Source organism: Drosophila novamexicana, unplaced genomic scaffold, assembly GCF_003285875.2.
Source record: "Drosophila novamexicana strain 15010-1031.04,08,12 unplaced genomic scaffold, DnovRS2.1 tig00000820-arrow-pilon, whole genome shotgun sequence".
Lineage (NCBI taxonomy): Eukaryota > Metazoa > Arthropoda > Insecta > Diptera > Drosophilidae > Drosophila > Drosophila novamexicana.
Genome location: NW_020824828.1, coordinates 1226674 through 1298762, shown reverse-complemented (window position 1 = coordinate 1298762; position 72089 = coordinate 1226674). Strand labels below are relative to the sequence as shown.

The following is a 72089-nucleotide window of genomic DNA, read 5'->3' as shown; positions in this document are numbered from 1 at the left end:
TATGTATTTATTAATAAAAAAAAAAAAACAAATACATTTTAATTTATAATTTATTAAAAAATTATATTTCTAGTTCACATAGTTGAAGCTTAAAAATATATGTATACATAAAACAGACTTGGATATCAAAAGAAAATCTCAAAAAATACGATTCGCTTGCAAAAACATAAGAAAACTCTCTTTGAACAATCTTGGGTATATTTATGTAGTTATATGTGTATATATATTTATGTTTAATTATATGTATTTGTATATCCACTTTGCACATACTCAAAAGGACTTAAATTTAGCATTTAATTCTGCCATGGCTACGCTAGGGTATTCTTCTTATATCCTTTTTTTGTGTCCACACTTGCTGTTCTCTTTTTCTTCTTCTTTTTTGCTCGTGTTGTTTTTTTTTTTAATTTTGTTTCACATGTTTGAAAGTCTTGCAATTAAAAAACGGCGCTCAACAATATCGACATAATGAGCAGACAAAGCAGCGCACTTTGTTGCTATTATTGCTGTTCGAAACATGTGTAACAATTCATTAAATAGTCTCAAACACACACACTCGCACACAAACACACACAACCCCACACACACACACACACACACACACACACACACACACACACACACATACACAGCGAGAGTGAGAAGCACTCACACACAACATATGCTTAATACAAAGAAGGGTTACAAAAGAAAATTAATGCGTGTAATTCGCAAATGCGCAAAAAAGTCGGTGGATTGAGAGACGAGACAAGCGGTTGGCTTGGGCAAGTGGGTGGGTGGCTTGGGTACATTTTTTGGGTGGCTCGCTGTCTGTGCCATGCAGCGACCGGCAGGGAGCAGCAGCCAAGGCAAAAAACCAAGTGGCATTAAAAAGCCAATCCCTGCGTTCGCTACTTTTTAAATCCCGCTGTAAGGGTCTATGTTTTTATTTAATGAGCAAGCCAGCGCATACACAAGTATAGTATATGGACACACATCAGCACACATACATGTACTCATAGCGTATGTGCACACCAAACCACCCGTCCGCCCCCTGTTAATGTTCATTTTAAAAGTTGCTAAAGCATTTTCCCTGCACTTGTTATGGCTGTTGCCGTTGTAAATAAATCGATTGTAAACTCAAACAGCTAAAACTGCAACACGGGCCAACTGACGATTGGCCTTTCTGAGGACTTTGACTGGCCCCCCTAACACCCATCACTAATGTACCGCTAAGCCCTTGCTAGTTCAATTAAAGCGCTGCTCTGGCCATATATTCCAGTGGCGTGCACCAGAGGGGCCAATTGCGAGAACGAGATGAGAAAGCACTGCCAGACTAGCGCCCCTCATCCAATATATTTTATTGTACATCTCTGGAATCAATTATATATTAACATAGATTCTTAAATATTAAATATTTAGTTAACTGTAAGTATATAATATAGAGTATATAATATATGTGTTTAAGTAAAGCTTTGAATGTTTGATAAAAAGTTAAAAGCTGCGCTAAGACCTGCCGACACATAAGTCTCCCCCTCTCTCTCTCTCTCTCTATCTCTACCCTTCCCCACGCTTCTTAGCCAACACCTTAATATATGCGATGTTGGCTTAACAGCAACCACAAGGCAGACATGAAAGATGAAAGGCTATTGGGGGCGTGGCTAATGTCAACTCACCTGTCTATTCAAGTGACAGCGTTAGTCAAATAACTCTAGTGCCTCTATACACAAGGTTAATAGCACTTAACTATGTAGTCAATCATGTGCTTGATATAAATATAAGCAAAATGACTAAGGCTTAAAATTCTCAACTGGCTTAAGCGCAAGTGAAAAACAAAACTGAGCTCTACGATACAGGCTGTATTGAGCGTTAGAGTTCTTTTGTCTGCCTTCTTGTTGCTGTTGTTTGCGCTCTTAATGCAATCACGTTTATTAATGCACATTTGTTCAGCAAAATGTCAAACGCGCCATAATTATGCAATTTCATGTTGCAAAATACAATTTTCAATAATATTCAATAATTTTCAATTTTAAATAATTTAATTTAATTTAACAAGAAGAATACTATCAACAATTGAGTTAAGCAGAAAATAGCCAGCAGCACGCGGGCCCACAGCAACCCCTCGAACCACCACCCGCCGCCCTCTCCCCACTGGCCAGCAGCAGCAGCAGCTAGGCAGAGAACTTTCGGCTTTAAGCAGCGGCCAACACACAAAGGCGACACCAAACACGCAGCGCAACCCTTTCGTTTTTTAAGCCAAGCGCCAAGCGCCATGGCGCCAAAGCTTTCGCCATTTTAAATAAAAATGCTTGTGCTTAACGCCGATTGCCGCCAGATGGCGCTGTCGACAATTTGAGGGCGTGTGTTTATTATGCTCGCAAACGTGAATAACTTTTGCAACAAACTTAAGTTAAATTTTTGAAAAGACTTTTTCAAATTAACATAAATTAGTTTTAGCTATGCAAAAGTATTTAAATCACATCTATTTCAGACTCGGACTGCATTAGCAGCTTGCAGCCTGGAGAAACAGCCAAGTGTGCAGTTACATCTGTGCTGCGCCAGATGGCGCCGCAGCTAAAGTAGTAAGCTAAAGTAACTTATATATATATGAACGCAAATTATATATGCTCAATTCAAAACCCTTTTTTTTGCAAATAAAATATTTCCGTTGTGGTTTTTCTAAGAAAAGCGGAAGCCAAACTGGGTTCGATTTATTGCGCATTAAGCTTGTAGTTTTTTAAGCTTTTCGCAAGAGGCAACGCGTTTGCTGCTAAATGCTGTTGCTTGCATTCCGAATGCCTCGAATTTGCAGCTTCAACTAGTGGACAAAAAAAACTCACAGAGCAAACAGCCCCAATCAGACAACGGCTAGACCACAAAGCGTGGTGTTCATGCGTCTGGCGCTATGCATCCGCAAAACGACCAGAAATGCTAACCAATCGACCAACCTACCCAGAGACCATAAATGAGGACGGGTAAAGTTGAGGGGAAAGGTAGGCTTTGCCGGACGGGCAACTAAGTTCAACCGAGAGGCACGAGTATCCGTTTTGTGCGTGCAATTTCTGATTGCAATGTGCAGCGGCGGGAGCTGGTGCCAGTTGCAGTTGCAGTTACAGTTGCAGCTGCATGTGGAGCTGAAGCTAGAGCTGGAGTTAGAGCTAGAGTTGGGCTTACGGCTCACCCGCACAACGGGGAATGTCTGGCAACGTAACGGCAGCTCACTCAACCGGAAATTGGAGGTGTGCGGCAAAACACGACGTGACGTGACATTTCCTCCTCGTCAAAATGTCAAAATGCACCAACGGCAGCAGCGACGGCGACAGCAAAACGCGACATGAAACCAAACAAAGGGCAACAGTTAATTCAACAGCAAAAGCAACGACAACAAGAACCATGCAACAAGAAGCAGAAACAGAACACTATCTATTTTATCATATTAATGAGCGACGCTTAGATGAATCCAATAATTGCGACCCTATATGCAAAGCAAAGGCCATAGAGAGCATAGAGCTATGCGAAGTTATTTAACAGCTGAGACATGTCTTTAATCACAGAAACAGAACTTAAGTAAGGAAGTGCAACGAAACTGTTCAGAAATCAGTTCTGAATTGAATAAATATTCACATATTCCCTTATTCTTATTTTAAATTAATTCTTTAAAAGAAATATATTATTAATATAATAATAATAATATATATATATATATATATATGCGGCAGTGGAAAATTATAAAACGACATGCGTTTTATATAAAACGACATGCAAAAAAAATTCACACTTACATATTTGCACACACATATGCGCACTCATACATGTAAAAGTACATTGTATATATATGAACTTATATACATAGAAAAAAAAAATTGTTGAATTTATATATGAATATATGCATTTTTTTTTTAAATCTGTGCCTCTCCCTTAAGCGGACAAAACCACTACGACGGCGGGTGTTCTGATTTTGCAGCTTTCAATATATTCGTGATTTTCTGTTTAACTGTTATCCTCTCGAAATTAAGCCTTGTAAAATCTTATTTGAGACGTAACTCACCGATTGCGGAAAATGCACTTCGATGCGTTTAAATCAGAGCTCATGCTTAAGTGGAATGTGAGCTTTGACGTAAGTACAATCCGCCCAAGAGTAGAGCAACTCTTTTTTATATATTATGTATTATATTTTATTTTTGTAATATTTCATTTGTATTATATATTATTCCCTGCTGTAGACAGTCCAAATGCTTAGGTGCAGGCTGCTTCTCATGAAGCTGATAGTTAATAAAATCTTGGTGCCAAAAAATGAATTACCTTTGTGATGCTGAAAAGCGCGGCAGCTGTTATCAGCTCTCAACTGCTGGCCACGCCCCATTATTGTATGTGCATTAGGGTGCGCTATGCCTGGCCTGACCTGGCCTGGTCGGGCCTGGCATGGCCTGGCTGCATGCATCGCCGCGTCACACTCAAGATGTCGCGGCCGCCAAGATGTCGAGTTCCAAGCGAATGACCAGCGAGTTGGTCAACCGCAACGGTTGCTGCCAGTCCGGAAAGCAATGAAAAAGCATAGTAGAACATAAAATTGATTAGCCAATTTGAAAGTGGCAGGAGCAACGTTTAGCAGCTTGACGCGCTGCAGCGCGGCCAAAAACGTCTAGAGTGCTGTGACAGCATAATTACATAATTAGCTGCTTCCGAAGCGGTCAGAGAGCGGTCACCGGCCAGCAGAAGAGTCAGAGAGTCAGCGAGCTGAGCGCTGAGCGCTGAGAACTGAGCACTGAGTATTGAGCGCTGCTCGTCAGCTGCTTGAGGGCCAAAAGGAGCAAAACTAGTCAAAAATGATTGAATGCTGACATTGAGCCGGCCTCAGCTGTCAAGCGCATTTGCTAAAATGCATTAAACCAACACACAGAAAGAAAAAAATAAGAAAAACAGACTACAAAACGAATGTCAAACTCGAATGGAGCCTGGGCAAACAATAGCCTTGCAAACAGGAGCCAGCAGTCAGCAGCAGCGAGAGGCAGTAGTCAGAAGCAGGAGTCGCAGGAGTAGCAGGCAGATCAGGCCAGGACACTTGGCTAAGCGGCTTAGTGCGTCGAATGAGAGTCGATGAGAGTCGGAAGTGCATAATGCATCATCTTGCATGCGCTGCTCAAGAAATCACCAAGAAAAGGACAATGCAGCTAACCGTGCGCAAGCGGCTTAGCTCTATTTCGCACAGATAACGGCGGCAAAAAGGACACTGACACCACCAGCACCAGGACAACAAGCAAACTCAGCGGCTACATCATCTTCATGGGAAAGTCGCACAACCTGTATCAATGCGAGTGGAGGCAAGTTGCGAGTAGCTGCGGCAAGTAGCTGAGGCAGATTGATTACCCAGCCGATTACGATGCGATTAGCAGTGACGAGAAGATTCCCATGAATGAAGCCCGGCCGGCAGGCATTGGCGGCATAGATGACATAAGGACTTGACAGAATGGACCGACTCTGAAGAGGGGACATTTCATTTAGGCCGATTATGCGAATAAACCTGCCTGCGGCTTAGCTGCGCTAATACTGCCGCAAGAACATGCTGCTAACCAAACACAAGCACATGCACACACACACACACACACACATATACTTACAGCAAAGTGGGCGCGGCCCCTATCCCCCGCGCACATAACCACTTGCTGTGATAATTTACGAGAAACCCTTTAAGAGCGGCGCGTAAATTGTGATTAAAATCGCTGGAACGCCATTTAACCGCGACGGCCATTGCCAAAAACGTACCCCCCGCCGCCCCCCTTCACAAGACCAGTGCATTCACCGCCCCCCTCAACGAACGTGCGACTCCTGTTGAGCCCATTGTGCCCAGGGCACTTTATCAACATTTCCGGCAACGTTTTATGGCCTCCAAGGAAATTTACTTGACAAAAGGCAAAGGCAACGGGCAAAGACGCCGGCCGTCCAAATTGAAAGAAAAGTTTTAATTATTTTTAATTTTCATGATTAGTACTTTGCGTTTACAACAATCTCCAACCCCAGTGCCCAAGCCAAAGCGTATCCGGCGCCAGAACGGGCAACACCCACACCCCACACCGTCACAACCCAAAGCCCACAGCCCGCTTGTTAATTAAGCGCAACAATGTTGGGCGGCTCCCTTTCTCCCAACTACTTATTTTAGCCGGATTGGTGATAATGATAATATTCGCACTTTCCTTTCGGCTTGGTGAGAGGGAGGGGGTGTGGGTGTGGGTGTTTTCTTGGGGAGCTCTGCGCCTGACACAAGTTAATGAGTTTCGCGCTTTTGCGCCAGCCAAATGCCACCATCGGGTGCACTTAATTCCCAACAACTTCGACTCACTCCTTCTCTCTCACTCTCCTTCTCTCTCTCTCTCTCTGTCACTCTCTTTCTCTGTTTCACTTTACCTATTTCTAAATCTGTCTCCATCTGTCGCTCTATCTGGCTGCCATGCGGCTACCCCCAAAAGCATTTTGGCTTTTGGGCAATTTTTTAATTGTTTCTTTATGCTAAGTGACAACTGGCGGGTGGTGGCTGGCGGTTGGCGGGTGGCGGTTGGCAGTCATCGTTACTGTCGGCTCATTAATACAACTTCACAAATAGCTGGCAGCAAGGCCATAAATCTGCAGGCGCTTAAAGCCTTTGCCCAAACGCCGTTAAACAAACGGATTCGAAAGTGTTCTCGAACGGAGAAACTGGACAATAGAAGGTTGCCAATTGACAAGAGGGATTTCAAGTTCAGTTAGAATTATCCTTATGTTAAAACAATTTTAAGTCCAATTAAATATATACAGCATGCATATATACATACACATAAAAATGCAGTGTATTAGATTGCCAACACAGCTTGTTGTGCGTATGTGTATGTATGTGGGATTATATGTAGTGCGCCATGTATTTTGTATAAACGAATGTTTCATGAATGAGTGTATGCGTACGCGTGTTCGCTTGTATGCATATATGTACGCATATGTGTGTAAGCATACACATGTAAATATATATGTATGAATGTTTTCTTTTATACCGAAACCAGAAAGAAGTTGACTTCCTGCTGAAATTTAAATACAACTTTATTGAAATGGCTCCCTTCTATGCGATTCTCATTAATTCAAGTACGACTTGCATGTCTTCAAGCTTTGATAATAAGTGAAGTGTTACATTAACAAGTCAGTCGGTATTGTATGTATGTAAGTATGCATGTATGTATGTATGATTGTATGTATGTATTTTTGTATGTATGTATGTATCTATATTTGTATATATGCATACATATATGTATATATGGACTTTCTATGAATGTAGGTGTGTGTGTATGTATGCAGGTAGGAATGTATGTTTGTATATATGCATACATGTATGTATATATGGATTTTCTTTAATACAAACGCGGGGAAAGTTGACAAATTAAGCAAACCTATTTCAAACAGGTGCCCTTCTATACGATTCTCGTGAATTCAAGGTCCACTTACCGCTTTCCATGATTTGATTATACGTTTTCTAATAATAAGTTGTGTATTGGCAATCTGACAAAACAAATCACTACTCGTACACTCGCTGTAATTTTTCTTCCCCTTATCTCTATCTCTCTCTCCTCTGTCTCCCCCTTTCTGAAACACATATGTTAAAGCGATTCTAACCCGTGCCGGGTTATCTCCTATTTATAAAATATGTTGTAAGCATCAATAGGGGTCAATTTAAAAATAAAATAAAGTAAAAAAAAAACATTTTGAAAGTAGATAGAAATATGAAAAAAAAGGCAATTTTATATATAACTCCATGCCCAAGCGAAGTCAGTCCATTAGGACTTTTTGTTATGATTGTCCCTTTGTCGATTCTTGAAAATTGAAAATGAATCGAAAAATCAAAAATAAAGTAATGTGGAACATGTGTTAACCTCTCTTTCAATTGTGCAACACAATTTGTTGCCTATCGGAATGAAAGAAAGTACAGAGAGAGTTACCGCCACAATAAATTAGCTGCCTTTTCTCCACCTGCAACCCCGTCGCGGCTTCTGGCCAAGGTGTGATTCCGGCGAAAACTGAATACCCCTAGCGGACCAGACGCCCAAAACAGCAACAACATTTTAACAAGTCAATTTGAGTTTCATGTGTGCCGCCGCCGCCGCCAAAAAAAAAAAAGGAAAAAGAGAAAAAAACATAAAGGCAAACGGAGCAGACAAAGCGGCAGGCAACTGCCCAGGACCCTGGTTAACAATGGGTTGGGCTGCCCATGGGTCAGCCATTGACATGTTTTTGGAAAAATGTTTACAAAACATTTGGCATTTGGTAGTCCACTCAATTTAAAGCAAATCAAAGTCCATTGTCTTAGTGCAAAACCGATCTGGCAAATGGGGCGTGGGAATTCGATGTGAATTCGACATCGGCAGTAACAAAACCAAAACTGTAACAAGTGTCTGAAAAGTGTCATTCAAACGTTTCAATTATGTTGCATAGATTATTGAAAAAAAATAAAAACAATTAAACATGCGAATAAGAAATGTAAAAGATTTGTTGGATTTATTTAGAATCTGGGAAGAGCTCGTAGTTCCACCGTAAGCCAAAACCAGTTGCCCAAGAGACAAACGAGCTCGAGCCCGAAATGCACCATATGGTTATTCGAAAAGGATTTTGTTTCAAATACTGTAAGCATTTATTTAAAATCAAGATTTTTCCTTAAAATACTTAACAAACCTAAATCTGAAGTAAAGCCACGAATTTAACCAGTATATCGGTTCGAACCGTTCACTGAGTATTACAAATTTATATTTTGGATTTGCAGCCCTGATTTAAATAGTATATACAAGAAGATATGTTATATATATATTTATTGCGGGCAACAGAAAATTTGCTGTGCATGGGCGACAGTCATCAATTTCGCCTTTAGCAGCTCTCACAACTACAAAATATAACATGATTTAGTACGATATATCATGCATATATATATTATTATTCAATATTTGCGGCTCGCCAAAATGCGGCCGCAATTTAAAGCTCCGCCCCGCAAAATGGCCAACGCATAAATCAATGGCAAAAGCAGCCAAATAAACAAAAGCTACAAGCAAATAATATATATAAATATGTATATATATAGATATATATATATATAAATATATACAATTTGTATACTTTTTGAGCGTGCCCACTCGTTTATTCAGCAACGCATAAATCTTGAACAAATGACTTTTCATATACACTTGATGAAGGTTTTATCAGTTTGTCTTTTAGCATGTTTATAAATAACATCCAGCTGAGATATTGTATATACTTATATATAGATCTGTAAGTCATTTATTTGATAATTTGATCATTAATAATATATAATTAGTGATATACGATATAAACCAGAGATTAATGACCATAGAAAGCATCTGATTGAATGACAGAAGATAGCAAAACCTCTAGTTTCTGCAAGGGTATTAAGTCTTCGGCATGCAAAATAAAAGCTTATATATTTTTTTTTATGGCCGCAGAGTATGACAAAGTTCATTTGGTGGTTTTTGGCAGTCTTTGGATTCTTGTGGATATACGCAGCTAGTTGACAGAACATGCCTCGAGATTTGGATATAAATTATATACAAATGTATACTATACACATAATTTAAATATAATAATGATGAGAACAATGGCACTGTAGACAAATATATTACAAAAATATTTAAAACATTGTAGGCGAAATAATAATGCATTTTCCTGAAAATGTTGCCATTGTGTTACCGCTCATAAAACTGAGCTCGTCCCAGAACTGACATTTATTAATATTCATAGACATTTTGTCATGAAGTTTAACTAGCCTACTTGACTACTTGACTGATCTGTTGGTGCTTTGGGAACAAAGAGCAGCTCACATTAAACGATGCCAGAGGCGTAAATTAAAACATCAGCCTCTGTCGATGACAACGTAAATACGTAAATCAAACTCTGGCAGTCTAGGAGCAGCAGCAGACGCAGGAGCCGAAGGAGCAGGAGCAGTGGCAGCAGATAAAACTGTTAACGGCTTTGGAAAATCTATTGACTTTGGCCAGAGACAATGCGAATGTTAACGTGACAAAAGCAGGAGCGTAAGCAAAGGACAATGAGCGCAGGACGCGGCATGCAGGATATGTATGTGTGTGTGTGTGTGTGAGAGAGTGTGTGCGCGCGTGTGTGTATGTGAAGGCAAGACGTTAACGAAGACATCACAACTTCGTCTCCGCATTGTCTGACAAAACTCAACTGGGCGCGGACAACAAAAGGGGGCTGATCGTGTAGCAAATGCGTCTAACGCGCAAGGACATTGTTGACTTTGGCCGCTTGTTGTTGCTGCTCCTGTTATTGTTGTTGTTGTCGCTATAAAATTTCCAAAACGCCAAATATTGTAGGCATTTGGTGAAAAATGTGTCTTGTCAACATTTTCCTTTTATTCGAATGCGTCCATTGTTCTAGAGGGGTTCGGTCCTCGGTCCTTGGTCCTCGGTCCCTCCGTCCTTCGTCCTCGACTTCGGCTTCGGGCGCTCGGAATCAATGAAAACTGCTGAATGAAAATGTGATCCTTTGGCGAGCTGTGACAGTTTTTGGGCTGACAACAAATGCAATGTTATCCCTTTGTCATCAATGCTACTAAGAATTATGTTGACGATCAAAAAAAATCGAAACTATACAGAAAAAAGTTAATGTCTTTTTCGCTGCAGCGGATGCAACGGCAAATATTTGTAAACGCGCCCTTTTATTGAATGTCTACCAGATACCTTGCTGCGATTATGCGACATTGCGACCATCCACGACAACAAGCTGTGCATTGAGTCTGCTCTAAGGGGTAAGTGTTGCACACAGGCAGCATTACCAAAAGCAACAGCAGCAGCAGACGCACAGGCAGCAGAGGCAGCAGACAGCCAGCTGAAGTGGCGAGTTGCACGCCCAGACACTTCTACAACGGGTAGCTTCGTGTAGCAGCAACTGTGTTGCAACAACAGTAACAGCAGCTTTTTGTTCACGCCCGAAAATGTTGATATAGTTGAATAGTTTTCCCTCTTAATTGAGTTTTTAAAAGCGCCACCTGAAAGTGTGCATAGTTGTTGAAAGGGTTTTTCATAACGCTTTTTTCCATTTACCATGCATTCGGTTTCAAACTCATGGGACGTGTTTTACGCTGTCTGGTTAATCAAGCAACCTGCCTGGAAAGTTAGTTTCTAATGTTAATTGCACAAGAGCTCAAGTTTAATTTAATCAGCTGGAAAGCTCATTTTAATGTGTAAATTACGCTATATCAGAGGAGATCTACTCTGGTTTTCGGATGGTACCTGTATTTGAAAAGTATTTGCTGAAAATTTGTATAAAATCTTATTATAAATTCCAATTAAATCTATATACATTTTTGTATTGTGTTTATTTATAGCCGTTCCTGCGGTTTCCCTTGAATCTTTTTCAAATTTTGAAGTTATTTGTTCTTGTTAAATGCTGTAACATTAATATATCAAAGCCAATATAATAAATAATAATATAACATAATATGTAAGGGGGAATATCGTAAAGATTGATTTAAGCTCAAGAGCTCTTAAGAATAACTTACCTTAATTTGATCAACAAATAATTTGTAAGAGTATATATATTAAAAATAAAATAAATGTAAAAAAAATGGCAAAGGTTTATAATTGGGTATATTTATTGAGCGGCTTGTGAGTTTAAAGAAGCGCTGGTCTTAGGAAATTGGTTTAAGCAACTAGAAATCTTTTAATAACAGAATCAATATAATTAATTATATATTTATTTTGCTGGCTCAAATTCTGGTCCTCATTATTAAGCCAGCAGTAAATATTTTATAATAAAATATTAAATATTGAAAATAAAAATAAAGGGAGAATACTTTAACAGTTATGTCCGAGGAATAATTTAACATTATTTTATGAATTATTTATTCCTAAAAGAAGAAATATAGCAGATAATAACTAACAGTTTTATATATTTCGTATCGCATCACATCGCATCGAACTGTTAAACTAAATGTTTGGCTATTAAATATTGTGATAGTAGATACTGTTGTGCATATTGCTAAGGCTAAGCTGTTTAAACTAAAATACGTATTTCAATGGGGACATACATAATGGATTATATATGTAAGCCTATGTCTATGTATTCTTGTAAATGATGAACAATCTACGCTGGCTGCCCGCCTCTTCCTCTTGATGTTATTATTATCAACACTATCTAGACGCATGCACACGCACACACACATGCATCACAATGACACGCGGCAGCTACCACCACCAACAGCAGGAGCAGCAGGAACAGCAGCCGCACCACCACCGTCACCAGCGTCACCATCACCACCACCACCACCACCACCACCGGCGACGGCAACGTCGACGATGACGACGACTGGCGATGCTCTTGATATTCTTGATGTTGCAGTTGTTGTTGTTGGTAATGATCGTCTGTGGCACGCCGTCACCAACCAAAAACGCGCGGCCATCCACACACTCACTCACACTCTTGATCTCGCTGCCTCTCTCCCTTGCACACACGCACACACACACACGCACACACATTCGTATGTGGGAAACAGCGTGAGAGCCACGCGGTGGTTTATGCTTGTTAGGACGAGCTCTTCAAGGGCCGAACAACAACAGCAACAACACATAACTAAATAGAAACGAAGCGGGGCGCGCGTTTTTCTTGTTTTTGGGGTGCGCGCTGGCTACTTTGTATACAAACACACACACACACACGCACATGCATAGAGACAGACAGACGCACACACGAGCAGCACGCAAAATGGCGGCCAGAGTTGTTGTTGCTGCTGCGGCTGTTACAAAAATACAAAATCATTAAGCGGAGAATGATGAGCCCGTCGAGGGCGCAGAGGTGGGGCGGGGGCTAGTTGGAAATCTGCGGGTTGCAATGCGCACCGCGCGTCTCTGGCCAAAATGGTTATTTTTTCGTCGGTTTCTCATTTGGTATTCATTTCGATTTGCTTTGTGTTCTTGTTGATTTTGTTGTTGTTGTTGTTGTTGATTTTTTGGCATGTGTCTAGAGAACTGAGTTGGAGCGGGAGAGGCACAACTGCTCAAAAATATAATACAAATGGGGATTAATATTATCTGAAGCACATTAATTGCAGGTTGCACGTTTAAATTGCCAACCTAAAATTAAAAATGTATAACTTGTCATAGTTGCTTTCAAATTGCAACAGAAATAAGCTCAATTAAAGGAGTGTCTAGTTGAAAGATCACACTCCAGAGAAGTTTTCATTTCAGTTTAAGTGAAAGTTTACATTTCAATCAATAGTTATAATAAAATAAACGGCATGCCGACGGTTTAATGCTCTTGTAGATATTTCCCTTTTTCAGATGATGAAAATATCTTGGATAATATAATATTCTGCCATATAAGAACCTACTATTTAACCAGGCTTTCCCATAGCAGATATATAACTGTGATAAGACTCGGCCGGTTCCCAAATATGTATTGTACAATTTCTATATCTCTATAACTTTAAAACTGAGAGACTAGTTCGCATCGAAACAGACAGACAGACAGACAGACGGACGGACGGACGGACATGACTATAACAACATGGATGTTAATGAGGATCTAGAATGTATATGCTTTATGCGTTACACATTGACTGACAAAATATTATACCCTCTACAAGGGTATGCAAGAAACTGCTTACGAAACTTGCATTGTTTTTAAAACAAAGCTTATTTTGATGTGACTTACACATTATATTTTATTTGAACAAATATTCAATATAAATTAACAAGCTATTCCTATTTATTGTGCTCTCACAATTTATTTAAATTTTAGTTATAAATGTATACGAGTTCGATAAGATTTTATTGTAAATGCAATTAAATGCAAAGATATATGTCTTAATTAAAATCGTCTTTATTCATTAACTATATTCGTCTACCTTTTATATATGATAATATGAATTGATTTCTTTATAGGTATATTTAAGATATTAAGATGTTCATAAAATCTCTTGGCTTATGCTCGATAATAATTCTGTCTGCATCAAGATCATTTATATAAGCAAATTTTTCATTCCTGCTGCAAATGTGCCGCGCTGAAGCTGCATGTGTGTTTGTGTGAAGGTGTAGCTAGTTGAGCTAAACGAATTTCTGCCGCACTGCTGATTCCACAAAATGTAGCATGGGTAGCTACTTTGTTGCAAGGTAATGGCGTGGGTAAAATGGCACAAGCCGCAACCACATCCACAATCCGCTCATAAGCCCACACATTGAGTGCTCGTCGAGGCCCGCGTCGAGACAGTTCGAGCTCGTGGGGTAATCCACTTGGCCCATAAATCTAAGCATCAAACGCTTCATGTCGCGACAAAATAATAAGAAATCAATACAATCTGCGTAATATGTTTTACGCGCTTTCTTCTTGCCAGTTTTCCGAACAATTGACTTTGATGATGCCACACACACGCACACCCGCACACACACTACTGTCTTAGCTTCTGTGGCCCTGCTGCTGTCTGGAGGCATCTTCGATTAAGCCACAGCCCAAAGGGCCATGACGTGACTCTTGTGCCTGGCGCACGATAATCAAAAATCAGGCGCGCACACAATGGACTCTGTAATAGTTGAATTGAATTGCGTTTGGGGAGTACACACTCGATGTGTATATGTGTGTGTGTGTGTTGGGGGTGTAAGGGGCAGACGAGCTTGCAAAGTTTGCCTGCTGGTTAAGGGCGTGCCGCTTGCTGCTTGCCTCATTGTCTGTGGCAGTGCGTGTGTCGCGTCGTGACTAGGCACGCAGGCTAGTCCTTAACCTCCGCCCCCACGTGCGTATTCGCATCCGCATTCGCCTCCTACTCCTACTTCTTTTCAACGTACTCATCCTGCACGCAGACCTCATGTTGACTTTATTGGGCTCATTGCAAAGGCGCCGCGCACACAGTGCATTCCCCCATTCGTACCCCGCGGCACTTTGGCATGCTTTGACACTGCCACGCCTTCTTCTGCCAAACCACCCCCCCCCCCCCCCTAATCGAGCCCTTTGCTTACGCCCACGCCGCACATGGCATCATTACACGGCCGCTTCGCACGCAAAATTGTGCGAAATTTGGTGAGCCGCGTGTGGCATAGTCGTGTGGCAAATTCAATTCGCAAACTTTTAGCCCGAGCACAAGCACAAGCACATCCCGAGATACATTTGATGTGACTCTGCCCTGCATAGCCTCATTGCGATATAAAAGGGTGCCCATTCCCCGACTCTGCCCCAGCCTGTGTGCCTGGGTGCCTGTGTCTGTTCCTGTCGCAGCACCAAACAGCTCGGATCAGGTTTGTTTTTGCCCTCGCATTGCAGGGGGTGGCGAGTATCACAACTTTGTCAATCAGTTGGTTGGCATCGCTTAAAAGCCAGCCAAATAATCGCTGAAATACGCACAGCCGATTGCCCCACTAAATGATGCCCAAAAAGTAAAAGTAAGACATTTCTTTTTATTTTCCCTCAAGTTTTATTAATCAGTAAAAAACTTGACCATATATTTAGAAATTCAATATAAACATGTCGAATTTAGATTTCAAGAGGGAATCAATATAAAATTAGCCAAGCATAACTTTAAATTATAAAAATATAGTATAACTTAAAATAATAAAATACTACACAAATGTAAAACATTATTAATAGTCGATTTTAAAATTTTAAATACAACTAAAAAGGCACTGTTGATTTACATATAGTATATGTATTTATACAAGTAATCTATTAAGTTACCTCATCTGTTCTATTTAAAATTCCAATTCCAACTTCAATAGTTGTCTGCCTTCAATAGTTGTCTGTACCTCATCAAATGGATGTATTGCTGTTGTGCAAGTGTATGTAAGAGGCTGACGAAAGCATCTGCGAGCTCATCAAGGATACATGCATATTCTTGATCAGTAAGTCCCATAAAATTACTTTTTTTGAAATTTATTTCAGACATGGTTCGTGTATGTAAAATGAGAACTGTTTGGTTGATAGTTAGACATTCGTTCGATCCGCTTCAAGCTTATTTTCAAAAGTCTACATAAAATCTTATAAATACTTTTTGGAATGCTTTGCTAATGGGTGGTATAATATTGATGGCAAGCTTTTGTTTTTGCATCCGATCGACTTCCAACATATAAATATCTTGATCGTGTTCTCGCAAACGCAATTCTCTGAATCTACTCTGGTGAATAGAAGTGGTAAAGTTAAAAGGGGCAACTTGGCGGAACAGGAGTGTGGGGCGAACCGACTCGCTTGGCTTGCCTTCCTTCTAGTGTGCGGTGTGAAAAACCAACATAGTAAAATCATGGGTCGAATGCACCTGGGAAGGGTATATCCCCATCAGACACACAGTCTCGGCGTGGCTTAAGCTGAAAGCTGAGGTTGTAAACGAGCTGATCAAGAAGCTTAGCAGCAGCGGCCATCCACAAGCATTTGGAGCGCAATCACAAACGTAATTCTATTCACATTGCGATTCTTTAAATATATAAATCTTAGTTTTATATAACCTCCAATTAACTGAGTAGTTGGGCGTTACATTTGAGTTTTCTTTGTTTTTCTTTCGATTTTCGAAATTTTTATTTGCTCGCTTTTGTTTTGTCTGTTTTTTTTTTCTGCTGCCGTTTTACTGGCTATAAAAATGCAAGCCCATAAAAATGTTCAGGGGGACCTGGTACCGTTGTGTTTGAACTTTGGATATTGGTTCTTGAGTCCATGCGTACTCGCAGCGTATCGTATCAATTCAGTTCTTGTTGCGTTGGCGCCTCGCTCTTTTGGGCATGACCAGAAAACAAAATATTTTGCCTTTGGCGATTTGTTTGAAAATGTTGTGTGTGTGTGTGTGTGTGTGTGTGTGTGTGTGTCTGTGTATGTGTAGCTCTTGTTGTGTTTGATTTGTTTATGGCACAGCTTTTATGGGCGCTGGCCGAAGGCGTGGCCACGAGCAAATATTTCTCACGCCAGCGAATGCATAAACAAGCCGAATGGCAAAACATTCAACACATGATGCTCTTTTCTTGTATCCAACAGATACAGATACTTCTAGCATATCCAACAGATACTCGCTAGCTATCCGCACATTGTTTATTATCAGAAAGTGGCGCCAATGGTTAAAGTTTTTAATGGTTAGTTGGCAGGCCCCATAATATAATTGTTTACAATGCGCTTAAGCGCATTGCAGAGTTTTTGGGTTAAATCCTTTTCCCAACTAACTGCGTCTGTTTAGCCGACTGCGAGCCGTATTTGTAGCTACATATATGCGTAGATATATATGTATCTGTGTCTGTGCAGCTGTTTGCAAGATTTATGTGCATTTAAATAAATTTGATGAGATTTTCTTGCCGTAACTCTTTGCTGTCCCAAAGAGTTGAGCTGCCACGTAAAAGATGCCATAAATCTTTGCTGCTCACGCGCGCCAGCTGTGTCATAATACACGATCCCTTTTCCAACTCCAATGCAGCCACCCCCCCCCCCCCCCCCCCCCCCCTCTATCTCTCTCTCTCATCTGACACCTAGCAATTGAGTGAAAACCCCACAGCTTAGTGTACCTCTTGACGAGTAGTTTTGTCAAACGAGCCTAAGTGGATTTTCCTATGGCAATTTTTGAAGAAAAAAACTAGAAGGAAAATTCATTCTGCCCCAACCCCCGACAAACGTGTCGCGTCTTTAAATGGCGCACGTGGCAAACGCTGTTGTTTTTGTTTCTATTTTTTGTTTTTGGTTCGCTTGTTGTCCCAGTGACAGAGCCACTGTGCAACACCCGCTGCCCGCCCCCCGGCTACCTTTCCCCAAGCAACGTGCTTTCGTCTTCTTTTGCATATCACGTATGCCCTTTGTGTTTATTTATTTTTATGCCCCTCCCAGCCTCCCCTCCCCTTGGAAAAGCAGCAACCATTTATATTTACCAACAGCAGCAGCAGCAGCAGTGGCGCCGGCGTCCCCCGTTTCACTTTGTTAAGCGTCGCGGGACTGATTGAAATTCGCGGATAACCTGAAATGGATTTTTCCTCTCCACAATTGCTTTTTGGTGGCAATATTAGCGATTCACTTTGTGCGCGAAAGCTTCGGCTACAGTATCTGTCACTGATTTTCATATACCGAATTCCTACAGCACAGCTCACAGCTTGTCTGCAACATTTGAAGGCATTTCGAGGCGTCCTATCATTGACGTTTATCATATAGTTACATTCAAGGAGAGCATTTATTGTATTTTTGAGCAATTGCATTAAAATATTTACTGATATTATAAAAATATGTTCACACATATATCTATTTTATTATTAGTTTGTATATATGTTTATATTATCAGTCAATTACTACCTTTTTTTAATTATTCTAATAATAACATTTATAATATTCTAATAATAATAATTTTTCCATGAATATAAATCGAATGTGCAGAATTCGAAGTAATCGTCGCATTTTATATTTTTTTAGAGCGTAATTTGTTTAAATGTTGTAACAGTAAAAATAGACTATTAATGATACTTCTCTTTGCTTTAGTCAAATATTATATCAAGGATTTTTAACTAAGAAACTTAAAAAACTTTATTTTATTCGTAAGCTATTCCAACTTAAAGTTATCTTCAACCTGCAGATATACGTAATAATAAAGATTAGCCTTTAAAATTATTTAATATATATAAGTAAAAATATGCATATATATTGAAAAATCTAAAATAAGCCAGACACTATATTTGATGTTCCTTACAAAATCGTTAGTCATTTAAAAAATTTAGAACTAACCCAAATTTACTTTGTTATATGTAGCAAAGCTGTCTATTTATTTATTTAATTTATTTATATCATTTATTTTTTTATATAAATTTCATTATTATTATTTATAAAGAAATTTTACCAATGAATGCAGCTGAGTTCTCCAACTCATGAATTTAAGTTCATCTACATTCTTCTTTCAAGCCAAAATTTGTATATAGTCTATTCCCTCCAGCTACAGGTATCATTGGCAAACACCTACGCGCGCCCGTATTGCATACGAACAGAAAATAATTAGGCAAATCTCGATTTGTAAGCGGCACCCAACGCGAAACGCCCAATCGAGTTGCGAGTCCCAAAGTCGAGGACTTAAATAAAAAAAAAATAAAGGAAAAACAGTTTCCACAGCCGCGCCCCCGCCCCTTAGAGTTTGCCGCTAATTTTGCAATGCTTCTGAGGCTTTCACGGCCTTGGAGCATTTTGCCAATTTATTTGTAAATTTATAGCGCACGCACACACACAGGCTGAGATTAGGGGTGTGTGTGTGTGTGTGTGTGTGTGTATAAGGTTTTATGGGCGCCTGGGAAAGCAGGACGTTGGACGGGGTGCTGCGTTGTGACGGGGCGCAAGAAGCGACCGCGCAGGGCAGCAGGGCAGCGGGGCGGGCGAAAGGCGCGAAATTGCAAAATTAAATTTGCAGTTATTGCGCAACCATGGAGAATTGGTTACACTGTAACGGTATAAATCGGGCATTGGGCGCCGAGAGTCCTCTAATTGGCAACATACAACACACACACACACACACACACAAAGCGACAGACAGCTGACATTGTGTGTGTGTGTGCGTGAAAAGGAGATGGAGCGAGACATATCCAATAGCAACTTAACAATCCAAACACAGCGTCAGCTATAACTATGTGTGTGTGTATGTGCGCTTGTGTGTGCTTGTGTTTGTGCGTGTGTGCGTGCCAAGTTGCCACTGTTGCTGTTGCTCCTTGACAAACTTTTATTGGAGTAGTCAATAGCGGCTTCTGCATTTGCATTCAAATGAGAAATCCGGTTAACCCCAAGAGTTGATGGCCCACCATTTGCGATTCTCACTTAAAAGTATCTACAGCGACAGCAACAAGAAGAAGAAATGCTAAACGATCATTAAGCACAGCTAACTTTAAAAGCCAACACTCAAAAGTTGTTTCAATTTCGCTAAAATCTTATAATTCACAACTGGTTTAAGCGTTCGTTCTCAACGAACGCTGTGCTGCTAATGTAAGTTTGTTTAATCATGTACAGATAATTATATTATAATTTTGTGAAGTAACGCATTTATGTTAATATATACAGCATACACTCTCTCCTAGTCGTATATCCCGGCTAAAAATTAAGGCTAAATTCGGTTAGCTTGTTATTTACAGTACATATTACAAATATTGTACATAGTACAAATATTTATTGGACCAATCTTGTGCTTATATTTGACATCTGGCCAAGCGTATGTTGAAGGGGGACAAACAACTCTTGCTGCCTTTGATAGCCCCAAGGACTTCCTTTATATAATTTATAAAAACATTGGATAGGTTGAAGAACTACGAACAATAGCGAATTCGAATCTTCTCTAACTTGAAGCCGGACAATTACTGTAGAATTTCTTCACGTGCCATGATTCCTTGTAGGAGTAGCCCCGTAAGACATCGAGTCCCAATCCCAGACCCATCTAGAAAGGAATAAGAACTGTGATGACTGGTTAATAGGCTCGCAGCCAACTGTCTTTATTGAGAAAAGCATGTTATGATTGATAATCGATGAAAAAATCGATGAATATTAGAAACAAATATATAACCAGGCTTAGTCGGGCTACTGGACTTAATGATAGCATGCATTAGTTTTAGTTCAGGAATTCAAAATATACGGACTATTGATGATAAAATGTACAAGTTCGTGTGTGTGTACGAATACATATTTGAGTATATGCTGAAAATGATATGTATGGGAGCATCTAGCCACAAAGAGAAGCATGTGTTGATTCGCCTCTAGAGGCATTCCACGCCCGCAGTATTGGCTCACATTCTGCGCCATTTTCAACAGATTCGTTCAGGTCCTGGCCCCCGCCCCGAAATGCCCTTACGCTCACGTCAACGCCCACGCCCACGCCGAGCGCAAACTGCATGTTGAAATAATTATGCGTGTGCATTCCGTGGCCACGCCGAAATGAGCTGCGATTTATGAATGCCATGTTGCAGCCCCAACCCCGAAACGGCGTCCAAGCGTAGTGGAAGCCCATTGCCAGACCCAGAATCTGGGACAACGGCGGCGGTGGCGAGATGGTGTCGACTGCATGGTCGCCGTGTACGACAAGCGCAGACATTATAATTATTAATAAATGCAATAGCAGCGCCAGCGGCAGCCATGAACGCAGTGCGCCCGGTCGGAGGGGGTGCACTGGCGGCTGGCACTGAGGCCAGGACTCGTTGGTACTGTGGACAGAGAGGCGAATAACTATTTACGGCATGTCCATGTCCTGGCTGGGGCTGCTGCAAGAGAGTGCGAAACTGGAATTAATATGTGGCACCCAGGCGACGACCAAAGCGCTGCTGCTGACATGACCACGAAACGGGCGCCGGATTGGATCGCGTATGGGTGGCAAGCATTGCGGCCTGAACTGGGCTAGCCTGGGCTGTCCGAGTGGGTGTGTCTGCAGTCATCGGCAGAGGCATTTTAAAATTTATGATACGAAATTGATTTTATTACCAAACAAAAATATTGGCTTCTCACTGGCCGGGCTGCATTAATGCGCAACGGCTTAATTAAGATCCAAATATGCACCCCAATGCCCCCCTCGCCTACCTTCGGGGCGAACATTTCAAGTTTATTACTCGTAAATGGCAAAAAGCCCGCAACCAGTCTGGCAGCACAAGGTCACGACAGTGCTGCCATTAATCAGATGCCCAACGGAAGCGGGGCGGGGTCGTACTCCCTGTACTGGCTGCAGCCAGTCTTAGTTAATGCAAACATTGTGGGCTACTACAGCTCCGACTCCGACTTCGACTCCGACACCGGCTCTGGCTGTGTCACACATGCATTTGGCTGCAGTTTCGGTTAGCAATTATGGTCCAATTGGTCCAATTGGTCCTCGTCTTCGTCCTGCAGCTAAAGCTGGAGGCGTCGCCCATGCTGTTGCACTTTTCGACGGCCCACTGCAGTTTTGCGGGCTGGCACTTGTGGCCAAATGTTGGCCAGTCGGCTTTGTTCAGTTTAGACATGGTCACGACATGTTGATTATGTCACCTCCCCAGCCGCACAGTTGCCAAATGCGACAACTCCCCGAAAATTCAAATGCCGCCAGCAAACCGAGAATGTTTAATCTTTAATGGGTAAACGTACTGCATATATAGCTGCGTCTAGGTGTGATTTACTCATTTACTCACTTGGAATCTTCAGTGTTTATATTTAAGCGAAGGTTTCGTATAGTAAGTTGAAGAATGGAATGTTCACGATTATGGGATATGGGTAAATTTCAGGCAGTTGCTACTGAAAGTCACATTGCATGGACTCCAAGCCTGAGGGCTAAAGAAAATGCCAGAAACTAGCAATTAAAATAGATCTTCCGCGCTGGCAACATTTGGAGGCATTGAGAACCTTGGCTTGACACTAATGTTGCTCCAATCTAAAGTTCTAGTGAAAAGACTGCAGGCCGTAGTTCGATTCTAATAGGCATCTGCCAAGGCCCAGGTCTGAGTCTACCTTAAAAGTATTTTATTTAGAAGCATTTGGCTCAGCTGATATCGAAACGCGTCGGTTGAAAACCAGTTTAAAGCCTTGATTTGTATTTTTTATATCATATTAACACTTTAAATACGCATTTGCACTTGTTATGGCTGTTGGCCCAGTTTCTCGGACTAATCGCATATTAAGTGAAACGGTTCTGCAGCACTTTTGGGCCCTCTCTCAAGCAACTGCATCAACAACAACAACGACAACGACAACATTTGGGATCGCTACACGGCAATTTGTACAAATTTGATAGGGCTCATAAAAATGTTGAGCGGCTACTCGAATGCAACACATGGCGACGGTTGCGTAAGGTCGGGACTGGAGTCAGAGTCGGAGTCGGAGTCGGAGTCGTAGTTGGAGTCGCGGAACCCTGAGAATAAAATTAATTGAGGAGGCCGCACAGTGAGAAAAATAATATTAAAAAAAGGGAGAAAGAAACAGAAGAGGCAGCAGGTTAAGACATTCATTTTGATCGGTCTTCGGTCTTTTGGGCTAATTAAAATGTATAATTTCTATTGTTTGTAGGCGCAACGAAATTTCTAACTTATGCGACAGTTTTATTGGCCCAAACTCAAAGGCGGCAAGCTCGGTTGCGCTGACCCGGCAACGGGCACAAAGGGGTTAACGTTAATTGCGCCTTTATGTTAAGCAGCCATATATAGAATTTGATTTTTCCACCGCAGCAGTCAAAACGCTGAAAATCTCGAGAAGACCAAATAAGAGAAGTCATTCCGGATCCCGCTGTACCCACTTATCCAACGAGCTGCACTTTTTTTTTTCGTTTACAAGTTCCGCGTAGAACTCGACGCTTCCGCGAAAGATCCGCCCAAATTAGCATCAGTTCAGCCAATCTCTTGCTGACCAAGTTGTAAACCGAACAAAAACAATTACCAAAACCCACTGCCGGCGATTACAAATAGAATCGCATAAAAAAATAAAAGTAAATAGAAGTGAAAAAAAAATATAGCAATAAAAGTAAATCGTGCACTTTTTAACCCTTCGTCCTGGCCTGGCCTGGCCTGGTGCGTCGTCCTTCGGGCGCGCACTGTTCCACATCTTCTAATTTATGTCGCTCCGAGGTTTATGACTTTATTGTTTTACGAGCGTTAAAAAAAAAAAGGGTGCACTTTTTTAACCCCTTCGAATCGCTGCACAGCATACAAAAACAATTTGCAACAATTGTGCGCGGCAGCAACGGGTTAAGGCCCGGTCCGGCCTACCTTTAATACTCGGAAATGCATTATATGCCGGGATAACTTCTTTATTTTTCTTTTTTCTTGTCGTCCTTGTTTTTTTTTTTTTTTTGCCCAACTCTTTCTTTGAAAAAACTGAACTATTTAGATTTCTAGGTTTTCAGAGCAGCGCAAAGAACAAATCTTGCTGCCTTCTCCGTGCCCATTGATCGCTTTTTATTCTACATATTTTTTGTTTTAGATGTGTTTTTTTTTCTGTTTTTTGCATTTCCTGGAAGGTAAATTTACCCAGTTTCTAGTTCCATATAAAATGCTAAAGCAATGCTGTGAACTTAGATTTTTTTCTATTTTTTATTTTTCAGAGAAAAAAAAAACACTTTTGCTGCGTTTTGACTTTGCATTTGTTGGACTTTGACTTTATGGCCAGAACATTAGGCCCAAACGGGATTTACATACATTAGCCCAAGGCTGCAGCACGATTTAAATCCTCAGGGAGCAGGAGCCAGGGGCGTGGTGCTGCCCCCCCAGCGGGTTTTGCTGTGACATACACGTTGTTACACATTCACTAATTGCAATGCACCCAGTCTTGGGCTCTATTTGTTCATGCAATTTGCTTTCATCAGCCGGCGAGGCGTGTCTAAAAAAAAAATAAGTGAAATGTAAAGAAAACTATAACTGGGCCTCGGCCTCGGCCTCGGCCTCGGCCTCTTTGGTCTCCCTTGGAAATTGCTCAACTTAGGCGCGCATCATTTAACTTTGAGCAACGAGCAGAGTGGATTACACACATGACAGAGCATCTCCAATAATACTCTCACTCACACACACACAAACACAGAAGGAAAACAAGATACAAACAAAAAAAAAAAACAAACTGCATGCGTAATCGAAACCCGTCAAAATGGCAAGCACAACACAATGAAGCGGCACTGAACCCAAAACACTACCGCACAAGGAATACGGACTAGGGTCTAGCGGGGACTACGGACCTCCGGTCCACGATCAACGGCAGCGGCGGCATCTCGTAAGGTCGTTACGTCGCCTCACAGGACTCTAAGCACATTACGTGCTGCATTCGCATACTCATTCGCATTTTGATTGTAATCGGAGCTACACGCACACACACACACACACACACACACACGCGCGCGATAAGGATCAGCTGCTGCCGAGGCTGGAATCTGGGACATGGTAGGTACACCAACATCCTTACAATCGCCCATATGTGTTGTTTGCCCTGCCAGGGGCCCATGCCTGATGCGAGCTGACAGATTATTATTAGCGTAACATTAACGTCAAATTACGCAGCTATTTTGCGCACTTTATCTCAGCGCACCGACAACGACATCAATGGGCACCGGGAACATCTCCATCTTCATCTCAATCTAAATCAAAACACACACACACACAGAGACACACATGTTTTGGATATGACTAACATCTGATGGAATCATTTCTTTTGTTGCCCGCATGGATTTCCTTAGGATTTGCTGGACTGGACTATTCATGTGTGTGCCACGATGCAATTCCAGTTGATGCAGGTGCAGAGCTCGGATTGACCAACGGAGTAGAATACTTAGGCACATATGAATGTATGTAGCTGAAAATGTTCACTTATTTGTGCTGAAATGAATATGGAATTATATAAGAGCGAATAATAAGAAAATGACGGGGATTAAATGCTGATAAGGACTTGGTATATCCATTTTATAAATATTACAGTAATCCATCCGTATGATTAGAGAATTAACCATTTTTACCATATGTGATGCAATTCCACGTGCAACAGTGGAAAATTGGTGAAAAACGATTGCACGCAACTCTATTACATACCAACCCTCCGATTCTAAAGGGTATCTACCCCTTCTAGGTGAATAATTGGTGAAAAAGCGAAAGTTTCATTTTCAATTACATTTTTATATAAAATAAGACATGGAGTTCACGGTAGTATGGGTTCATTTAGGTTCCCACGGCGGAAAATAGGTGGAAAGGCAATGTCGAAAATCTTCAGATCAAATATTGGACAAGGCAAGGCCGGGTAATTGATCGAAAATATTCGAGATATTTTCTGATCTCACTTTTCTAAATAAATTTGCTTGAAGAAAAAACACGTCCAAGCATAAGTTGATTAAAGAATATATATAAACAAGTTTAATCCCCGATTTTCCAGAAATTGTTGATTATATTACGAGAATTATCGAATTCTAAACCTAACTGCGGTACGTAAAAGTGTCATGTTATCTATCCCCGGGCAAATGCTGACTAATTCCGCAAGCACACAAATTATTGTAACCAACACCCGGGAACCCCCAACTCGTCATCATAATCATTGTGCAGCATGTACGATGTGGCACCCGGCACTTAGAAGGCGTAAGGGCGTGTTCTGTAAGTGCTGCCACCTGACGCAACTCCCAGAAGAAAACCAAAATGTCAACAGCACTGAAAAACTAGTGCAGCAACCCCACAAGGAGCGCGGAAGATTGGTTTGGCTGGGGCTGGGACTGGGACTGGGACTGGAAACGGGGCAGAGCTGCAGTCCTTATTTGTTTTGGATGCGTGTGCTGGGTGCGGGCACAATGCGTGACAATAATTAAAAGATTTCTAGTGTCAACAGCATAAATGGAATCAAAACATAGTCGCTGCCAAAACTAAATGGCACAAGGCGCAGGCAAATCCTGTGCTGTGGGTTCAGTGGGTGGCGGGGGCTGGGCATGAAATGTGCACATTGTTTGTTTATTGAGACGGCTTTGATTTGTGCCCCGAGAGCTGAGCTGAGCCGAGCTGAACCGTGGCTCAACTGAATTTGATGCCTGGCAGAGGGGGTGATGCCGCACCCCACCCCCGCCCACCACCGCAACGACAAGTGCGCGCGTGTTTGCAGAGCCGTTGTGTGCATAAGCAACGCCGATTATTGACACATCACCGGCTACGCGACGCGCCCGGATGGGTGGGTTTGTTAAGGGTAATGTGGAGGGAGAGGAAGGTGAACACTCGAGTTGAACAGCAAACACTTCGCGCGAAGAAGACAAATGCAAATCGAACTGCAGTCTGATTGTATAAGTGTGCGTGCCTGTGTGTATGTGTGTGTGTGTGTATTGCCCATTTCCAATTTCGATTCGCAGAGCAACCGTTCCACTGTGCAAAGACCCAACCACCCAACCCCTTGTCATGCGGTCGTGCGTGAAATTTAATCAAAGCAAGGCGAACGCCGCCGCCCCTTCCCAGAGTTCCACACACTACATAACCCGCTCTCAGCCCATCACTGTGGCCAACAGATTTTGGTATCCCAAACTGAAGCAACCGGAAATGTTGCACATTTGTAACTGTAACTTGCTTCGGGTGTTGTCTCTACACAAAATGGGCAACACGATAAAAGGAGAGAAAGAAAACGTTTTTTTTTGGAAATCGTGTAACGAATTTGGCACACCCTTTCATGATTTTTATTAGCTAAGGGCATTTATTATCACACATCAATTTGATATACTTGCAAATATAACTGTAAAATCGAATTTTTATTTATAACACATATGTATATACATTTATGTGCATATATAAATGCAGAAATAAGTAAGCATAGCAATCTTATTGGCATAGCTGTAATGCCGCATGACTTGTTAGTGTATAGACAATGGGGCCAACTTGTGTATGTATGTACGTCAAAGTTTTACACACAAGTGCAAATTTTTGTCAATTGTTGTAAATGGAGTTTCCGTTTTCCTGCTCTCGACAAAACATTGTCTGTCTACAACAATTTGCTTAACAATTGGTAGAACGGTAAGCGATTTGTTGAATTTAGTTTGCAGCTTGCCAATACCAAGATTCAATTTACGCGCACTTTCAACGTTGCTTGGCATTGTCATAGCGTTACGTAGCCCTGGCCGCAAATATTGTGCTTGCTTCGTTGTTGTGTGCGCCCTGGTTGATTGTTCAAGACACACAAACACACATATGTATGTACATATGAGTATGATGAAGTAGAAACGAAAACAAAACGCAAATAGCAATAAGAACATCAGGCGAGCTAACGTGAACATGCGTTTATTTTTAAAACAGCAACGGCGCTCTCACCCTCGCTCTTTCTCGCTGTGCCCCGTGGAAGCTTTGATATTGCGGCGCCTCTCTCACTCTCACTGCTGCTCGCTTTGTTCGTGCTTGGTTCTTGCGAGCGCAGTTTGTTTTCGTGAACAGCTTTGTCACGTGGAGTAGTTGCTATCGGCTTTGCCGCTGTTGTGGCTATCGTTGTTTAGCTTTTAATATTCACTTTTATTTTTGGTCGGCATTTGTGTTGAGACTCTTGCGCACAGTGGTACGAATGCGCTAACTTGGGCTTTTTTTCAATGTATTAGCGGACAATAATTGTTACATATACATATGTATAACTATATGTTAACGTTTAGTTTCAAGCTTTGCGATACACATTCTCGTATAAAGTAATGTTTATGCGATCTGCCAAGAAAAAAACGTTTTTAATACCAATAAAAAGTTTTTGTCTGCAGGATTATGGAGAATAATATGCCAATGTACACTATTATCTAGAAATAATAAATGCTTTTAATTGTCAAGTGCTAGGGACAGTGTGCAGGTGCACATGTGCCGATTTCAGGAGAGCGTTTTCTTTACTCTCCCGGTGCTGTGTCGTTGTTATTTCGTTGTGTCGTTGTTATTTCGATGGGACTGCGCTTTAAGAGCGTAAGTAGATCTCAGCGGCGTCGTTGTTTGCTGCCGTCTCATCTAGCTGCCCCTTGCCAAGCGTGAACTGTTTGCGGTTAATCACGATGACGGGGGCGTTTGCGACGCCAGTTGCGGTTGTTGTGGCCTGTCAATCGCTGACTTTGCTTTGTATTCTGCTTTTGTTGATAATCGGGAGCGGCGACGCCGACGTCGCCGCGTAGTGTTCGCAATTTAAGTTTTTGGGGCCCGTTGGGCCAGCAGTGTTGTCGACGTCACGTCAGTTTATTGCGTCGGCTTGTAGAGCTTGCTAGCGCGTTTTTTTGTGTTCTCGCTATTCTCAGTTCCATGTGTGTGCCTGTGTGTGTGCGTGTGTGTCGTGCTGGCGTGCATGTGTATATGTGATACTCTTCTGTTACTGCTCTGCTCGTCTTCTTCTGCCTCTTCTTCTTCTTCTTGCCAGTTTTTGTTGTTGACGTCGCCGCATTGTTTTTATTGCCGTTGCTGTCGTTGCCGTCGTGGCCGCCGCGCAGACCAAAACTTGATTGTGATATAATTTGTTAAGTATTTATTTATTTGTATTTGGCACAAGCGTGCCACGACGGACCCGATTGTGCCCCAGTGCAACCGCATTAAAGCGCAGCAGTAGCCGCAACCGCGCCGCAGTCAGAGACGCAGTCTCAGCCCGCAGCAGCTAACAAAACACAAAACACTTACGAACTCGCAAACTTACGCACCCGCGCTCTCTCTTACTCGCTCTCGCCGGTCACACTGTCTCGCTCACTCGCGATGGTCTACTCCACGAACATACTGCTAGGCATTGTGACCATACTGACCGCTGTGTTCATCTGGTCGCGCCGCACCTACGTCTATTGGCAGCGACGCCGCGTCAAGTTCGTGCAGCCAACGCATCTGCTGGGCAATCTGAAGAAGGTGCTCAAGCTGGAGGAGTCGTTCGCCCTGCAGCTGCGCCGCTTCTACTTTGACGAGCGCTTCCGCAACGAGCCCGTCGTGGGCATCTACCTGTTCCATCAGCCGGCGCTGCTCATACGCGACCTCCAGCTGGTGCGCACCGTTCTAGTCGAAGACTTTGTCAGCTTCTCCAATCGGTTTGCCAAATGTGATGTGCGCCACGACAAGATGGGCTCCCTGAATCTGTTCTTCGCCAGGCAGCCCGAGTGGCGCGAAATACGCACGCGACTCTCGCCGGTCTTCACCGGCGCCAAGATCAAGCAAATGTTCTCACTCATGGAGGAGGTTAGTGTCTGCCTAGTTAGCCAAGCAAGCAACACACATACACTGTGCAACAAAATCAAGCTTTGTTTTGTCACTTTAATAGGACAGGCAATCGAATATGAAAGGAAATGAATTTCTAATATGCGAATATCGATCAAATCGTTTCTCAGCAAAACAGCCAATTATAAGTTTAATCTGTGAAGTATCAATTCATTTCTAATAGGCTGGCCAATGCAAACTATAAACAATCATATATCATATGTATTAGAAACCTGTCATTGAAGCCTCTGTAGCAAAGTTCAACACGATTTTCAAGAAAATTGAGACACCAGAGGAACGAGCAGTCGGTTTCATATTCATATTATAGACTTTACACTTTCAATAATAAAACGTTAGGATTTTTTTTTTATTTTTCCATAAGCTAAACATGCTTATACATTCAAATGTCAACAAATATATTGCTTAGATAGTGTAAATATTATTGTCTTGATGATCCAATAGAATAACTTGTTTTTTTCTTCATTATGTTTAGCCGCTTATTTCTAACGAAACTTTCGATATATAGTGAACAATTAAATAGGAGAATATATGTTTATATGCTATACAGTATAATTGCGTGCCAATAATATACAGTTAGTCTACGCTCATTCGGTAAATTACACGATACGACATTTTGGGAAATTCCTGTAATTTACCAAATGATAGATATGTATATATATATATATATATGTTTGTGTATGGTACAAATTTAGTTATATATTTGTATTTGGTAAATTATTTAGGAAATTTTATTTATTGATAGACTTGGTGAAGTCTATACACACTGCCCCTTCTGCATGCACTGTACGTCTTGAAGATTTTGTTGCACAGTGTAGCCAAACAAATATATTCAATATAAGCATTCGTTGTGCTTTTTAATGTATAATTATCATTGAACGACCCTAGATTGGCTGCGATCTGGAGTGGTATCTGAAGCGCTTGACCCGCGATCTGCGACGTGGGGATGCCGCCAGGGGCGTCGTAGTGAGCATCAAGGATGTGTGCGACCTGTACAACACAGACATGATTGCGAGCATCGCATTTGGACTCCGTTCATACAGTCTGCGGAACACGCAGTCTGAGATCGGTTCACATTGTCAGGACATATTTAGGCCGAATGTGCGCCGTATAATAGACTTCTTTGTGATATTCTTTCTGCCCAAGCTGGTACCGTTGTTGCGGTGCAAGCTGTTTACGGAGCCGCACTCCGAATTCCTGCGCCGTGTCATCCAACTGGTGATCGACGAGCGTGAACGGGGCGGCGATCTGCGCAATGATCTCATTGAAATGCTGCTCACGCTCAAGAAGGAGGCCGATCTTCAGCAGGACAAGACACACTTTACGCACCATCAAGACTTTCTGGCCGCCCAAGCGGCCAGCTTCGAAGTGGCGGGCATTGAGACATGCTCGTCGACCATGTCCTTCGCCCTGTACGAGCTGGCCAAGCAGCCGCTGATGCAGGAGCGATTGCGCCGTGAGATACGTCATGCCTTCGCTCTGGCAGCTGCTCACGGTTCCCATGGCGCGGGCCCGGGTCTGAGTTATGAGCTCATCGGGAGCATGCAGTATCTGGAAATGGTTGTCGAGGAGACGCTGCGCAAGTATCCAATTGTGCCGCTGCTGGAACGCGAGTGCTCGCCCGTCAACAAGAAGCGCTTCTACTCGCTGCGCCCACACGCCGAGTGTTACGCCCGGCGCGGCATGCCCGTCTTCATATCCAATCTGGCAATACACCATGATCCCCAGGTAACGCCAAACATATTATACCTCAACCGTTCTGCCATATATATTCAAATATTGCCTGCTATTCCCCCGTGCAGTACTGGCCAGAACCAGAACGCTTCGATCCGGAACGCTTTAACGCCGAGAACAAATCAAAGCAGACTCCCATGTCGTATCTGCCGTTTGGCGCCGGGCCGCGTAATTGCATTGGACTGCCAATTTGCCAGCTACAGATAAAACTGGGACTCATCTACTTTCTTCGCCAGCATCGCGTCGAGTTCTGCGACAAGACCGTGGAACGCATCACGTTCGATGCCAAATTTGCTCTACTCGCCAGCGAGCATAGCATTTACCTCAAAGTTGTTGACTGTTTATAGCACAAGCACCTCATGACTAGAGCGCATCACCAATACCATATCGTGTCCATAGCCATCGTCATCACCGTCACCATGACCATCTCCATCACCAGTTCCAAGTCCATCAACATCACAGCATTGGCCGCAGCTGCCACAGTTTAGCTAATCGCCAGTTGCCCCCCATTTGGGCCGCATTGCAAATACATATATATTTGGTATGCCTCAAATAAACTTTGCTACGCTCAACATTTTTTTTTTTTTTTTTTTTTTTTGTTACTTAATATTGAGTCGCGCTGTTGATTTTATCGTGTTTCGACACACACACACACACTTACACACGCACGCAAACATTCATGCGTCCCAGTTTCGCCCAGTCATTGGCCCATTGATAGCTTATCAGCTTCCAGCCTGCACTTTGGCTCTAGCCAGGTGGCCTGATCGACTGGCCGTCTCTCCGTGTGTCATCCGTACTGGCCTTGGGCAGGCCCCCCACCCATTCGCAAACTTAAATTCTCGCAGTGCGTGGGTTGCTTGCTGCGTATCTAGGGAAATATACGAACTCGAAAGTGCCTCATGTTTACACTGAAATTTCAATCAATCTAAATACATTAATATATACAGTATAGAAAATGTATATATTTCGAATGTTTTTTTTTTACTTGAAATACTTTTTACAATTTATGTTACAAATAAATTTCAATTTATTGAATTTTTTTTTCTTAATAGAGTTTTACTTAAAGTATTATTTAATAAATAGATGATCTTAAGGCTGTTGCACACTTAAATATTGAGGATCATATTTAAAAAACTTGGCATTTGGGACTCAAGCAGATCAGCTCGAAACTAGTTCAATTAGTTTTTAGAAATGCAAGCGAAACTTTATTAAATGAATTGTTTTCAATAAAATGTATATCTAAAAAAATATTTGTGTAATCAATTTGTTAATAATAATATATCATATCATTTATTAACTATAAATTCAAAGTTTTTCCAAGTAAAGAAAAAATAAAATAAAAAATAACTATAAATATTTGTTATATACGAGACTTAAGCCTGGCTAAATCAGCCTCGTTTGAGGCTATGTGAGGGACTCGGACGAAGCGGATTTATGGTAAACCGTGGGCCAGTTACAGTTAGTTATGCAAATACTCACACCCCGGGCATAAAAGGGCCGCGGCCGCCGTTTAGCGGGATGTCGGTGAAAAACCAAAAGGTTTTTGTGATTTCCGTGGAAAAATGCACTGATTTTTCTTAGCATTTAGCACGATGCGGCAAAGGCGGCGGCGGCGGTCGGCGGTTCGGTTAACGGGTCCAAGCCTCAACTCTTTGGCTGCCCAAACCTTTTTTTCCAACGGTCTGTTTTATTAGACCGCGAAAAATCAACAGTGGCCAGGGTGGTCAGGCTGTCTGTCCTGGTGCAGGGAAAGGAACTGCGCATGCCGTGTGTGTGCGTGCGTGTGCGTGTGCGTGTGCATGTGCATGTGTGTGTGTGTGTGTGTGTGTGCTAAAAGGGTTTACAACAATGTCATAAAGCAATGCACATTCCTGCTACATTTTCTTTCTTGTTGTTGCTGTTCAGTTTATTGTGTGCCTATGTAAATTAAATAAAATTCACTTTTCACGTGAATGAAACACGGCCCAAAGGCGAAAGCGAAAGAGTTGCTGCTGCTGCTGCAGCAGGGCCAAGCCGTTGGCTGCCTTCTGGGAATCATTTGCGCCTTTGAAAAGGACGCTGTTGGCCAGCTAATTTACATAAATCTACGTAAACACACTTAGATGCCAACATCTGAGCAGCTAGTTAGAACGAGGGCTGGCGGGCAGCGTGCAGCGTGCAGCATACAGCGAGGTGGCCAGTGCTCCTGTCAGCAACAGCTGTTACCGCTTGCATGTTGCAGGTTGCTGCCAGGTCGTTTTCATGTGTGTGTGTGTGTATTAAGCCTTAATTAGACCCCTGGCCGGGCTCACAGCTCCCACGCACGTGTTAGCTACACTTGTTGTGCCAGGGGTCGTCTGTCTCTGTGCAGTGTGAATGCCCTGCAACCCCGCCGCCAGAGAGGGGCATCACACTGAAGCCTGACAGTTGCTGTTGTTACGGTTCACCATGACCAACGCCAACAATTACGATGCCGGGTTGCCGCAATTCTATTGTCTTTCGATTTCCTGGCTGCGTTTTTATTGCTCATTTCCCACATGGTTTCGTTTTCGGACTCGAGCTCCGCGAATTGCTCCCCTGGGCCCTCGCCTCGGGCCCGACCCCGGGCCCAATGACACTTTCGGTTAGTGTCTGAGACCGTGTAAACGTTTTGACTCCTCCGCAGCGGAACCATTTTAATGATCACCAAATTGCAGTTGAGCAGCTCAGCACAAGTTCAATCGCCCAATCGTCAATGGTCACCACATGCACATGCACATGCAAAGTGGAATGGGTAAGCGGATGTTGCCCCTTATCCCTCTCACCAGTTACCAGTAAACATTTACCAGTTACCAGCTAGTTTAGCAGTTGGCTCTCTTCATGTTATCTGGCTGCCATCCATAAGCCGTAACAAACTAATGAAGGTTGTCAAATTTTAGTAAACGACTCAATTAAATTATACATTTCTCAACTACATATAGTTATTAATGGGCCATTCCACTCAATAATGATAGTAGCAGATGTGCATTCAATACTTGGCAGCAGGTAGTTTTACCACATGCCACATGCAACCCTGCGTTGCTTTGATTATAGCTGCACAATTTGTTAGGTTATGTTCGGTAATTGTTTGAAAATATCAACTAAAAACTTTGTCCTAGTCAATGCTAATTTAAATATAACTACATTATAAATTCACATCGTATATAATTGCAAGGTCAGCCCAAGGTTACATCTGTAACCTAACATATCTAACAAATATATTCAGATATACTTGTGAAAATCAGTTTCAACCTGATCTTATGAAAAACAAAATAATTTAATACAATAGTTTTCCCCATCAATTTTCCAAAGCTGCGTGTGGAATGAAAATCAATAATATGTGCTTAGAAAAATTATGAAAAATTTTCTCCTATATTCCTTCTATATATAATCTTCGTGCATATAATTATGTTATATTATCATTATATGATATATTCTCCAAATGATACCATTTTAATCCAAGTAAATCTGCAAAACTAAAAAACTTGCATATACTATTATTTAATTAGAAATTAATGAGTATATATATTTTTTGTTCTGTCTTATTTGTTCCTCAATTGGCAGCTCTGTGCAGACTGTGGCAACAATGTTCGCCTGTTGCGATTCATGTGGTCGCACTGAGGGCGCCACTTTGATGTGCAGCCAGTGGCTCTGACTACGCGATGCCGTCAAAGATTTACGGCGATGGAAAAGTGGCCAGATGAGTTTTACGAGCCGCTGGATTGCCTCATCCGCATCGGAGCTGGGGATGAGAGACGAAGGCGCTGCCATTTCTTGCTGCGATTCACACATTATATGTATCGGTATTTGTATCTCGAGTCTTGTATCTGTATCTTATCTGCATCTGTGTTAGCAGCTCGCCTCGTATATCGGCGAGGTAAACAAACTCATCCGTCTGACATAATAAAAACTGCACAAAGATCTCCTCAGATTTTCATGAATGAATCTAAAAACTGAATGCCGAATACTAAATCGTTCCATTCTCTTTCTCAGTCGCATTCGCATTCGCATTCATTGTCGTAATGCGCTTAGGACGGGTTGACGGATTCTTGCCGGCTTGGGTGCGGGCGGCGCAATTGTGACGGATACAGATATATCTATCTAGATATAAAATTGAGACTGGGCCGGAGACGGTGACGGTGACGGTGGCGGGGTCAAAGACGGGACGAGTGCCATGTAAATGTAATTCAAGTAGCCGGTCGCCAGCTATCAGTGCGGCACAATCAGTGCCATTAATATGCGTATCTGTGAGATACTCTCGCTGCACTTCCGCTTCCACAGTGCCAGTTCCCAATTGCCTGGCCCCGCTGCCTACCTGCCTCGTTGTGACACAAAAAACGTATTAGCTGCGTTTTGGGAGTTACATCATCATCATCAGCATCAGCATCAGCATCATCCACGGCATCTTCATCAGCGCAGGCTGAGACGAAGTTGCTCCCAAAGGAAGTTCCAATTTGATACGTAAATGAACCGTGGCCCTGATTCGTCCGTGAAGTGTCCTGCTGTGGCCTCTGCCTCCCCCTTGGCACCGTTTCAAGTAGTTTCTCATGCCGGTTGCTGTTCTTATTCTTATTCTTATTGTTGTTGTTGTTGTTGTTGTTGCTGCGTGCAATGCTACTTTGCATTTGGTCCACCCTAGGTTGCTGCTGATCTGCTTCTTGTCACTTCAATTTTTTGTTGTTTTCGTTGCTGTTGTTGTTGTTGTTGTTGTTGTGATTTGTGACGTGGCGCTGACTGCTGCCTGTCAACTGAAATTATTTTTTGATAGCCACTGTTGCGAGGGTTGCTCCCGAAGTAACGTCTTTTCGTAGTATATCAGCAAAGAAAAGCCTTTAGTAAAATTTTCCTTTTTAATGGCTTTTGTTTGACCAGTTACTTTATTCTTCGTTATAGAAATGCTGACAAGTGAACAAAAAGTTAAATTCTTCTTCAAACACCTTTATATATATATGTATTTTTTAAAACAAAACCCGATTTGTGTCAAATGTTAACAAAGGACCACATAGATATATCTTTAATAAAATATATCTAAATATTATATTCTATTTTATTTTATTCTTATTAATTACACAGTTTAAGTGAAACTTACATAAAATAAATATTAATACAACTATTTCTGAAGATAAGTCTACCAGGAGAGGATTTTGTTTTTGTTTGAAAGGAAGCTTATTACATAAACCGATCTGAGAGATGGATTGGATGAGACCTTCGCAATCTCCTCCGCACTCGGACCTCTCCAATTTTCAGTCTCGTTAGTTCATTAAATATATCATCTTAGCTTTCTATTTATCGTTAAGTTAAAGGTCTTGGCGTTTAGTTTGCGCCAAGTACGCAGCTTTTGTCGTTTTTTCTTGCGCTTTACAACACTTGTCTGTTAGGTCATGCGATTTGAACACGTGCCAGCTTTTTATTAGCCAGACAGCTGCGGTAGAGGCGAGGCATTTTTTTTTTTGAGAGCTCTCTTGAAATTTTCAAATTGCAAAATGAGTGGCGACCAGGATGAATATGTGTTTGAGCATATTGATGGTACTTATCCGCCGCCAGTTCTATATGTGCCCGAACCGTTTGATGATGGCAATGTGCCCGATGTGATGCTGGTCATGCCCGAGTTTCTGAGAGGACTCATTGATGAGAAGTCCGCCATTGTCTATCATTACTTGTTTCATGAACAAGACATAGGATCTTACATGGACTCTGCCAGAAAACGCAGACCTGGAGCTCAGTAAGAATTGGCAAAAACCAAAAGGACGTTCGGTGGGTACTTTAGAGACTAAGATACGTAGAAGACGGACCATTATATTATACATTGTATTTCAGACGATCTTTCGGCTTTAACCAAGTGGAGCCATTTATACTAGAGGTATTTGTCGGATACTTTAAAACATAACGTTTCTTCTCTGAACCAAAGCTGTGCGAAATCAAACTAAAGCAAACAAAGAACCATTTACCAATATCTGAGTTTCTTTTCTTTGACAATTCCATATTTTATTTCCTGCAGCTAATCCATTATTTTAATATTTTTGCCATAGGCGTTTTCTAGGTAGTATGTTTTTAAATATTAAGATCTATATAGTTGTTGTAGTTATTGTAATACTAACAAATGTTGAAACGGGTCGAGTTAACCTCGCATGATTGTTGGCTTGACTCATTGTATCGCAACCTTCCCCCCAATTCAGCCCACTCTAACAGTCAGAGGGGGGCTTTAAATTGTCTGTTCACATTAAATGCATAAATTATGCAAAAGTTGATTTTTATTTTTTCTTGTAGTCATAAATTCGCTTTGATTTCGCTCTCGGATTCTGAAGTGGCAATTGTCAAATGCATAAAATATGTCCAACCGAATATATACATATTTGTTTTGACAAGGCTCACACTTGCAGCCAGAAGCCAGAGGGAGAAAAGGTCGGTGAGGGAGACAGGAGATGTGAAAGGTAGCGAGCAGCTTTTCAATTTCGCTTTGTATGCATTTCATTTTTACTGTTTCGTGCGCCGATTTTCCACAATTTTCATGGTTGCCCATTTATCCCATAATGATAATGTCTGTTTTGGGTCATTTACGTTGACTTGCAACCCCCTGACGCACAGTCGAGCTGCATGCCTCTTCGTCTGCCCCGAACAGCAACTACATGGAAAACCCACCCCGTGTCTATATACGTATATAAAATGTAATGCTAGTTTCAGAAGTTTCCATTCGGATCAGAGCATGGTTGAGTATGTGATATAATTATCAGTTGTGATCCGTGTTGTTGCCCAAAGCATCTTAGTTATGTAATGTGTCCCGAGCTTCTGCTAACACAAATAATTTTGTGACGCCAGCATTGAGGGATAACATTTTTATGTTCAGCATTTTCTTGAAGGACTTTATTCATAAATTATTCAATATTGCTGTCAAGAAGTTCCTTTCTTTTTAACAATTTATATATTTATTTATTTTTATTTTAAGCTTTCTCCGTTTTTTTTTTTTATTTTAAGCGTATTTTTGTATTTTAAAGTACTTTGTGTGAACAAATTTGCGAAAGCTTCTTTAAAAGCATCTGCAATTATGCAAATCCACCTTCATGTTCGGAAAATGCGCGAAAAAGGTGACCATCTGATTAGCTTTTAATATATTTGCAAAGAAAGTGCATGTGTATGTAATTTGCAAGGCTTGACATTGTAATAGAATCAATCAATCAATCAATCAAACTGTTGCTTTCATACTTTTCTCCAAATTCCCATAGATTTAAAACTTTTATACAAATATCTATGTAGAGGCAATTAAGGCGTGGCATCATCCATTGCACAAAAACGGCTCCATTCAGTGAAACATGGAGTTCGATGTAGAAAAGGGAAAACTTGGACCGTGCAAAGCCGGGTAAGACACTAGTTAAGCAAATAGCTTGGGTTATATTTTCGATTGAAAGTAGGCCTTGAAAACTTAGTCGTTCGATTTGGTGACTTGAGCTGTGTTAAAGCAGCAGAAATTCAGTTCATTTCTAAACTTTCAGGTGTTCGGACACACGTAGTTTTAATATTAACAGCATACTTTAGTTTTCTTTCTTTCTTTCGGCTGAATATTAATCTATATCAATTTTATAAAACCAAATTAATAAGTTCTTCTAAATATTATTAACGACAAATTTGAGAAAATGGCTTTTTTAAGAAATAAGCCTTCTTTGATAAGCCAATTTATTTCGATGAGGACATGTGAGTATATATATGTTATACTCCAGGGCCTGATGCCGTAATATGTTATTCTCCGTTTAGGCACTTTTAACATACTTTGGTATCGTAATAAATCATTCCGCCAAATATTACCAAAATTTCCATATCCAAATGCTGAAACATTGACACGGCATCAGTTAGTGAAGCCTCGATCTCCGCCAATTTATACGGATACCCTGGCGGAAATTGTGACCAGTAAAATTTTAAAGACCCCAACGACAAAGTCGTTGCCACCGCCCAAAAAGTATGTTGACTTTTTACGTGATGACGATATGGATGACGAGGACGAGGCAATCATAAAGTGGATCAGGACAAAGGATCCAGTAGTATTGAAACAGATGTCGAAGATGATCCCGGAACTTCAAGAAGCAGCCAAGCCCTCGATAATGATATCAGAGATTCCCTCACAAGGCTCCTGCGCCAAGTGCATGCCAGAAATTAAAGCAGCTAGCAGCACAATATGCCTCGGAGGCAGCAGCAGTAGCAGCAACAACAGCAGCAAGAGTAGTAGCAGCAACAACAGCAGCAGTAGCAGCAAGAGCGTCAGCAACGACAGCAGCAATAGTAGCAAGAGCAGCAGCAGCAACAACAGCAGCAGCAGCAGCAGCAAACCCAACAGTAACAACAGCAGCAGCAGTGGCAGCAAGATCAGCAGCAACAACAACAACAACAACAACAGCAGCAGTAGCAGCAGCAGCAGCAGCAGCAGACCCAACAGCAGCAGCAACAACAACAGCAGCAACAACAGCAATATCAGCAGCAGCAGCAATAGCAGCAAGAGCAGCAGCAATAGCAGCAGTAAAGGCAACAGCAGCAGCAATAGCAGCAAGAGCAGCAGCAAAGGCAACAGCAGCAGCAATAGCAGCAAGAGCAGCAGCAGTAGCAGCAGTAGCAGCGGTAGCAGTAGCAGCAGCAACAGCAACAGCTCAACCAAGAATCCAGCTAGGTGGGATCAGCAGCAGCAACAGCAATTGCATCAATTGCAGCAGCAGCAGCAGGATCATCTGCTGCGGCAGCAGTATCACCTGCAGCAGCAGCAGCAGCAACAATATGAATTGCAGCAGCAGCAACATCAACCGAGGCAGCTGCAGCAACAACACAAACAGCAGCAGCAGCAGCAGGATGAAGAGGATGAGGATGAGCAGCAGCGCGACCACGGGCAGCAACAGCAACAGCAGCAGTATGCGCAGGAGCAGGAGCCTCATCAACACTATGAAGAGGGAGAACTACGTCAACGACGGCCAGAGGAAACGTATTTCGAGAGAGTATTTAAAATTCAGCATGAAAACATGCAGAGAATCCAGGAGAACGACAAAAGAATCAAGATGCATATGGACAATGTGAAAATACAGAAGCGGATACACAAGCTAATGCAGCTACAGCAGCAGCTCGAAGAAATGGAGCCCATCCCCTATACACCGCACAAGCCTAGAAACTATCAGTTTGCTCATACAAGGAATGATCGAATAGGTTCGCAGTACATCGAAGAGCTGCGCCCGATGAGTACAGCCAGCTATACGCATCCCATATATTGTGCGCGCTTCAAGCATTCACTATCCGATTTTGAGCCATATACCCCAGCGCACGCGGACTCTGACAATGGGGATATAATTGCCAAAAATTACAGCAAATCTGTGGACAACATACATCGGAATAGAGCTGTCCATCAAGAGCTAAACCCGGCTGTTAGAGAAACGAACAGGGAGTCTGCCATGTATAAATTGTGTAAAGGACTCTTGGAAGTCAGAAATAAGAGTACCAAGTATTAATGGCACTCTACCCTCGACTAGCGGTAAGCTGCACTTAACTTGGAAATATTTGGCGTAAAGGTAATCAAAAGTCCCTCAGATTTTATATGTCTCGTCTATGTGAAGCACTCTGTTGTTAGCACGCTTTTATATTGTAAGACACCTCGCAAACACACAAACTACATTGCAAGAGAACACTCGTGTAATTCCAAACTAATAAAGTGGCTAACAGCTCCTAAGATCGCGCGAAATTTTCAGTCTCTTTCAATAGGTGTATCTAAATATATATATGCATAAGTATTTAATTATATATATATATATATATATATAATGTTTTTGAGACATTTCATTAAGTTTTTATGTAGAGTTTATGTAGAGCTTTGAAAATAAGTGAAGCAAATCGGATACAACCTAAAATTCGCACGTCTCAAATGATTTTGCATATAGATCTTGACACCCATTTATCCTGAGGAATGGATATTACAAAAGCTGCGAAACAACTCTCTCAAATAAATTTGAAAAAATTTTCTTTGAAAATGAGTTTGAGGCCGATCGGACGGTTAACAAAAAAGTTTCATGCAAACGTTTCTCGCGATTTTTCCACCTTTTTTGCTTGCGGGTGGAATTTCTCGAAACCCCGTTTTAACGTGCACCTTCATAACAAAAGCTAACTACATTGAAAAATACAGCTCCCTAGCCTTTACGGTATGGGCTGTGCGTTGATCACCAATCAGTCAGTCAGTTTTATATATAGAGATATCCAAAAGGGACATCTGTTCAACGTTTTGCAACACTACGTTTGCGATTACTATTTTATTTTAATCGAATTTTAAATAAAAAATTTTCTAATCGCTTATCCAAATGCTTGACTGGGCTGTCAATCGTTTTGCAACACTGACCCAACCACTTTTCCGAGAAATAATAAATGCATTTCAATTGACTGAAGCCTGAGTGTGGTATATACATATGTATTTACTTGGCCGAATCTGATATTTCTAGCCGATGCTCATCATGTTAAATATGTATATATGTTAATAAAGAATGGCCTAGTATATGCCTTAAAGGATTATCCATGCGCCCCTCTAGTTGTGACTCACATTTGCACAATTCAAATCTATAACTAGATATTTAATGATACCTTTTTGCAAGTGCAAAACTAATTCGTGTCAATGGTTATTGGAAATCGTATTCCGTTACGGGGGCACGCCCCCTACTGCATGAGTATCAATGTAAGTGGCAACACGCCCGCTTAGAAGCGGGCATTGTGTGTTCTTTCTGCTGTTGAAAAAGTCTTGTGCCGTTTGACATGTCAACTAATCTAACGCGCCAGATGACCTCGTTGCGCAGCAACCCTTAACACACACGTGAACTCGGCAGCGTTCAGAGGCAAGCGGCAAGAGCTAACAGCTCAATATCGCACACACACACACGGAGATCGGGGCCATATAATTAGTGTAATTACCTCAACAGCCTACTAAATTCGAGAAAAATGCAAACAAAAATTAAGAAATCACAACATTTATATCCCCCTGTCAACGAGGCAATGAGGCAATGAATCCACAAGGCTGCTTGCAACAAAAGGAAACTCTATGCCCAATCAATGGGTGTGTGTGAGTGTGTGTCTGTGTTGGACCCTTTTTGGCATCGGCCAACTGGCAAACAATTGAGTCGGACATCGACAGGCAGGCAGCATCTAATGACAGGGTGGATTGCAATTTTTCGTTTTAATTTTGAGTTCAGGGCGAGAAATACAGAAATTTTCGCAGTTGTGTTGCATTGTTGGGCGCAGGCTGTCAAGATCCGTTATAAATTGCAGTGGCTGCTACTTCCGCCTCAAGTCTCGGCTAATTGTGCCATACAGACACACACACACACACACGCTCGCATGATTTGGCAAAATAGAGGAGAAGCGACTCATTAGTCAGTCAACAAAATGTTGCCACATTCCAGCGAAGACCACCAGCCAAAATGCTTATCATCCTGGCCGCTTGTTTATTGCTCCTTTCGCTCCTGTCGCCTGGCTGCGCGCTTACATGGAATCTTGGCGGCGCATCCTTTGATTGCCCCTGCCGCTCACTTATTGAAAATATTTTGGCTACTGTGCGGCACAAACATAATTAACGCCTAATGATAATATTTTGCCAAGCCATGGAATGCGCAAAGAATACAAGCCGTTTACTCGGGGGAATACATTGGCAGACACTGTATTTGTTACGAGTTTTGTTTTTTATTTTCTTCAATCAGTCTTTGTTTTACAAGAATAATAACTAACATTTTGCTAAGCAGTACAAATTCTTAACAATTTTGCAAAATATAATTCAGCATGAATATTTAAAAAAAAAAATTAAATATTTCTAAGACTTAAATTATTGGTTAAGCATGGTCCAGAAACAATTTTATGCATTTTCGTTATTCGCAAAGCATTTATTTTAAATAAATATATATTTATATATATAAATATAAACAAAAAAATAAAAAAGAAATTGTCAAATATACAAATCTGAGAGCCTATGCTGATTAATAAAACAAAAATCTTGTGATTTATTTAAACAAAAAATTGGGTGTATATAGAAGGAAATTATTTATTATTTTTAATTTAATTATTATTATAATGATTCTTGGCATTATTACGTTATTATTATTATTATTATTATTATTATTATTATTATTATTATTATTATTATTATTATTATTATTATTATTATTATTATTATTATTATTATTATTATGTTATTATGGTTACAATTATTATTATTATTATTTTATTATAATTACTATTATTATTATTATTATTTTTCTTATTAATAATGTTTTTATTATAAATATTATAATAATTTTAGCCATACTTTATTGTAGTTTGGAACAATTTTAAGATATTTTTAATAGCACTGGCGTCTATAGCCCTCCTCTAAGATATTCATGCAACCATACACTAGTCTGTAGCTCGAACCGAAATCTTCGTTTGCTTGCCTACTAAAATACAATTTCGTAAATTACCCAAATATTTGCCACACAGCAGTATGAAGCAAAATATAATTATTTCGTTGGACATTTTGTCGTCATAGTAAAGTGAACAGATCCCGATGTTTTCTTCGGCTCAAGCGAAAGGCCGAAATTTCTGCTTTTCACCAATTTCCAGGTTACATAATCTCCGTTGCGATCCCTATCATAAATTCGCCTGCACGCGTCATAAAATTGTTGCTTGCTTTTTAAGGAAAACACAACAGAGAAAAAAGGAAACTCAAAACAATGCAACTCGAGCTAAAAAATAATAAAATAAGATAAAAAAAGACAGTAAAAAATGATGCAAATGGTGTTCGCAGCTTTACGTAATACTCAGGACTGACAACGACTACGCGGATTCTGTTCTGCTTTTTTTTTCTCGCGTATTTCTTGGACATTTTTTACGCTCGCGTTTGATGCAACTTTGGTGCGTTTTGTGTTTTTTATGACACGGCCGCGCAGCGCGCACCTCCATTTGTGGCAGCCCTTTGTTAGCGGTTCCTTAATTTTGTTGCGTCCAGTTTTATGAGCCAGTGGAACTTCTAGTTGCGTGCAGTTTTCTTCTTTTTTTAATGTTGTTCAGTTTTTTAGGTTGACACGCGGCGGTCGCGGGTTCGCGGAAAGAACACCGCACGGCTTTTATGGCTTACGTAATATAACGATCCCGACGAGGAACGCCGGGCTTCGCTGTAACTATTATCGAGCCAGCCAGTGGCCAGACAAGAGCGGAGCAGCCGCAACAGCTGTGGCAAGAAAAGCGTATTGATGCTGCACAATGTCCTGGACAACTAAACAACTGGACACGCACACATATATAGAGCGTAATACACACACACACACACACACGTACACGTACACACGGGTTACAGTTGGCACTCCAGTTTTTGGCTTCCGGGGTGGCCTCAGCCTCAGCCGCAGGCTGCTGCTGCTGCTGCTGCTCATCTATTGACTTTGTGTCAAATTGAGTTATTCAAATGTCAGGACTCGCACACGCACACACACACACACACTCGCACGCGCACACACAAAGCTACACGCACATGGGCACATTTTGATAATGCGCTTTGGAACATAATTCTCAATTGATATCCTGTTGCGTTGTTTTTACAAAATATTTACCTTTCTCATAATTGAAGTGTCTGTGCCGAGTGACGTGCCACATCCTTTAGCATCCTGGCGTGCAATTTTTCAGCCATTTGTGCATGCTCCGCTACCCCGCTAGTCCTGCCTCCCTCTCTCTCTCTCTCTCCGTCTCCCTCCCTCTGTCTTGGTCTCGCTCTGGCTTTGCAGAATTCGAGACTTGCTGCCGCTCCTGCCTTTTCACGCTTCTCCGCACGCTGCTGCCCCGCGGCCCTGTGGCAAATGGCCTCCAGCATCTTGCACAGCGGACGCACTGCACCCTGCTGCCCCGAAGTGCCCGCTGAAACGGCCGCTGCCGCTGCTGCTGCTGCTGCTGATTATGTTGTCGCCGTTGAGCCGAGTCGAGAGCGCGATGCACTTGCCGCACTGGAAAAGTCTCCCGTCGTTCGACCCCGTAAATGAGAAACGCTCCTTGGGTTGCTTCAGCTCGCTCCGGCACCATTCAGAAAAACACAGTCCACACAAAAAGCAGAGGATGAATAAAATGCAAAAAAAGAGAAAAATTTTAAAAGAAAACACTGCAAATGCAGTCAAAAATTTGCACTAATTGTTCTCATTAGGCTTGGCCCGGGGCAGTGCGTGTGGTCAGCTGGCAAATGAAGTCCTGGAGACGACAAAGTTGCTTTGTCACCTGCAAATGATGCTGGCTGGCATCGTGTCCACACAGCCATTATCAATGGACCACGGGCCACTTGAGGATCGTAGGCATACAAACTGGGTGGCATGCAACAAACGGTGGCTGCAACAATGCATGCCACACTTTGTCAAGGATCTATGTGATCTCTACATCTCTACACAGCAATTCCATTTATTGAGACATCAATGTTCCAGATGCTCAAGAATCTGTGAATAGATTTTTGCAAGGATAAGGCATATGCGGAGACAATGCAAGCATACTCTAGACACATACATATATATTTACAAGGAAAAATTAGACAACGTCGCCAGGCTCAAAAAAGCATCAACTTATGCATCAAATTGTGCTTCTTTCTGCTACACTAGGTGGGAGCTGCTCAGCTCCCTCTCTAGCCAGCTGAACTCTTAGCTCGGCTCACTTAAGTCTGTTTATAATCGTGCATTAGACAAATCTGTGCCACACATGGGGCTAATCCGCAGCGCAGCTTAACTGATCGAGCATTTGACACGTTTCACGTTTTCTCAGCCAAAGGATTCGAGCTGCGAATGAAACTCTGCGAAACGAGCCAAAGCGAAAGTTTTGTCAGGGCTCAGACGCGACGCAATGTCACATACCCAAAAATCAAATAGATAAATTGCGGGTATTTGGGTGCACCAGACGGAGACACGTGCAGGAGTCACATGAGGAGTGGGGGCGGGCGGTCTGTTCTGTTCTGGTCTGGTCTGGTCTGGTCTGGTCTGGTTTTTTCAGTCAACCCTTTCGGAGAGCAAATAAATTGGCATTATTAAACGCTCGCTCGCAGGGCTCAGCGAAAATTGATTATTGACAAAAGCGCATTAAGCGGCGTTTTATGTGAGTTGATTTTTATTCCTTGGCAGGAATGGATGCGCATATTAAGGTTCTTGATGTGGTTGCTCGTTGTCCTTGAAATCCTTTGAGCAACCACCAAAAGCCGCTGCAGCGACGGCCAGCAACTTTTTCGAGCGACATCAGAAATCACTTTAATTTCTTTTGCTTGCATTAATGATGACAGCACGAGGACGCGACAGGATAAGTACACGCCCCCATTCGGGTTTCAAGCATAATTGATCAAGTCGCAAGTGCTCCAACCCAAAGTCGCCACATAATCAATTTTAAATGCTAAGCAAGTGTTAGCTGAAGGTGTTGTAAAGGACCTGAAAGGATACACAGACACACAAGCAGGCAGCTGTGGGCTTGTTGATTTGATGGCGCAGGAGCTTAAAGAGCATCTACTGAGCTTATAAATATTTGAGTACTCTTGCATTGGATGACAATATGGACACAATTGTATTTCTCATTTCATAGCAAACACAATTTCATTTTATTTATATACTTTCCTTAAAACCTGTTATCATTTAGAAAATTCTTCTGCGATCCTATTCTTGTTCGATATGAATTGATTTGCGCGGTGGGCACAAACTTCCGTGACGAAAATAGATTAATTCATTTTATAAAAAAATGGTTGAGAAATAATCTATTAGCGCATAGAAATTTCGTAAATATATCATTTTATCATTTGAGGCCTGGTATCGAGTTTCATAAGCTCTGTTAACATTTATTTTTGATGTTCGATGAATGCCTTTGGTAAATTTTTGAGTAATAAAATGAGCCGGTTAAGACCCTGAATTCCAATACCTTGAGCCGAAACCTAAAACGGTTAAGTTAATCAAAGGGTACCGCTTTACTTAAAATGTTTAAAAAACAGTTTGGGATAAACAACATTTTTTTTGGATAGTACAAAATTAGTCAATATAAGTATATTCAATTTAATATAGTGATCATATTTTAATGATAACCAAGGAAACGTTGGAATGTTATGTAATGGAATGTAATATAATAAATTGAATATATATTGAATAATTTTTGATTTGAATATTATTGCAAAAATGTTCAATTATCATAATAATAAGAATAATACATTAAATTAATTATGTTTAAAATAAAGTGATATTGTAGTATTGGAAATTATAAAAAAAAAGAATAGACAAAAGGTTCGAAACAGCGCCTGAGTTAAAGTAAGAAAGATTGAAAATCAGATTCACAAAGCGAATGTTTTGACGAAGCATTGCTTCGAACCTTAAAGTGAAACATCGCGAAAACATTTCTGTTGGATATAGAATAGGATACACATCGATTAGCAAATATGCAAAAACTTAAATATGTTTGTGACAAATAACTTATTAATATATATATATATATATATATATATATATATATATATATATACAAATATGATATATATACAAATTCATATATACACATATGTATTTGTTGACATTCCGAGCGGGTCGAGCTACTGCTGTTCGCTGTACGGTATACTCGACTAATTTCGTTTAAATCCTTTGCAGGCAGCTAGATTTTCATGCCCACTAATCCGGCCGAGTTTTACGGGTGCGGGTGCGGCGGCGGACGGATTGAAACGAGCTGCCAACGGCGAACAATGGCATCATCTATAAAATCACAATTGCAAACAACAATGACGACAATCGCGGCAAGGACAAACAGTAGTGTTGCCGCCGTTATACTGGCCAGGTCGCTCGGCCTGGCTGCCGGGCTTGGGCTGGGCTGGGCCTGGCTGTACGGGTGCCTGGTTCACTCCTTTTCCAATCCTTTTTGGCCCTTTGGGCACATTCTATTCATAATTAGTTGCAGGCAATTAAGAGACTCTCGCGGTCGCTCACAAGGCTAAGGATCTGCGCGCACTATGTCCTGGTGGGCGTCTGGCCACTGCCCAGTTACAGTTACAATTCCAGCAGCAGCAGCAGCATCGGAACCTGGACACTCGTTCTCGTATCGGGCACGCATGTGCGTTTGCAATTTGTTTATTTTGAAAACAAGCGACACCCCTTTCCCCTGAGGCGAGGGTCACTGATCCGCGCTTTAATCCTTTGACTTTCGGCTCAGCCCAACACTTGGCTTAGGGCGAATCGCTTGCTGGCAATGCTGGTTAACTGGCTGGCTAGCTGGCTGACTGGTCTCTTGGCCTTTTCCGGAAAGTGTGGCTTACTTTGGTTCCGCTATCCAAAGTTGTTAATTAACATTTGCGCGCATCGCTTGTTAAGCTGCCTGCCGGCCACGCCCTACAAATACGTACGTTCTAGGGGCGTTTGTTGTTTCCCTCGAAGCCCCGGGCGAGCGATCGATTCGCTCATCAGGCGACATCGGGCGAAACGGGGCGCGTCCAGGGAAGGGGTTTAGTTATAATTAACTGACTTTAGACGCGCCTCGCGCCCTCCAGTTGAGCCACTGATACGCTCTCACCTTGGCTCTTCTGCTGCATGTTGCATGTGGCAAACTAAAAAGATAAACAGATACAAGCGGAACGTGACATCGCCAAACATATTGGCAATATCTATTCTATTCTATTCTATTCTATTCTAATTAAAATGCGTCGGACTCAAAAGTAATTAGGGCCGGTTTCCAAAAGTAAGCGCGTCGTGCATTTTCGATAACAGTTCCAAAATCGATTATTATCGATTTTCAGTCGCTGCTCAAAGAAATTCTCGCTAATTTACGAGCTAGAGACTTCAAATTTGATATATAAATATTCTCGTGTTCGATTTCTAAAGTCTTTACTCGTTCTTTCAAAGTCAATAAATATCTTTTTCCGGCTCAAATAGTTATCGGATAAAATTAAACAGATAGAAGGGACAACGATACGATTTGAAAACTCGATTTATCTGAGCTATATATATAATTATAGTTAAATTATACACTATTATAATTAATTAATTTAATATACCAGCTCAAAGAGTTATTGGAGACCATAAGAGACAACTCGTTGAGTTTCGAGACTCGATTGCATATAATTATAATTAAGTATATGTGAATTTTTGCTGGAGTGCAGGATATCTGCTGGTCGAGCATTTGCGACTCTTATTTTCACATATTTATATGCGTTATTCGAAATGTAATCGGTCTTTTTTTCTTTTTCATATATTATTATTAAATATTGCGATTGCCGTGGAAATGCCCCTAGAAACCAGAAGCCGATGCCTAAACCGAAAATACCGAAAGCCGTGCGACGAGTGTCAAATTAATTAAAATGTCAGCAAAATATGTTCAATTGTTGTTTGCTGCCCGCTGTTGGGAGATGGATGACAGTTGCCTCCACGCCTGGCCACGACTTTTGGGCTAACTGTCAAACTGCATTGACAATATTGGCATTTCCAGGCACACAGCTAGGCGGACGGGACACAGGAAGAGCCCCCGCCCTAAGCAGCCGGACGAACCCTGTCCAAGAGACTCCCTCTCCCTCTGTCTCATGTCCACCCAGATAAGACCCATTCCGTTGTCATATTTTCAATTTCGATATTCGCACGGGCTGGTGCTGGTGTGTGTTTTGTTAACTACCCGGCCTGCCCGGCTTGCCCGGTCTACCCGCTGCCCGCTGCCCGCTCGTAATCTCATGCGTTATACAGGCCGTAACCCCCGTCAATAGTTTTGAGGGTTGCCGTTAATGTGCATTTGACATTTGTGAAATGAGAATCTGGGCAAATGATTCGGATTTATCGCAAATTTGTCGAGCGATTTATGTCGATTTACATGAGTGCCAAATGCCAAGTGGCCACTTGAGGACGGCAGCCAACAGCGGCCAACAGCAACAACAGCTACAGGAGGTCCTTTTGTGATACCAGCTGAGGTTGAGCAGTCGACGGCGAAATGTTGCCAAATGTGGGCCAACAATTTGTGCACTCAAAAATGATTTTGAGCAATGTCAAGACGACACGAATCTTCGATTCAATGAACAATCAATGGATCTTGAAAGAAACTCGCAGACTTCAATGATCCCTGAGCCGAATATCTTGAGATGTTTTTTGTTTTCGCGAGCCGAATTCCTTTGACCACCATTTTTAAGATGTTATTTAACTTTCATCAATCTGTAGGATATATATTTAATAATCGAATTAAGCATTTAGTCAACAGACCTTTACAAGTTACTCCATACTGTTATCTAAATTTATATCTGTGGCATTTTCATCGCCTGAACCAACCGAAAATGTGTAAAAGGTAAATGTATGTAATAAGCAGAAGGAAGCAACTAGAGTCACTAAATTTGAGACGTAGCTTCTAGAATAGTTTATAGAGTCACTCTTACTTGTTAACTTAACTGTAGGCCTACATATATTTCTCATGTCATAAAGTAAATATAGCTAGAAGACTATGCAGGTCTGGAAATGCAAAGAAGAGATTGTCTGCGCTTTGGCTTGGGGTTCGAACCTACTCGCCGTCTTGAGGCTCAGTTCATGAAAGTGGTTTCGCTCAAACCTGAACCCAGGTTTTAGTTTAAAGCGTAGTTTACACACATTTTCGAAAGTTTAAGCTATTTTATTTTATAATTGTAATTCTACTGAGAATAGCCGTAGATATTTTCATATACAAGATACGAGCTAAATTTTGTCGCTCTGATCATTTTGGATTTTTATTGGAATTGTAAATAAATATATTTTATATATTAATAATACATTCTTATTTATTATTGTATTATAATTATCTATCATTAAAAATAATATTATTATTTTTTTTATTTTCTGGCTGTGTCGTGTGAATAATTCTTGAATTTCTTTTGTATTCTTCCATTGCATTAAATATTATTCTTGTCCCATGCTATATTCTACATAAAGAAATTAAGGAAAAGAGGTTTTTTGCTTAAAACTCGTTAAAAATCATTTATTTGGCAAAGGAAATTGTTAATTTTAAGCAGCCAGCCATTCATGTCAGGCTATGTTACTTATATATATATATATATGTATATATTTATATATATATATAGAAGTATATATGTAGCATTGTTTTTTGTTCAGCAAGCCATAAAAATTTGCAAAAAGCACAACAAAACAAAGAACAACAAACAGCCCAAAGGTGTCAAAAACAATAGGCTAGAAAGGATGTAGAAGTCGCTACCTCCCTCCCTCCCTCTCGGTCTCTCGTCCGTCTCCCTCTGGTGTAGCCCTCCACGGCGTGGGTGTCGCGTCATGCATGAGTGAATCCTTGCTGTCCTTTATGCCCGGCCGCGTGTTCGCTTATGGCGAAAAAATACTTCACAACCGCCTTTGGAGTTTTGAAGTCGGCGTCAACATTAAAAAGGCAAGTGTTCATATTCGCGAAGTGTGTGTGCGACTGTGTGTTTGGGTGTGTGGCTGTGTGTGTGTGTGTGTGTGCGTGTATTAGTGTGTGCCTTAGTGTTGGTTGGTTGGCTGGCTGCATTCGGGCGAAGGAGTTGGATTCCTTGTCTTGCTCGTTGTCGGTCTTGCAATTGTTGGGCTTGCTGAATGCGCCATAAAAACGTCAACGGAATTCGCAATCGCAATCACCTTTTGTGTTGTTTGAGTGTCGTTCGTTGTTGTTTGTTGTTGTTGTTGGTTGTTGTAGGTTGTTGTTTGTTGTTGTTGCTGGAATGCAAACAAATGACAGCAGCAAGGACGTTGCTGACAAAGCCAAACGCGAAAATGTCAGCGGGCAATTCAAGAGAGGGTGTTGGCTGTGTGTGTTTTCTTTTTTTTTTCATTTTTCATTTTTTCATTTTGTATATTTATTTATTTTCTGGAGCGGGCCACGACTTGCAGCCGGAAAGGATTATTTTGCAAAAGGCGGGCGAAGTAAATAAATCGGCAAGAACAACTCGATATGCCGAGCAAGTCGAAGTGTGTATACTCTAGAAGTGTTAAATGTTATTATTAGTGGGAAGTACAAACAGATCCCTAAACGTTGTCCATTTGATAAAGTGTGACCTCTATATATACCCCAACCGTCATGTTATAGCCTGAGCTAACCACCGATTCTTGGCGTAATAAATGAAAAAAAATCAATTAAGACAAGACTAATGGGAAAGAAACAGTCGAATCGGTTATTATCAGCTACTAGATACTCTTTTATTCAACGAAAATGATCAAATTAGCTGCATAAGGCTTCGTAAAAATCAAAAATATGCCAATAAACGAGCACATAAAATATTGTTGACTTGTAAAACTCAACTCGCAATTCCATCATGCAAAGTACATAAACAAAAGATTTAAATAGATGGTCGTAAAAATTGGTATTCGTGTTTACAGATGTAGAGTTCAAAGGGGTTTGTCTGATATAACCCCAATGTGAATGCATAAGAATCAAGTTTGAAGATAAAAACAGTATCAAACAAATTAAACGCATGATCAAATCAATATTCGAATGTGTAAAGATCTATACTCATTTGAGTATAGCTTATTTATTTATATACGACAAAATAGAGTTTTATTCTTGATTCTCATTTACTTAAGACATTCATGCTCTTCGGCAAATGTAAGAAAAACCATAAAAAAAAAAGAGTTCATTTAGATATTATTATATTATATCCTCAAGCCAACTGAACAAAGATTTAAAAATGTTACGATTCGCTTGAGTTTTGTGCTTCGGTTCGTGAGCCTGGCTTGCCAAATTTGTGAGCCCATATAAGTATATATCCTACATATATATCCTATGCATACACACAAATGTTATTCTACAAAATATTTTCAAAATTATTTGAATGAATCCAATGATTGCCAACTTATGCTTTGGTGATGAGTCTTCCTCAAAGTTTGTTCATTTTGAATCGAATGGTTTAGCTCGAGTTTTGGTTCGATTGTGTGCATCTCGTTGGGTTCAAGGCTTAAATATGTTTTAATGCATTCAGTTCAGGTTGGGTTCAAGTTGCGTTTCATAGTAATAAGTAAATTGGAATTGCGTGTTGGAACCGGTGCGGCCTGCAGTCGCGGGTTCAACTCTTTAACAAAAGCCTTGCCTTTGCTGATTGAACCTGGTCGCCTTGTTGCTTTCGGGCCCCACTTCCACGCGCACAAGCTGTTAACCTTTTTGATTGCTTGCGCCGTGTTTGACAAATAAAATGTCAAATTATTAACACAACATTGTTGTGCTTGTAGCTTGATTTTCGCTGCCTTTTGCTGCTGTTCTGTTTGCTGTGGCTTGCCGTTCCGTTCCGTTCCGGTAACCCCGCAAGCAGCTTGTTGGGGTAAGTTGGCAAACAATCGCCTAACCCCCCCCTCAGCTAACCCCACGCCCAATTACATGCAACCGGAGCCCAGTGGGAACATGTGTATAGGGTAAAAATCGCGACATATTGCCAATAAACAGCAGGTGGCGCTGACATTGTAAATGAATTGCAAAAAGAGAAAACCACTCGCTATGCAGCACTCTCTCTCCCTCCCTCTCTCTCTCTCTCTCTCTCTCTGTCTCTCTGATTCTGGCAGACATAAAAAACAATAACAGATATGGCTAACCGAGTTCCATAAAACACTGCTCCAGTTTTCTGACCAGTTTTTAGTGCGTCTTTAGTTCTATTTTTTTTTATGTTGTCTGTTCTCTATTTGTTTTTTCTAAATAAATTTGTTCTTCTTTGAGTAATTTTTATGGTGTTATGCAAAAAACCGAAACTAGATCTGGAGGATTAGTCAGGCAGCGGGCAGCGAGGAGTCATAAACGTGGCCACCACCCGCCTAAATTAGTTTGAAATGCGGACGATAATCATATCCTCGCTGGCCTTTTACATAATCCAGCGCTGGAATTTTATGAGAGCTAAACAAGAAGCAGAGACTGCAGAAAAAAACAAACCGAAGAATAAAAATGTTGGACGAGAAAAAATTCTGTGGATTTTTATTATGGCACATGCAAAAAAGTAGAACACCGCACAGCGGGTCGAGCGGGCGGACAACAATTGTGAGTGCGAGTGTGTGTGTGTGCGTGTGTGTGTGTGTGTGTGATGTCCTGCGAGGTGCTGAGTGTTACGTAAGCATTCTGCAAGGATGTCGTTTTACGATGCTGCCCTGCTCTCGTTTTACACGGCTTAGGTAATTTTTAGGCCAATTTTTTGTGCACGCCCCGCGGCCTCTGGCCAGGATCGCGCCTACTTTTGTCTGTCCGCATGCAATGAATGAAGCGAACCAACAAAAAAAAAAAAACAAGAAGAAAAATGATGAAGAAAATGCAAATTATTACGCAAGTTCTGGCTGTCGCCGCTTCCAGGAAACTCGAGCAATGTTTTTGTTGGTTTTTTTCCGGCTTTGTTTTTTGGTGCTCGCTATTTTACGCATTTTTCGCAATTTTCGCACAATTTGTAGGTCATTTTGCAGATCTATGAGCCTTGCGAAGATTTATGAGCCTCAAATGAGCCGGGTCCTGGGCCCCGGCCTGACCTGATCTAGATTTAGAAATAAATAAACATCATTTTTATGATTTTTTTTTAACAAGCTCATAAAACACGGTCCATCTTTTTGCCAAGTTGACTTTTCGGCATAATTAAGTCGGAAACTCTCGAGCAACTACCCGGAATCGATCGACTCGCTGTTTGTCTGCCTTTTGTTGGGCCAAGAAAAAAATAGAAACTAATGCAACTGCACAAAAAACAGCACTAAAAATTGGTCAAAAAACTGGAGTAGAATTTTTATGCGGCCGCGGCCCTCGGGCCGACATTGTGGCTCGGCTCTACTGTTTGTCATTGGGATTTGTTTTAGATATTTGCTTATTTTCCGACACGCATTTCATTTACAATTTTCTTTTGTTTTCTTTTGTTTTTGTTTTTTAATCTTGCGGTCAGCTGACACAAAAAAAAGCTGGCATGACAAAACAGTCGGAGGCAACGGCAAACGTTTTTTGGTCTCTGAGATTTTGTTAAGTCGGCCTAATTGGGCTTACCCTAAAATATGATACATTATATATCAAACATTTGATTAAATTATATTTGCAATCCTAACTATCTCAAGGACTATTCCTGATAACAAAAAAGTGTATATTCAATATTAAATAGATCTGTCCTTAGAAGTTGGCGAAGCAGTTGTGGGTGTTGAGAGTGTTAAGAGTAAATGAATGTTTTTTACTTCTTTTTTTTTAATTCACAATAATAACATAAATTAGTATCAATTATCAATAATACTTATTATTAAAGAATAAAATATAATCATATAAAAATCAACATTAACATCAATTCAATATCTGCTTTTTTCTTTGCTTAAAAAAAACTAAGAAATGTTGTTAAAATGTTGTCAATATCAATGTCTCTTTAATTTCCTCTGTTAAAATATCTTAGTTAGTAATAATATCTATTATTATTTAATATCAATAATTTCCTCTTTCTTTGGAGAAGATACGAATTAAAAAGTCTTGTTTAAATATCTCATTTAATAATAATATTTACTATTATTTTAAACCAATTTCTGCCACTTTCTTGGGTTAAAAGAGAAGAGAAGAGTTTAAAACAAGTAAGAGGTTCTAGTCGGCAGCTCCCGACTAGGGGATACCCTGAACCCTCTTCTTCCAACATCAAATGCATATATATATTCCATTTTAGAAGCTATTTGTCAAGGTTGGTGACTCTAGCTCTTATTATTTACCAAAATTGCCCAAAAAACAGGGTATCGATATCGATTTTTATCGATTGTTTGGAAACGGGGCAAGTTATCGATCATCGAAAGCAAACTCGATCTGCGCAGGCACTAGGAGCACCTACATCTAAAAGTCTCTAGCTGTTATAGGTTATGAGATCCGGACAGACAGACGGACGTGGCTAGATCGACTCGGCTATTGGTGCTGATCAAGAAAATATATACTTTATGGGGTTGGAGAAGCTTCCTTCTGCCTGTTACATACATTTGGATTTTGCACAAATACAATATACCCTTAAACCCATTTGGAACGTCATATCTCCGCGCGGAGTTATGTCGTTTTGGAACGTCATATCCGCGCGGAGTTATGTCGTTTTGGAACGTCATATCTCCGCGCGGAGTTATGTCGTTTTGGAACGTCATATCTCCAAGCGGAGTTATGTCGTTATGGAACGTCATATCTCCAAGCGGAGTTATGTCGTTTTGGAACGTCATATCTCCGCGCGGAGCTATGTCGTTTTGAAACGTCGGGTATAGGGTATAACTATTGTAAACACTTATATATATATACCAAGGTCTGCCTCCTTCTTTTCTTAAGTTGAAAGTGTTAAAATATCTTAGTTAATAATAATAATATATGTTATTCAATATCCAAACCCGTCTCTTTGTTGGCTTTAAAAAGAGTCTAGAAATGCTATAAACAATATCCAAGTGTTTTACCTTCTAGTTGATTTATACCTGCATCTCCTTTGGGAAATTGATTTGCTTATACCAAAATAATAAATATAGAAGACAATACTTAACATTAAGCATCAAACTGGATCATTTCGATCTCTGCCCAAGATTGGCATCTGACAAATGTGGTTGGACAACTCCAAAGCTTGGGCACCACATCATTTATTTATTAAGAAGGGGAAGAATATGTTCAGTTCATAAGGGACTTGCAGCCCTTGCAGCCCCCATAGAAAACGCCTTTCGAGAAGCGGTTGACATACTCAAACTGAGCCATTTTACTACTTACCTTGTTTTTTTTTGGCCAACTAATCAAATCATTATCAAAAGTGTTTCCCTGTTGAAGACATTTTAAATAAAAAAAAAAAAACAATTTTAAATATAGAATTGTCCGTCATTTGATATAAATGTGATTGTTATGTACGATAATTGTTCTTGCCAAATGCCCTTTTGGACTCAATTTATGGCCAACAACATTTCGCAGCGTGCTTTATGGCTGTCGCCTGCGCGCGGGGATGTTGTTGTAAATAAAGTTTCCGTTTTTATTGGACTTATTAAATTGCTTCTATTTTAAACGATAAAAGTTAATCAAGCATTTTTGGTTAAGCCAATATTTTTTTAGCGGTTTCATGTATGGTTATATGTGGTTATGTGTGTGAGTGTGTGTGTGTGTCTCGCTGTGTGCGTGTTGACCAATAACCAACCACGGTTAACCAGACAAAAGGCCACAAAAATGCCACGAAAATCCCAAACTAAAATGCACACAAACAACAACACCCCACACTTAGCCGGGCAGTTAGTCTGAACGAAAGAGCGAGAGAGAGAGAGAGAGAGAGAGAGAGAGCGAAAGGTGCGAGAGCGAGCAAGAAAGAGATATTCAGGCAGCTGGAGACATAGTGTGGCCGAGAGTGAGATAGCCAATGCCTGGCCAGCGACAGCGAGCGCGAGACTGAAAGGGAGAGGGAGAGAGAGCGTGCCCCAACTGGGTTGGAGAGCAGAAACTGCGCAGCGATGGCGCCCCACAAATATAAATACAAGGCAATTATGCATATGAGTTGACAACTTCCAGCACAGGAGGCTGCCATGTGCCACAAACTGTAATGGGGCTGAGGTGGGGAAGGGGAAGGGGTAGAAGCGCTTACCTAGCTGATTGTTTAACCCCAATTGATGGGACCTTGAGTTTGTGTGTTTGTGTGGCATGGGTTAGGTACGGGGCGCCCAACACTTGGGAAGTGTCAATAATGACTCTTTAACGCTGCCTTTTTATACGGCCACCCAACCAGGCCGCCCGACTCAACCCCCCGACTCAACCCCTCTCTCCGGCAAAACAGCTACTCTTGCATTCTACTTCGTGCTCACTCTCTCTCTAACTCTCTCCCTCTCCCTCTCCCTCTCCCTCTCCATCTCTCTCTCTCTCTCTCTCTTTCTCTCTCTGTCTCTCTTGCCCGCATGCGGCCGATAAAGTTACGACGACTTTGGCCAAAAATACAAACCAACAAACCGCGTTTTGATTTGCAACCCTTAAAAAGCTCTAAGACAGCCACCGGAATAACCAGAGAAAAACCAAAAAGTGGGTGGAAAGTCGGTTTCGGGCAGCCGCTGCCGCTGCCACTGCCGCTGCCGCTGTCAAAGCCAAAGCCAAAGCCAAACTAGTTTTGCGGCAGCCCAACTCGACAACAACAGCAACGAGCAGCTTGCAGGGGTGGGGTTACGGCAGCGACAACCCCTTGTGAACGCGGGTTCGGCCCTTGCAAAAAAACAAAAAACAAAAGCAACAACAACAACAACAACAAGTACTATGCATATAAAAACGTCGAAGCGACGCGGCTGCATATTTCCAAGACGACGACGCCGCGACGCGCTCTCCGCTCTTTTGAGCCTTTCCAGGCTGGCGCTCTCAGTGCAGGTTGCGTATAAAAAATCAAGCAAAGAAAAGAAGCAAAAAATTGCAACAACAAAAAAAAAGAGTTGTCATGGAGCCAATTTCTGGAACGGGGCTTTCGGGCAGTGGCGCATCGAAGAGGGGTCGCTTCTAAAATTTTGTTCAGCCTCGTTTTTTGCAATGCTCGCTTAAATATATATCATATATTGTTATTATTATTGTATTTCTTAAATGTTTTCATGTTTTAATAACTTTTCTCATATATTTTGAATTGCTCGAATACAAAATTTGAGTAGTTTTTTCATTTAAAACGATGTACTTTGTTTTGAAGTTGAAGCTTTCTTTGAATGTTTACACCAAAAGTATTTCAAGATTTAATTAATTTTAATTTGAAATATTCACTGAGCATCGTGCGTTTCATAAAATATATAAAAAATAAATCAAATGAAAACGCATTGAAGATTATAAAATTATTTTTTTTTCAACCATTTTTAATTATACTTAAAAGTTAGAATTGGAATTGACACTCTTAGTTTAAGTTTAAATTAATATTCTTCGAGACATTGAAAGTAATTAGAATAGTGTTTCGAGCTCGCAAAATCGAAAAGTACATTGCATTCAAAAATAAGGAGTGTACTGTATATATATATATATATCATTTTTGAATTTACATTTTTTTTAATTTCTACGTTTATTTTGAGTATCGCAGTTATTGTAAAACCTAAAACAGATTTTTGTCATGTGGAATCATATTTTGTATTAGTTTAATAAATATTATTTGAATGTATCTTAGATTTTTTTCTCACTTCTCAGGAGTTCTTAAACCCCTTTTGCCAAGCGCCGCCTCTGGCTGTTAGTGTAAGATAAAAAAAGCCGTGTTCGACTGCAAGTGGCGCTCCATCAAGCACACATTCCACATGCAGTGCCAGCCCCTGCCCTACCCACACCCCCCATTGCCAGCCCACCCCACCCCACCCCAACCCCATTCGCAGCTCAGGCTGCCCTGCTAGTGTGCCCTGCAGAAGGCGCGGCATTTTGCATTTGGTCAGCGATTCGTAACAAATGGAATTTCACGCTGGCAAACGGCGGACGAGTTTTTCCATTTTGAATGCAAAACTGAAAACTTCAAAATGGCCGCCAATTATATGAAATTTGATATTTACTGAAACTCATTTCGTTGTGTATGTGAAATTTACAAATAAAACTGGTTCCTGTTCCTGTCAGTTATCGTAGATGTTGCGGATGTTGTTGCTCCTGTTGTTGTTGTTGTTGTTGTTGTTGCTGCTGCTGCTGATACTCTTACATAGGGCGCAATCGCATTAAGGGCCCATGGGCTGGGCTCAACGGATTTCGGCTTTAATCTTTATATTGTCTAAGCGCATATTTCGAGTGCCATCAGCAGGCAGGGAGGGTAGCGTGCCCTCGAGGAGTGTGGAATATGGAGTGTGCTCTAATATTAGCATCATTATTGCTAACAATATGTATCACATGACAAAAGCCGAAAGTTGCAATGAACTTAGCCTCCGGCTAAGCGCAGGGCAAGTCAAGAGAGGGTCGCTGACGGCAAGCTAAATGAAGACATGCACACAAATATACAAATAAATTTATGTATATATATATATATATATAGTTTAAGATATGTATGCAATTTATGTATATGTCGTGCTGAGAACTGTGGTATATATGTAGATATATATATATGTCTGGTGGTGGGAAAAACTTTGGCAATAGTTCTTAAAGTTTTTTTTATTCAAAATTAGAAACCTAATGAGGTTCTTTTGATCTACTTATTAATTTAATATATTTAAACAACTGATCACTCGGAAGTTCAAGAATTTCTTAATATGCGTACGATTAGCAAAAATGTGTATTACATTCGATTTTTCAATATGTTTGTCTTGATTCGTAAATCATTCAAAATATGATTACAATTTCCATATCTTAACCATATTTAGAAGAAGAAGGAGAGTATCTCATATCCCCCATTTAAAGCTAAAATAGAAAATACTTTTATCCATGTAAATGTTAGTCATAAATGAACTTCAACTCAAAACTCAACTAAATTCATCATATTTTTATATTCTTGCTGCAGCTCGTCAGATCTATTTTTATTTCTTTTACAGCTCATAAGATCCATTTATTATAACAATATCTTCTGTTTCTCTGTGTCCTTTAAATGCAAGATCACAAGCGCTGCGCCCTCCATTGTTTTTTTTTTTTTTTAATGTATTTATCCATATCTCATGCCCCAAATGACAGTGGAACAACAACAAACATTTGTATGTGTAACGATCTGCAGCTGTTAATTGTCGCGAGTCTCCTATGAGAAAGAGGCACGAGCAAAAAGCTATAGAGAATGCGACGCACGCACACACACACACACACACATACACATACACGTGGGCGCATTACATTCCATGAATTGGCTACAAAATGCATTTATATGTTTATTATATTGTTGGAATTTGTAAATACAAAACAAAATACAAATTGAGAGGCAGAGGAAGAGCATGCAGCAGCGAACTGTGCCGACGTCTTTGAGAGCCTCTCGCACACACGGCAGCATTGGCAGCTGGAAGCAGCGCGGCTGGAGGGGCAGGCACACCGTTGGCACAGCCAGCCAATGCTTGGGCGGCTGGCGCAAGCAGCGCAACACCAACACCAACACACACAGCAAGGCAGGCATATTACACAAACTTGTGGGCACAGTTGTCGATGTTGCGGTCCCTACGTGTGCTGGTGTGTGTTGTGGGAGTGTCAACGGCAGCTGCTGCCGCCGCCGCCGACGCCGCCTGCGAAGCGCGAGCCGTAAAATAATGCTCATCCTCAAACTCACCACAGCTCCTCAGCTGTGCGCTCAGACTCTCCAAGTAGCCACCCCAAAAATAAAAATATAAAAAACACTCAAAATAGAATTTTTCAATGGAACGGTGGCCGGCCAGTGGAAGTGTGGTGATGCGCTCACTCGCATAGCGAAGGGCACTTACTCACTTACTCACTCACTCACTCACTCAGTCGCGTACTTACTTGCTCGCTCGCTCAGTCACGCACGGGAGAGCTCATTCATGAAGAGCGCACACATTTAAATGCTGCCTCAATATATATGTGTATATTTTTTTGTTTTGTTGTTTGTTTTCTTTTTTTCGTTTGCAATACGGTGGTTGATCCTGGCAGCGCCAGCGACGGCAGCGGCAGTGACGTTAACGTTAACGCCAACGCTGACTGCGACAGTGACAGCGCGCGCCAACCAAAACAACAAACCACAATTCACTTACAAGCGACGTTCGCGGTCGCTGCCAACGCGTCGGCCGCAGTCGTCGCTGACGTCGCAGCATTTTTAAAAATGGCTCTCAATTGCGCGCTCCATCTTGGTGTTGTTGTTGGCGCTGTAACTTTTTCACTGCGCCGCTGGAAATTCGCTCGACCTTCTCGCAACGAGCTTTTAGTGTTGCCTAGTTAGTGGCGGCGTGTGCAGCTAGCGGGGCGCACGGAATTCAGCTACAGCTGCCGAAAACGCCGATCGCCCATGGGGCGGAGTCAGTAGCCATTTAACGGTTTGGGCCTCTCGCTCGCGCTCATCGATCACTGGAACGGGGCGCTGCCTTCCACTAAACGCTTGGCCGCCCCTCACTCAATGGACGGCGTGCGTCTATTTATAAACAACCCCTCAGCAAGCCCGATGATCGTGCCGTTGCGATCGCGTGTGCTCAGTGGTTGTGGCTCAAGGGGCGAGCGCTGATGCTTGCCACTGGTTGGCTGGCCTCAAATGCGGTGGCGCCCCCTACCCCAATTTCTATTCGATACTCTCTCTCTCTCCCTCTGTGTGTGTGTGTGCGCGTGTGCGCGTGAGGGTTGCGTCAGATCAGCTGCTGCTCAATTTCGTTACAGTTGCCTGCACTGCGTCCACGGGCCTCCACTCGGCTGGTTGCTTGCTGCGCTGCCGGCGATCATTTGCGAGAAATGAAAACGGTTAATTTTTGTTTAGTGGCAACGGGACTTAAAGCCCTGAGGTGTGCGGGTGGAAGCTTTAATGTGCTCATTTAGCTGGAAATGTGCTGATTTAGCTGCAACCAAGTGCATGGGAATGCTGGAAAGATAATGGAAACTGATCTATTCATGAATAAATCATTAAGCTGGAAACGTGTGGATTTAGCTGCATGGAAATGCCTTCAAAGGCGAGAGCTTTATTTTGCTGGAAAGATAATGGAAACTGATCTATTCATAAATAGATCATTTAGCTGGAAATGGCTTGATTTAGCTGCAGCTAAATGCATTGGAAAGCATTTAAAGGCGAGAGCCCTTGGAAAGCTAATAAAAATTGATCTATTCATAAAAGAATTGATCCATTAGTACAATTCTCTTGTATGGTTGTTCGATCAATTATGAACACAAAAATGTCATCTTGAAACGAAACAAAAGTCGGAATTAACTCGAAAAGTGCTGTAAAATCGAAACATTCACTTACAAGAATATCCTCTATGAGCTTATCTAATAAAAATAATTATCAAATTATTTATACACCACATCTTAAAATTGGAGCATGTTTTTTTTTATCAAAATCGTGTAGCTCTTAAAATTTGATGTGTGTTTTATATGTATTTATCATTCATTGATTAGCTGATTCTCAAAACTAAATTGTTTATGTAGGCGAGTGTAATCGGCGTTAACTGCAGGACACGATTACTCGGTAATGGCTGAGGCCGATCTGGGAAGGCGTTGCTGCCCGGGCCGGGCAACTCGCGGATCTGATGGCCTCTTGTGGGGCGGCTAATCGCCCAAAATATTTGTTGGGCGTGCTGGATAATCCGGGCGATTGACTTTCATAAGTAAAGGATTAGGCTAAGGGAATGCGGCGCTCTCGATCTGCGACCTGTGACCTGTGACCTGCATGCGGTTTGCTACCTGATTTAATTAGCATGCGACACCGCGTAGCAGTGGGTGGCTACCTGGGCGCAAGCTGATTTTTACCAGGGGGATGGCTGTGAAAAAACGATCATAAAAAAGGGTGGCCCAGCCGGCAGCTGTGTGGCCAGAACGTCAGCCTGGCCACAGGTAACACGGAGATTACATTTTTTCGCTGCTGATTTGGCCAACTGATCCTTTAGCGAGCCGCTAGCGTCCTGCGGCGCGTGCGCGATGCACGCGTGCAACGTGCAGCTTCTGTGCGATCTTGGAGATCAGCGGGTGCTGAATGAGCCGCGCAAATTGCCAGGGAAAACGACAGGAGAGCGCTGGCAGAATGCACACACGGACGCACACACGCACACAGGAGCCTTGCTAATTCCGTGGAAGACCCCGCAAATGGCAACGAAAACAATCAAAATCAAAGCCTTGCCTTGTTGCCGACCGATTGGCCGGATGCGTCCTTGTCGCACGCTACTTGCTAAACTGTGGCACCTACGCTGGCTGCCACCGCGCGTCCTTGCCAAGCTGCCTCGTTGCCTTCCAGCGCTCGATTGTCCTGCTTCTGCTTCTAGTTGTTGTTGTTGTTGTTGTTGTTGTTGTTGTTGTTGTTGTCACAGCAAGCGGGCGCACACGCATACGCAGCAGTCGCAGCAGCATTCGCTGTTGACGTTAACGTCTCAGTTGATTGGAAGTGTGCGTGTACTTTCCCGACGCTTCTCACCCTCGCCCTCACCCTCACCCTCACCCTCACCCGCGGCGAGGCGCGTTCTCGCGACATTTTGGTTGGCTCGAGCGACATCAGGACTCTGTCATGGCTCGCACTTAAGTTCTCCCCGCCTCCCCTCCTTTGCTAGAGGCTCCTCTGCCCTTGCTAGAGGCTCGCCAGTTGCCCCTCATTGTGGTTACGCTGCCATCCATTCGCTGCGTTCAGCTGCTTTCCTTGCACGCCCCCGCCCCTCCTCCGCCCACCTGTTCGCAGCCAGCACATTCTCTCCGTCCGTCTCCCTTGTCGTCTGTCGGTGTGCAGCATTTGTGGCCTCGTTTTAACTTGCTTGGTGCTCCGCAATTTTTTGGGCTGCCGCGAGTTTGATTTGTTGTCCTGGCACCTGGCAGAGGCGCCCGCATTTGCCTTTCTTAGGGGGGGCTACGACATGTTTGATTTTTTAATTTGATTTAAGCATGAGTTTTTACTCCTTCTGAATGATATTTGCGCGTTATTGAGTTAAGAACTAAGTGAATGGCTAGCAGGTCCTTGCATCCTTGCAAATCCTTGCAGCTTGATCAACTAGTTTTGTTGTTATATAATTGTTTATCCTTTCTGGATATTTACTTAATTCCTTCATACAGAATTCTTTGAAAATGTATTTATTTATTTAAACATTTGAAAACATAAAATATCGTTAGATTAATATCTAAATTTGGATTTTTTGTGTCGATTCGACAATAATTTCCCTAAAAATTGTGATTTTCCACACTTTCATTACATAATAAAACTATTTTATACCCTACAAAATGATCAAATTGTATGTTTACTCAAGATATTCCCGATATTTCTACGCTTCGCCTGACAAGGATCAGGCTAAATCACTTCCGAAATGTCAAGGATTAGAGCACGAATCAGTTAAGTTTTGCGGGATCAGCAGGCCAGGCACAAGCACACACTAATCTGACGATGATCCTTGAGACTTAAGGCGTGGGAAGGACGGATCCAACAGCTTCCATACTATGTTTGATAGTCGCCTGACGAGATCAGCTCCATTCGGGGCCAGGTCGACAACTCGGTGCATCCCCATTGGACGCCACTGGCAGCAACTTTCAGCTATATATATGCCGTTACTCGCTACCTGTGGCTCTAGCACACGGTGCGTAGCTTGGCCAGGTCCTGGCCCAGGACGACATTCATGGGGTGCCTAAACGCGCGCAGTTGGAACTGTTGCATGCTGATGTTAAAGTTGCGTGCGTAAAGAAACAAATTTTCCAGCCAGCGACCGCCCGTCGGGGCCAGGGACAGAGCAGAGCAGAGCGCAAGGCGAGAGAGAGAGAGAGAGAGAGAGAGAGAGAGATAGAGAGAGAAAGAGAGAGGGCGAGAGAGGGCGAGCGAGAGCGTGACAGAGAAAGAGCGCAAGAATAAGAGCAAGATGAGTTATTCCTTTGCGTTTTTTAGCTCTTCTTTTTTTTCTCATTTTGTTGTCGTTTTCCGCATGAGTTTTCATAAAACCCCACTGAGTGTTTTTTTTCTTCAGTTTTTTTTTACTGTTCGTCAATTTTTTTCTGCGCCCGCCTGCGCCTTTCCAATATGCTCAGAGAGCCGCCCCGCTCTTGCGATGCGCTCTCATGGCACATTTTTATTTCGCTTCCAACGATTTTTTGCCCTCTTCGCCTTTGGTCTTTATAATTTTTTTTTCGTTTGTCGGTTTGACCGCGCGTCCCTGGCCACAAGTAGCATGGCAACAACAACAGCAACAACAACAACAACAACAGCAGCAGCAGCAGCAACAACGCACGCCTCTTCCTCAGTCGCTGCTGCTGCTGACGCTGACGCTGTCGCTGCCGCTGCCTCAGTTGTCGACTTCCCTTATTTCTTGTTGCTGTTGCTGTTGCTGTTGTTGTTGTTGCTGGCCGTGTTTTCTGTGTGCGCGAGTGTATACCGCAATGGAAAAATGGGAAATTTTTACTGTGGTTGTTGTTGTGGCAATGGTGGTTGATACCTGCCCCGGTCACCACCGCCACCGCCGCCGGCAGCCGTTGCACCCTTAGCCCATACACGCACACACACACCGAGACAGACACACAGACACATGCACAATAGGTAAGCGAACGAGCCAACCAAACCACGCAGCGACGTCCTGAATTATTGCAGCCAGTGCGAGCGAGCGCGCAATATCGCCCCTGAGCAGTGCGAGCGAGTCCGAGAGCGAGCGCGCCAGTGCCGTCTTGCAGCGGCGCAGCAGCGACGTCGGCTGCGACAGCGACAGCAACGCATTCTACTTTAAATACTGGCAACGATCGCAGTTGAGAAACAGTTCACACAGCGACTTTAACGTGTCGAGAACGCAGCCAGAAAAGAAGCGAGCGAGAGCAGAGCACAATTTCGCCGCGTTTTCAAAAGTGAAGCGAAACGAGCAACTGTAACTGTAAACTCGCAGGCAACAGCGAAATTGACAAAAAAAAAAAACACTATAATAGAAATAAACTCAACAATATTTATTCAAAACGAAAAGACTTGCAACAACAATTTTTTTGCGTGTATCTTGAGTGCGAAAGAAAGAAAAGCGTGAAAAGCAGCGGCACTGCCAGCTAGCTAGCTTTTACCACAAATCGAACGTTGTTTTTTTTTTTTTTTTGCTTTGGTGAAGTGCAACAAGGATTACTAAAACCAACTCGGATTACGAACAGCAGCAGCAGCAGCAACGACTACTATTTTTTTGAGCACGTAAAATATAAACACACACACACACACATACATTTGGAAAATGCATTTGCCCGCTGGACCTACACTGGTGGCCAATACGGCCGCCCACACGCAGGTCCTGGCCGCAGCAGCAGCAGCAGCGGCGGCGGCGGCGGCTGCCACGAATGTTAGCCAAGGCAACATAAGCACACACTCGGCCAGCAGCACGGGCAGCTCCACGCCGGACAACAGCAGCAGCAACAACAACAACAACAGCAGCAGCAGCAACAACAACAATAATAATAGCGGCAGCAGCAGCAACAACAACAACAACAACTCCAACTCAAACGCGGCGAATCTGGCGAAAATGCCAAGCTCCATGACAGACATGTTCGCCAGCCTGCACGAGATGCTGCAGGAATATCACGGCGAATTGGCGCAAACCGGCTCGCCGTCGATCCTGTGCAGCGCGCTGCCCAATCACTGGCGCTCCAACAAATCGCTGCCGGGCGCCTTCAAGGTGATCGCCCTGGACGATGTGCCCGATGGCACCCTCGTCTCGATCAAGTGCGGCAACGACGAGAACTATTGCGGCGAGCTGCGCAACTGCACCACCACGATGAAGAATCAGGTGGCCAAGTTCAATGATCTGCGCTTCGTGGGCCGCTCCGGTCGCGGCAAGTCCTTCACGCTGACCATCACCATTGCCACCTATCCGGTCCAGATAGCCAGCTACAGCAAGGCCATCAAAGTAACGGTCGACGGGCCGCGGGAGCCAAGAAGTAAGCAAAGTGAGTTTTTTAGTTTCCATTACGCTTTTCTGTTCGAATCTCCCTCACCCCCACCAACCCATCCATCCAATCCTGCCCGGGATAACAAGTGCCCAGTTCAACCAAGTTTTTGAAGCATTTTTGCATTTCTGCATTTACTTTTTATTAATTTTACTAATTTTGTGCGCTTTGCTTTTGCTTGTTGTTGCTTTTTAGGCTATGGCTATCCACATCCCGGCGCCTTCAATCCGTTCATGCTGAATCCGGCGTGGCTGGACGCCGCCTATATGACCTACGGCTATGCGGACTATTTCCGCCATCAGCAGGCGGCCGCCGCTGCAGTGCATCATCCGGCGCTGTCCAAGGCAGCCACCTCGCCCAATGGCAGCGCCAGCGGCGTCGTTTCGCCCGGAACTGCGGCTGCTGGAGCCGCTGTGCCCGCCGCCGCTGCCGCCGATTATCCGCCGCCGCCGTCGTCTGTGGGTGTGAGTGTGGGCGCTGTGGCACCCGGTTCCATGATGCCCTCGCCGCCGGGCGGCCCGCCAGCGTCAGCTTATGCCATGCCGCAGTTCCCGTTCAACCATGTGGCCGCCGCTGCTGCGGCCGCCGCGCATCAGAATCAAAAGTCCACGCCGCACGCATTTCATCCGTATAATTTTGCGGCCGCGGCGGGTTTGCGGGCGCGCAATGCGGCCGCCGCTGCACTGCATCATGGTGGCCTGAGCGCCGCGGAAGCGGCGCACATGAGTCCCGCCTCGTCGCGCCCATCGAGCTCCTCGCCAACGCCAACGCCCACTTCCATGTCCCATGTGCTGCTCAAGCTGAACACCTCGATCGAGACGAGCTCCATACACGAACAATCCGCCTCGGATGCGGACTCCGACGACGAGCAGATCGATGTGGTCAAATCCGAGTACGAGCTGGATAAGTCCATCGATTCCACGCGCAGCTCACCCACCCACCAGATCTCTGTGCCGCTCCGTATGCGCTGCGATCTCAAAGCTCCCTCCGCCCTGAAGCCGCTCTACCACGAGACGTCCGCCGCGGCGGCGGCAGCGGCGGCAGTGGCTGCGCCTCGCCAGGCTTCGCCGGAGACAACGCTGCCGGCGGCAACAAAGCTGAAGAACGCCGTCGTGCAGCAGAAGACTGTCTGGCGGCCCTACTAAGCAGCACACACACACACACAGCACACACACACACACACAGAGTGATATGGAGCAGCAAGCAGGCAGAAAGCAGGCGCAGAGCGGCAGCAACATTGTGATATAGTCATATAAGTTAGACACGTCCACAGCAGAGCACAGCACAAACAAAAAAGAACAAACACGACTCCGGCCGGCAAACGGAGCGGAGCAGGAGTAGGAGGAGGAGGAGGAGCAGGAGGAGGCGGGGCGGGACAGAAGGACTGCCAGGAGCTAGGCTAAAGGATATACGCATGCTTGGTTTTGGTGCGGCCGAGCTCACTCGAAGTTTTATGCTCGATTCATAAAATCGTGCGTCGAGTTCGTTACGCACACACACAACACACACACGAGCACACACACACTCCAATCCGACTGGAAGAAAAGTATATGCCAAAAGCCCTCCTGGATTTCGCTCGATCGCCACGCGGCGAACGTCAAGGAAACTATTTAGACCTAAACGCCTCGCCCCCCCACACCCCCCACCCGCCCACAACCAAAACACAAAACCAAAAAAAAAAATTTAGTTCAATTTTATGATTTCCCCTTTTTTTTAACAAGCACAAACACGTATATATATATAACTATTTTTTTTTTTTTAATTTTTATTTCTCTCCAAACAAAACTTTGTCTTCGTAGGGTAAACGCAAAAGAAGTTCCCATAAAATCTCGTAGTTTACTAAATCAAACAATTTTCATTTTTCTTGTAAATAGCGTGCGTTAAATATCACACGCACATATATATATATATACTATATATATAGAGATATTTTTTTTTTTTAACATGCGAATTTAGCTATTGATAATGTTTAAGTTTCTAGCCATGTAAGAAGAGAGCAAAACAATTTTTTTTGTATAGCTTTAAGTTTTAGCGCGAAAAAATGAACACAAACGAATTTCAGAAACCAAATAAAAAGAAAACAAATGAACAAAACAAATAACGAATTTAACTTGTGTTGTCTTTTAAAATATAACTATCGAGAATAACCAGACTGATGTTCCGATATGGGGGCAAACCAAACGTTATTTTGCGAATTCCCCAAGTTTCCAGTGCCACGTATCTATGCCGAACACCCTAGATAATCGGTCCCATTCCGCTTAACTCTCAAGCACCCGAGTGTCTTTGTGGTCTGGTCCAAGGCACCGCCACATGATTAGACAAATAGTGCCTAATCGGTAGCTGCTCCCAACAGCCCGCGATTAGATAGTATTTAATATTAACGAAGTAGCCCCAACGGCATTTGAATCAACTTTCGAGAATCGACGACAGACATAAATCTATCTTTCTCAATCACAGTCAATTCTCGGACAGCAGAACAGCTAGGAATTATATTGGATCTATTTATATATATATAAATAGCTTGTGCTCTATAGATTATATTTATAGATTTAGTGCCTTATATTAACATTTCATTTAACATTTTAGATCGTAGAGACATTAGAAGCTTTAACTCGTTCCACTGCATTTGCTTGCATGCCCTGTTCACAGCGTTAAAGCGGGCATATTGCTTTTGCGCTGTTTCTGCCGTCGCTATTTCAAAGTCTGTAAGACTTGGGCTTACAGCTGGAATACTCAAATTAATGCAGGCTTGCAAACCAAGATAAAAAGTTTCTTGACTTTTACCTAGTCCAAGCCGATAACTCCCAAGGTCACAGTTCGACAGTCACAAGTCGAGTTCTAGTTTTAAACGCACCAATCCAAACAATGCTTGTGCAGGGTGCAGGGTATTGCACAGTCGCCTTCACCCGCCTGCGAATTGTGTCCACATTTCTTAAGCCTTGTACAAGTGTTGCTACTCTTCTTCTTCTCACGCATGCTGACAACCTTTTTAGGTCCGGCGAAGGACATTGGGCAACCGCAGTGCGGACAATGCGAATCGATAATGGCAATTAAAACGCATAATTAGAGATTATGAGGCGTGGAACTGGACTTGGTCCTGGTCCTTGTCCTGGTTCCCGTGCAGCAATGGCTGAGGACCCGAGTACTGGTGGTCCTGTTGGTCCTGTTGGTCGCCCAGTGTCAGATCGGCATGTGTCCATTTAATGCATTTGTAGCATTAATTAGCATAACAACCTCAATTTTGGCACTGCGGCGTTGTTCAAGGACAACGCAGCTGTGCACTCGCACCAGACGCGGCCATTAACCGCACCGAGAGTGTCAAAAAAAGGATCTTTAAAGAACTAAGAGATATTTCAGCTGGGCAGATATTTCAATTAGCCATAGCTATTGCCCGTTGACAGGCACATAACCTTGCGTAAAATTGGTAATGCGACAGTTTTCCGCATTTCATTCTGTTTTACTCTGTTCCCAGGCGTTAAACGGGTATGCTGGATCCGTCTGTCCGAGTGCCCGACTTGGTATAGGCCTGAGCTTAAGTATATGAATTTCCAGGGTATAAATATGGCTTGCGAATATGTGCATAAACTAGAAAATCGAACTCAAAGTTGACTTGCTTCTGGCTTTGAGGGGCCTTAAGATGCCCAGACTTCTATACACTTACAGTTGAGTTGTATAACTTAACTATACGAAATTCCAGGGTATAAATATTGCATTCAGATACATGTTTGTGCATTAGCTAAAAATCAATCAAGGTTCTGCCTCAACAATATTATATATGAAATTATTGTTCACGCCAAATAATGAATATCTCTTAAATATGTAACCAAACAAAGAGCATGTATGTGGAATGTAATTTACATATAAGTAGACTATTTGAATTCCCTTTTTTAATAGAGCATGCACATCCCATGGACTGTCCGTTCCGTTCGCGCCAGCAAATCCTCGCCAGCAGCCGAGTTCGCCTGGGCCTCTGATCTCTGATCTGAACGGGAGTCCATTTCGAAACGAAATTTGAAAATGTGTTTACCGCGCATATTTCGCATTTAATCAATGCAAAATTTGCATTTTCACAATGCTTTTTAAACTTTTCTGCATGGTTTTTCCCAGCTGCCCAACTAACGGGGGTTTCGGCTCTGTATTGGGCAGGGCTTGGGGTCCCGATTCGGTTTTCGATACATAGCCTCCGCTTGTTCTCCATTTTTTTGTTTTTTTTTTTTTATATTTCGCGGCAATTTGGTCGTGCGTTAAAATTTTGTTGTTGTGTTCTGGTGCCATTGCATAGGGTATTATAATTTTGTCATGCTGTTTGCAAAGCATGAAAGCAGGCATATCCGACTTCATTAACATTATATATTCTTGATTAGCATTAACAGACGAGTCGACGTCTGTCTGATTCTATGCAGTCATTGTCATGCTGCTTCGCAAATGTTCATCCCTCTTTAGTACATATATGAGGATCGGCAGGATCAGACCATTAGGAATGATTGTTCT

The 72089-nt window shown here is 42.3% G+C and overlaps 3 protein-coding genes across 4 annotated transcripts; all 3 read left to right on the top strand.

Annotated features, from left to right (window-relative positions):
- The first annotated feature begins 28269 nt into the window (after positions 1-28269).
- Positions 28270-31721, top strand: LOC115764342 (probable cytochrome P450 6v1). Its single transcript, XM_030707297.1, has 3 exons — positions 28270-29525; positions 30450-31289; positions 31364-31721. Exons 1-3 carry the CDS (start codon positions 29058-29060, stop codon positions 31640-31642), a joined length of 1587 nt encoding a protein of 528 aa, XP_030563157.1. The 5' UTR covers positions 28270-29057; the 3' UTR covers positions 31643-31721.
- An 8332-nt stretch (positions 31722-40053) lies between these two features.
- LOC115764331 lies at positions 40054-40980 on the top strand. Its single transcript, XM_030707281.1, has 2 exons — positions 40054-40788; positions 40845-40980. Exon 1 carries the CDS (start codon positions 40286-40288, stop codon positions 40763-40765), a length of 480 nt encoding a protein of 159 aa, XP_030563141.1. The 5' UTR covers positions 40054-40285; the 3' UTR covers positions 40766-40788; positions 40845-40980.
- A 25900-nt stretch (positions 40981-66880) lies between these two features.
- Positions 66881-68743, top strand: LOC115764393 (segmentation protein Runt). Of its 2 annotated transcripts, none has more exons than XM_030707374.1 (2): positions 66881-67589; positions 67794-68743. In XM_030707374.1, exons 1-2 carry the CDS (start codon positions 66890-66892, stop codon positions 68741-68743), a joined length of 1650 nt encoding a protein of 549 aa, XP_030563234.1. In that variant the 5' UTR covers positions 66881-66889. The 2 variants fall into 2 exon arrangements, with proteins under 2 accessions (XP_030563234.1, XP_030563231.1); XM_030707371.1 differs by having other exon boundaries at positions 66890-67598.
- Positions 68744-72089: the final 3346 nt, after the last annotated feature.

What these genes read in the sequence shown, in the direction of transcription:
- LOC115764342 (XM_030707297.1), top strand. Translation starts at nt 29,058, where the DNA reads ATGGTCTACTCCACGAACATACTGCTAGGCATTGTGACCATACTGACC. An exon ending in TGTTCTCACTCATGGAGGAG is followed by an intron (nt 29,526 to 30,449) that starts GTTAGTGTCTGC and finishes GAACGACCCTAG; the next exon opens with ATTGGCTGCGATCTGGAGTG. An exon ending in CAATACACCATGATCCCCAG is followed by an intron (nt 31,290 to 31,363) that starts GTAACGCCAAAC and finishes TCCCCCGTGCAG; the next exon opens with TACTGGCCAGAACCAGAACG.
- LOC115764331 (XM_030707281.1), top strand. Translation starts at nt 40,286, where the DNA reads ATGCAGAGAATCCAGGAGAACGACAAAAGAATCAAGATGCATATGGAC.
- LOC115764393 (XM_030707371.1), top strand. Translation starts at nt 66,890, where the DNA reads ATGCATTTGCCCGCTGGACCTACACTGGTGGCCAATACGGCCGCCCAC. An exon ending in GGAGCCAAGAAGTAAGCAAA is followed by an intron (nt 67,599 to 67,793) that starts GTGAGTTTTTTA and finishes GTTGCTTTTTAG; the next exon opens with GCTATGGCTATCCACATCCC.